This window comes from Benincasa hispida, chromosome 12, assembly GCF_027475165.1.
Source record: "Benincasa hispida cultivar pf3 chromosome 12, pf3_genome.v1.1, whole genome shotgun sequence".
Taxonomy (NCBI): domain Eukaryota; kingdom Viridiplantae; phylum Streptophyta; class Magnoliopsida; order Cucurbitales; family Cucurbitaceae; genus Benincasa; species Benincasa hispida.
The window spans coordinates 70,435,810-70,507,898 of NC_143489.1; the positions used below are offsets into that span (position 1 = coordinate 70,435,810).

The 72,089-nt window shown below is 36.1% G+C and overlaps 2 protein-coding genes across 2 annotated transcripts; one reads left to right on the forward strand and one right to left on the reverse strand.

Moving 5' to 3' along the window:
* Window positions 1–4,166: 4,166 nt before the first annotated feature.
* On the forward strand, window positions 4,167–7,615 carry LOC120092853 (reticulon-like protein B2). Its single transcript, XM_039051082.2, has 5 exons — window positions 4,167–4,588; window positions 5,566–5,746; window positions 6,344–6,485; window positions 6,983–7,052; window positions 7,131–7,615. The coding sequence occupies exons 1-5, from the start codon at window positions 4,387–4,389 to the stop codon at window positions 7,295–7,297; spliced, it is 762 nt and encodes a 253-aa protein (XP_038907010.1). The 5' UTR covers window positions 4,167–4,386; the 3' UTR covers window positions 7,298–7,615.
* Window positions 7,616–9,310: 1,695 nt separating this feature from the next.
* Window positions 9,311–50,134, reverse strand: GC4 (golgin Putative 4). The gene is made up of 15 exons (XM_039018486.2): window positions 49,536–50,134; window positions 36,153–36,251; window positions 34,588–34,716; window positions 31,787–31,936; window positions 29,499–29,631; window positions 29,306–29,370; window positions 24,062–24,229; window positions 23,842–23,955; window positions 23,421–23,567; window positions 22,959–23,255; window positions 22,781–22,846; window positions 12,506–12,708; window positions 11,538–11,592; window positions 10,274–10,459; window positions 9,311–9,876 (listed from the first exon to the last, which is right to left on the reverse strand). The coding sequence occupies exons 1-15, from the start codon at window positions 49,755–49,757 to the stop codon at window positions 9,535–9,537; spliced, it is 2,376 nt and encodes a 791-aa protein (XP_038874414.1). The 5' UTR covers window positions 49,758–50,134; the 3' UTR covers window positions 9,311–9,534.
* Between the last annotated feature and the right edge of the window lie 21,955 nt (window positions 50,135–72,089).

Below are 72,089 nucleotides of genomic sequence, written 5' to 3' on the forward strand. Positions count from 1 at the left end.
TGCTACATTCCCCTCAAGTGCTCTACTAACCTCTTAGAAGTATGGTTGTCGCACACTTCAACAACCTTCAACGCAAGGCTATTTTACATTCCACACTTAGCCAAAATTTTTCTTACAAAAATACCTCATTTGTCTTGCTACTCGAGGACCATTTTGTTCAACACTTAGAACACTTTTTCCTTCTTTTTTTCTTCAAGTTTTTCCCTACAAACATATGAATAACTTAGTGTTAATCTTGAATAACATGCTAATTATCTTATTCAAGTAGAGAAAATAGGGTTTGGGGTTTATAGGGGGCTAGACAGCGTTGCATGCGTGCAACATGGCATGCGGTTAGCCATGCAGCATGCGCTCTGCTAGGTGCCTGCCTCAACGAGAGTGTGCAGCTTGTGATGGAGCGCGCGCACGCTGCATCATTCGCCAGATGATGGCATATGCGATGGGCGCCTGCCCTATGCGACCAGTTGACCTTCCTTCTTTCCAACGTGAATTCCTTACTCCTCACATCTCCAAATAAAATGGCAGCTTAGGATCACCTCTCAACACTTCTACACTGGTTTTGCTTGATTTGCACGAGTGATTTGTGAGCGCTAAGGTCCCTCAGACGCCATATTTATAGAAGTCCTAAAACAATAAGTGCCTAACACCACTACAACCTTGCATGACCAGTTGCCTTTAGCATAAGAAATAAAATGGTAAATTTGCATAGGGTACTTTGTTTAGGGAAGGAAAATGAATAACATAAAAGAAGGGGGGTAGAGTGTTCAACACTTGGCCATTATTGGTCGAGTTTTGAACAATCGACAAAGGCAGGTCGAGTTTCCAACACTCGACATACATCAATTAAAATTTAAAAAAAAAATCGTAGAAGTCAAATATCCAAGACTACCATATTTCTCTAATTATTTTAAATTATAATATTTCACTAATTATTTCTAAAACTTATAATATTCCTCCAATTTTTCCATTTTGAGATATATGCATGTGCAAGGCACATTGCTCATATGGATCTAAGATGCATGTGTACGAGCAAATTTTGGATGCTCTTCCTAATTTGTTTTCATCATGTAATTTTACTTTTATTTTAATTAACTTTATGAACAGAAGTATGTTTATAGTCTTCTTTATGTCGGTTGTAGTTTGAAATCAATTATATTGGAACAAAATTAAATCTATTAGTTTTGCATTAAAATCTTAAGTATTTTTAATTAACTTTATGAACAGAAGTATATTTATAGTCTTCTTTTATGTTGGTTGTAGTTTGAAATCAATTATATTGGAACAAAATTAAATCTATTAGTTTTGCATTAAAATCTTAAGTATTTTTAATTAACTTTATGAACAGAAGTATATTTATAGTCTTCTTTTATGTTGGTTGTAGTTCGAAATCAATTATATTGGAACAAAATCAAATCTATTAGTTTTGCATTAAAATCTTAAGTATTAACAGGTTACAACGAGAAGGGAAAAAAAAAAGGAGTTCTACGATAAATTAGAAATAAATTGAATAAATTATTCTAAAAAACCATATCCCATGTTATATAGGGTATATTTGAATTAACATTTCAAGTATTTAATTTTGAAAATAAATCGTTTTGAAAACAATGAAAGTGTTTGATAGCCATTCAAAATAGATTTTGAAATATTTTAAAGTATATTTTAAACCGCTTTTATCAAAAGAATTTTAATAAAAATGATTTTCTTGAAAGATATTTTTTCTCTAATCAATTTAATCAAATCTATAGTCATCAATCGAATTTGAGAAGATAGGGATTTTTGGACCTTCGGAGTTGGCGTCAACAGAGGTGGCATCGGCCAATGCGAAATAACTATGGTTAGGCGTTGGTAGATCCTACCTCTCCGAATGCTAGCTTCTTGGCGCGTAAGTGGAGAAAGCTAGCTTTTCCAATGTTTCCACATTTTGGTATTGGGAGTGCTTCTCCATACACGATAGGAATGTTCATGGTTGGGTTGGGTTAAAGGATTTTTTAGACCCAATTCAATTATTTTGATTGTTAATTTCTTCGATCCAAATAATCCTTATTAAAAAATGAACCCAACCCAACCTAATCATGAAATATTCGGGTTGGGTTGGTTCGGATTAATTGGATTAATTTATTTAAATTTATGTTCTAAAAAGAAGTAAGAAGTTAATACAAAAAAATTTGATTTAATTATTTTCATATATTGAATTAAGATTAAAATATAATTTTAATTTATATAATGTTTTTTTTACCAACGTGCTAAAAAACTATTTTTAGGAGTTATTGGAGAATAAATTATCCAAAAAAATAAAATTTAAATAAATATATGTATGTATAATTGTATCATAAGTTATATATATTAAAGTTAACAATAAGTTCGGATTGATTTGAGCTGGTTTGAGTTATTTTAGGTGAACCTATGAACCAACCCAACCCATAAAATTTTTATTTATTTGAACCCAACTCAACCCAAACCACATGGGTTGGGTTGGATTGATTGGTTTTTTTCAAGTCATCAGGTTTTTTGAACACCCCTACTACACGGCTCTCTTGAGGCCTTTACTGACGACAAAAATGGTATTGAAAATAGCTCTTTTTTTATATTTTTTGTGCTTTTTCTGATGCTTTTTTCGTCAGAGTAGTCCAATTTTATTGTAGTTGCATTTTGAAATCTAAAGACGACTAAATTGAAATCAAATTCAAAATTTAAGATTCAACCGTGTAACATTTTGAAACTTGAAATAAAAGGGAAACTAAATGCAAAACCTAAAAAACCAAAAATGTATTGTTAGTGATATAATATTAAAGTTGTCTTCACCCATTAGCTTAGGGTAGGTTTAAGATTGATTTCAAGATGGTCAAAATCACTTTTTCTCCGGCCAAAATCACTTTTTCTCCGGCCAAAATCACTTTTTCTTAAAATGATGGTGTTTGGTAGGTGCTAAAATTGATTTTGGAGGAATTAGTTGATAAGCTGTGTTTGTGGGTTGGGTTGAGTTGAGTTGCATTGGAAGATTTTTTAGACCTGACTCAATTAATTAGATTGTAAATTTCTTTGACCTAAACAACCCTCATAAAAAAATAAACTCAACTCAACATAACCATGAAACATTTAGGTTGGGTTGGGTTGGTTCGAGTTACTCGGGTTATTTATTTTAATTCTTGTTCTAAAAGGAAGTAAAATGTTAATATGTAAAATTTGATTTATTGAATTAAGATTAATAACTCAATTTCAATTTATATAATGTAAAATCTCTTTCTAAAATGCTAAAAAAAATTATTTTTAGGAGTAGTTGGAGAATAAATTATCAAAAAACTAATCTATAAATAAAACAAAAATGAATATATGTATATCTAATTGTATCATAAGTAAAAAGATATAAATTTTAAAGTTCATAATAAGTTTAGATTGTTTGGATTACTTTAGGCGAATCCATGAATCAACCGTAAAATTTTCATTTATTTTGAACTCAACCCAACCCAATGGAGTTAATAACTCAACCCAACCCGCACGGGTTTGATTGGGTTGATCTATTTTTTTGAGGGGCTTTTTTAACACCCCTAGTTGATAGGTGCTTTTTATTAAGTGATTGACAAGGAATCCATCCCAAAAGAGTTATCTAATTCAGTTTTTGTTAAAATATTATTGGTTAGCTATTTGTGAAATCATTTTTTTAATTTTAAATATTGAAATAAAAAATGACATGCATTGTGAAATTATTAATAAAACAAATAATTATATATTTTTTGAATTTTATTTCAATATCTACTACAAACATTCATCTTATATCAACAATGCAAATACGAATTTAACAATAAAATAAGTAGAAATAGATATTTATCATAATTATTAAGTTAACTAATAATTTCTCAAATAGAAAATATAATTTTAAATAATTGTGTAATTCTAAATTCACTTTTAGAACCAAACACAATAATTTGGAATTAAATAATATGATTGTTTAAAAGAATTTTTACAAAATCAATTATACCTAAATTTATTTTTCTAAAATTATTGTTCAAGTTCTCACTTTTAAATGCAGAGTTGGGTCGATTGATAATTTAGGATAATATTAGAGATAATGATTCAAGAGATCATTAATATAATATTAAATTTATCTTCGCTGATTTTTGGATCCACTTCTTCAAATTAATAATAATAACAAAAATGAAACCAAAAGGTGATAATCCATTGAATTTGAGTTGGTAGGTGTCCTCGAAGCTTTATCCCCACGTGGATGGTCTCCGGCGAAAACAGCCGTCGTAATTCGACACTCTGCCGTTGCCACGTACTTTCAAAAATCCTTCCACCTCGTTCACGCATATAAAAAATTTCCTATTCTCTTCCAAATTTCTTCGATTATTTTTTTACTTTCCAAAGCACTACCGTTTGACATTGACGATGGCAGAACCTTCTGAAACCGCAGAACCGAAGACGGTGGAAATCGCGGATAAGATTACTGAACCCCTTCCTTCTCTCCCGTCCTCCAATTCCGACGAAGTGGACGCCTCTCCGCCGTTGCCGACTGAGGAGGCGGCGGCGGAGGGATCTGAAATGCTGGGGAAAAAGCAATCTGTTCATCGTGTTCTTGGCGCCGGAAAACGTATTCATCTCTCTCTATTTCTTTCTCCCTTCCAAAATTTTGGTTTTTTGGGAAAAGATATCTTTTTGTCCCATTTTTTCTGAAATATCCTTTTAATCCTAAACTTTTGAATTTTATTTTAGTTCAGTCTTTTTAAGTTTTTGAAAATTACAAATTTACCCTTCATATACGAGTTTTGTTTCAATTTCGTGTACACTAATTCCAAACTTATTTTTTTACCTAAAGTTTTTGATGAATTTAAAATTTATTTGATAGTGATAAAAAATAGTGAAACTTAATCCATAATAATTTTTTAAAATTTTTTATCTAATTAATAGGCATCATAAATTTTTAAAAGTAATTTTGATAGTGATTAAAAATAATGGAAATTAGTTATAGTTCTGTTGATAACCCTAGTTCTTTTGATTTTTTAGAATAAATTAATTAATAGTCAATAACCCTAGAGACAGAAAATGTGGACATTCGGTTAAAATTGAGGTTAAAATGGGCCTTCAGTGAAAATAAACTGACTGACGTTAAAATGGGCATTCATTAAAAATTGAGGTTAAATGGGCATTTTATTTCAATTTATCGAACAAACTTTTCCTCAAAAGTATTGTTTCATCGAGATAAAATTTAACCTGGATGTCGTTTTCTTGTTCTCAAATGGTCTTTCTTCATTTCTTTGAGGTTTATGCTCTACACCAAATGCCCGATTTGGATTTGCACATATAGCACAAATGTCTCGAAAGCATGTCTTTTTGTTACGACGTTCTTTTTCTCTCTTTAAATTCACAATATTTTTCAATCTTCCGTATGGTAACATTTGAATTCGTTGTCAAATTCAAAAGCTCATAAGCTTAAATTGAGCCTTGAAGTGAGATGGTCAAAAAAGCGCTGCTTAAGCTTTTTGAACCAACAAATATTTGAGGCGCCATTTGGTAATGATGAAGTCGTGCATATTAACATCGGCATTGTTATGATTTTGTCTTGGGCAGCTGCGGACGTGTTGTTATGGCGGGACAAGAAAGCCTCGGTTGCAGTTCTTGGCGGAGCAACGATAATTTGGGCGTTTTTCGAAGTGCTTGAATATCATTTGCTTCCTATTTTATGTTATGCCTTGATATTGGTTGTTGCTCTCTTGTTCCTTTGGTCCAATGCCCATTTTTTTATCTACAAGTAAGTTTCACTACCTCAAATCTCTCTACAAACCTCCCATTAATTAAAGTGTGGGATGGGGGAATCGAATCTCAAACCTCGAGGCTAAGCACTATGCCATTGAGCTACACTCTTGTTGGCCAAACCTCCAATTTTTATTCCCAAGTCCACTTACTATATTTATAGTTCTTTTTTGTAAAATTTTATTTTTAAAAGATATTAGAAGATGATCTATATTCAATTTTATATATTTTTATGAAGAGGGAAAGAAATAAAGAATTTACTCGATTAGACCTAAAAACTTCAAAATAACTCTACCTCAAAACTAGAATGAGTTTGGTCTAATAGGTTCTCCAAATTCTCAATATTAGACAAATGTTCCATAAGTTCTAGACTTATTGGACATTTCTTGAAATTTTATGAATGAACTAGTTGATCTTGTACATTGTAACTTGGTGGTGATTCAGTGAAAAAATTGGTGAAAATTGTATCTACCCGACTTCAGGTATAATTTTAGAAGCCTTATACAACATTAAATTCATGGCAGCTTAGTGATCTATTATCATGAGCTAAATTTTATGCTTGAACCTCTTATAAAAAACTTTGATGCATGAACAGGAGCCCACCTCATCTTCCTGAAGTTCGTATTAAGGAGGAGCCGTTGCTGCATGTAGTTTCTGCAGCAAGGATTGAGATCAATAGGGCCATTGCGATGTTGCGCGATATTGCATCCGGGAGAGATGTGAAGAAGTTTTTTGCTGTAAGTGCTGCTTAAAAAACTGCCCAATGCACCTGGCTTTCAATACTACAAACTTTTTGAGTTATGCCTACTTACGTTGATGTATGGTCTTGTTTTGTTATTTCTTGATCTAACAAATGAAGCATCATACTTCTAAATTTGTTTTAATATTCATTACAACTTCTGTTGGTACTAATAATAAAGTCACAGAAATCAAACATAATCTAACTCTTAAATTAACTATCTAGGGGATCATATTTATTTATAAGATTAAAAATGGCTGCAATATGCCAAACTTGTGATTTTTCTTTTATGGTTCTATGTTTGTGGGATTTGAATTTATTTGGCTTTTGGCTGCATCCTAGTCTGAATCTATCTTTGTGATTTGACAGGTAGTTCACTCTGTTGTCGAACTTGTCAAAGTCTTTCATTTCTTTTTTTTTTTTTAAAATATTTTTGAGGTTTTCTGCTTTAAAGTTCATTGGATTTTTAGCTGAATGACTTTTTTACAATGTCAGGTGGTAGTTGGCTTGTGGGTGTTATCAGTTGTGGGAAATTGGTGCAATTTTTTGACCTTGTTTTATATAGGTAATACTTTCACCACTCACCCTCCTCCAAAACTCCCTTACCATTTCAACATTCCTAAATAGTTTCTTCTTCTTTCAGTTGTCGTATTGCTGCACATGGTACCGGTCTTTTACGAGAAGTACAAGGGTAAAATAGACTCATTTGCTGAAAAGATCGTGGCCGAGAGTAAAAAGAAGTGTGCGATTTTTAACGAGAAAGTTGCAAGTAAATTTTCCAAAGGACAGTTAAGAGACAAGAAGGATTGAAAGAAAGGGAGGAAAAGGTAGATTCTCATATAATTCTGTCAAGTGAAAGAAAGTTGCCTCTTTTTGCTTGCTGATTTGTGTAAATGTTTTGATTTGAAGTTCAAACCAGCTTTATATGTGGTTGTACATAGCAAACTCTTAGTCGAAGGTTTTTTCTTTTCTTTTTTTTTTTTCTTTTTTTTTTTTTTTTTGGAAATTTCATTTGGTACATGGATTTTTACAGTGTTATGAATAATGTGGTTGTTTGTGTTGATCATTATGATGGATGATGAAGACTTGTATGTGACGAAAGGTACCATCCAATGATGTTTGTGTCTATTTGATTTGCGAAAGTTTTCAAAACTTACATATTTAGTTTAATTTGTCCAACAATGAGGGGTAGTTTTATTATTTGTTAGATTGTGTGCCCTTTAATTATTTTTTTAGTCTTTCGATTAGGGGTGTTCGAACAATATGAATTATCCAATTAACATTTATCCAATTGGATTAGTTTTGTTTTTATGATATTTGTTTTTATTTAAAGTTTCTAATAAATATCTTAGATATTTGATATTTAACATTTAAATTTTATAAGGGTTGGATATTTAGATTCTTTGGATTGACAATCCAATCAATTTGAATTTTTGTTAAAAAACACCCTTAATTTAATTCAATCAACTCATTTTTAATTAGTACTAGTCCCAATAATTTCTTTTTTCCTCCCCTAGTCCCAATAATTTCTTTTTGCCTCTCCTAGTTTCTTTTTTTTTCTTCTCTGTTTTCCTCTGTTCTTCTCTAGCAATACTTGCTGTTGTCATCACCACTCCAAAACTCACCCCTGTACACAGCCGCAAGGTAGCCGAAATCAAAACTCAAATATATATATATATATATATATAAATTAAGTATTTTCGGTTGAGGTAATCACCTGATGATATCTTAAACTCTTTAACCATTCAACGGACTAAACAACATAAAATGTATATAACAAAAGGATTATACCAATTCAAAACCTTATAAATTTTATCCGTTGATTAACCTTTGAAGTTCTGTAAGTTCCTTTGAAGTAAATAATATTTTTTTCATGAAAATGCTTACGTATTTTAGTGCCCACAAAGGTACCTAAGATGGCATTGAAAATTGAATGAAGCGCAAGTGATAAAGGTTACTTATAGATGGAAAAAACTCAGATGGGTTCACGAAATATAGCAAAATCAACTCAATTTGGGTAGGTGGGGTTTGAAGAAATGTCATTAATGGCAGTGAAAGTGGAGATTTGGGGGCGATTGGGGGATTTTGATTGGATAGTTGGGAAGAAACTTGGAATAAAAAAGAGAGAGAAATAAGAGAGGATGAAAAAGATGAGAAGAAAGAGGGTGGGAGTCGATGAAGAGAAAGGGAGGAGAAAGGAAAGAACAAAAAAACTAAAAAGCAATTTAAAAAGAGTATGTAATCTAAAAAATACTATAAAGTTCAGAATGTTCTCCACTTCATTTAGAATTTATCATCTCAACATGCTAACATCAAATTTTTGTTGAATTTGTCATCTCATGCTAACATCAAATTTTTGTTAGTCAATTAACGATTAAATTAATTTATAGATCATTTAGAACTATTTTCTAATCTAAGGATTTAAAATGTAGCTTCTGAAACTTTAGAGATCCCAATTTGATTTTATCTTCCAAAAAAAAGTGCACTTGAACTTCCAAGCATAGTCGACTAGAATTTCGTACGCAACTTTATTTTACCAAACTTGCCTTTCAGAAGATCAAGTTGGAAGTAACTAACTATACTTCATGAGTTTTGGACGTACATGTTTTTCTTGGCCCATTGACCCAAAAAAATGTGTCAATGTCGATCCAAAAATGGAACTCAGCATAGTCAACCAGAATTTCATATAAAATTTTCCAGGGAACTGCCAACTCCGAAAAATGGAACTCAGGATTTACGTCGAGGGATGCTTATGAAACTTGCAATTAGCATAAGAACTGTGCTCTAGAATCTTCTGATTTTGTAGATGATGCAGCAATAATATGAACCAAGACGTCCCATTTATTTGATTCTTTACACAACAAATCAAATTTTAAGATGTCAAAAACATGAAGCTGTGAAACTTATAGCTCGTCAAACAATTACACCAGGTTGACCGAACACTAACCACTCCAGTAAAAGAATTAATTGAACATTACAGGGCTTTATCGTCATTAACAAACAATAATCTGTAGTTTTCTATTAATTACAAAACGATGAAGAAAATCTCAGTATTTTGGAAGCGGTCTTGAACTATAAATGTTCTCAGATGATGATGATGTGAGAGGAACTGTTGAGAACTCAGAATCAGAGTGGTGTCTTGAAAGACGGAAATCACTACCAAAGGGAAGGTGAGTCGATTGAAGATGGGAAGGAAAACCTGTTCTTGAGGAATCAGATGGTGAATCAATTGTTTTCGTTCTGGGATCAAGTAACTGCGAACCAGGACTGGCAACATTTGAACTGCTAAGTTGCGATTCTTCCCGAAGCTTGAGGCTTTCCTCGGCTTCTCTCTTCTCTCTTTCTTCATTCTCCTTGAGAAGAAAGTCAACCCATAAATCTGCAAATGACTGAAAGGAAAATCGAAGCTTAGAACACAGACTTACTTTTTTAACAAAGATAAAATGGTACCACTTAGTAGAGATCCCATAACCATATAAATAAAAGGTTCAAATTCTAGTATGATAGGTTCATTCTGTTTCAAGATGATAATAGTCTTGAAAATACTCGAAAAATAATAATAATAATAATAAAATGGGATCAGGAATTGATGATAGAATGATAATATGAACCAAAATATGTTACGGTGACAAATATGTTTTTGAACTTCAAAACTACAATAAATTTGAAAACTCAGGGGCCAAAATAAGATTTCCCAAAAGTAATGAGGAAAGAAACAAACCCTACCCAAAATCCCAATTTTACCCAAAAGTTTCAAATATATTTGTCTTGTTAGGAGTGACACACCTGATTATCAGAGGCCATATTAGCTGGGCTCTCCGCTGTGCTTCCTCCCAAAATCCCACCCACCAGGCGTCCGGGAAAGCCCAGAACTCCACGTACAACACCCTTGCTTGGACCTTGTTTAGCAGCTCCTATCCTCAGCTTGTCATCTTCAGAAAATCCGAGCATACGAACCATAAGATCCAAAACCTGCATAAGCAATGCACAAGAACTAATTGGATGAAAATTTTAAGGGGGGGAAAAGATCAGGTATGCAAGTGCAAAGCTACATAGGGTACTTCCTAGTCTCAGTGTGCATTTTGTTATGGCGTTTGGAAGAATAAATACCCCAAAAAGGAAAAGTTCTTTTCATGGAAAACCTTTCCTAAGGCTGAAGATGATTATAAAGCTGCGTCTTCTACATAGTGCGTCTCTCAGAGCAACAGGGCTACTGAGGATGATTCACCACTTGATGTGGTGGAAGTTCTTAATAGCTTTAGTTAAATGGAGCTGTACCTAGATCCACTACGGAAGCAGCGGAAGCAGCCAACTTTTTCTGCTTCAATCCCCGTTAATGAAAAAAATGCTAGGACTGTACAACACTTTTTGGGCCACCGCCATAGTAACTACCAACGAAACCGTAAAACTATGCTCTTCCCTTAATTAATCAAACCTTTAAAAGGAAATTTTTAGCATTACTAATTAGAGGGTAAAAAAAGAAGGATGAGTAATTTTATAAGAATAAAAGGACAAAATAGTCTTCGATAACCATTTGGTTTTGGTTTTTAAAACTTAAACCTAATAACCACTACTTCCATGATTTCTTTGTTTTGTTATACACTCTTATCCAAGCCAAAGTTCTATAAAAACTAAAAATAAATAGTTTTCTTTTATATAAAAAAAATGACCGAATTCAAATCTTACCTTTAATAACTCGTTCATGTATTTGATTTGCCAAAAGTTTACAGTACTTAAAAGTTAAATTATTTCATAAAAAGGTATTAATACAAATTATTTGGAATGATGGTCCCGACCATTTAATTTACAAATCAAGGGAATTAATTACATTAAAAGCTCCATTCTTTGCAAAACTGTACCAAAACAATGATTTCAATTACGATTTTGATTTTAGTCAAACCATGATCCATTCAAATATCATCCCAACCAACGGAGTTGCCTACTCTAAAAGAACATACTGGTATAATGTTCGCATGTCTCCAGACATAGTCGATGCAGGGGACAACACAAAGCTTATATAATAAATATGTTGATCAAAAAAAAAAAATACCTCTTTGCTATGGTTTCTCTGGAAGTACGTCACCAGTAATTTGATCACAATACGCCTGCCAAAACCTCCCAACAATCATCAGTATTACAACTCCACATGGTCAAATTGCACAGAAACAACACAATTGAAGGTGTTGCTTCAATACCAGAATCAGATGTGGGGAAAAGGGGGTTCATTAAGTACGTAACTCTTCAAAAGAGTAGATACAATGGGATGGCCAGTTTCAATTTGAAGAGACAATAAAGGCTAGTCAACCTAACAATGGCCGGTAGCTTGTCTTTGTGGAACTTAACAACAGATCTCTCCTTCGCAATTTGAAAAGGCAAGTACCCTGTGGATACCTCGTCTTCATGGTCTTGATGCAGCTGATATATTAGTACCTATATGATATGCCTTAAAACCATCTTGGTGTTTTCTTTTCAAAGGATTGCATCATTAACTACTAGTGTTCCTTTAACAAGACCACTCTCTTTGATACAAATCTTCAGCGGCAAAGTTTCAGCTGTGATTGGACACCTCCTAATTGCTCCACAGATGGTAATTTGCAAAAATTGTTGTGTACTTCATTTTGAGTAAAAAGCAAAATTTTTGTGGACTATAGCTCTCTTTTCTTTTCTTGAAAAGGAAACACGACTTTTCATTGAATTAATGAAAAGAAACTAATTCTCAAATCACAAAGGACCAGAGCTATCATTTCAACTCTTTGGAGCATTTAGTTAAAAAGATGCAACAAATTTTTCAACAAGGCTAACATTTGAAACAGGGATGCAAAGGTATATTGGAACAATGGTTAAGGCTAGAGTAACTTTACACAGATCACATATCAATGAAAAATTGTCTTTTTAAAAAAATAAAATAAAACAAAAACAAAAGGTATCCAAAAGTAGACTATTCGAGTGCAATGTCATTGGCTGAGAGAGATGAGTAGGGGTGTAAATTCCCAATAACAAATATATATGAAGATTTACCTGTCAACTAGGAAATCTGAATCCACCGACATCCTATTCAGCCTTGTCATACTCTGATCAAGAGCACGGCGCAGCTTTGAATTATCTTCTTCAAGTTTATTGACTCTGCTTTTCCATTCTCCCAATGCTCTTTCAGAAATTGAAAGCTTTGAAAAAAATTCTTCCTTCTCCTTCTTTAACGCATCTTCTCTTTTGTTAGCATCCTGAGTAATGAAACAGAGTATCAAGTAAAAATGAGAAAAATGAAGGAGAAAAGTGACAAACATTGGACAATTAGTGGTCAAATATCATCAAATTTCATTGGACCTACGGAAACAATGTGAATCCTTAATTCAAAAAAGTAAGCTTCTAAAAATCAGATGTGAGATGATCACTCTGAAAGTCTAGACACTCAAAAGAGTACGAAAATGATAGGTCTGACAAGTGAGAACTGACCAAATCTGTAAAGTTATCTATTATACACTTTCTGTATATTAACATTTTATTAGTTTATATTAGGATTAAAAATTCAGATTAAAAAGATAAAAATAAAAAATAAAAATTCTGGCGAGGAATCTGCAAGGCCACAAATAATATACACTTATAAAAGAAGGGGTAAAAAGGGAAATGTCACAACAACCAATGAGGACCAAGGAAAGAATGTGGGAGAAAAGATGGAGGGGACCACGAGTTTGTTACAAAAAGGCAGGGGGTCGTACTTAAGGAGGCAGGAAAAGGAATTTGCTAAAAGTGAGGAGGCTTTTAGGTAGGAGAGAAGTGTTCAACTCTCTCTAAGGTGCTGGGGTAATTTCCTTGTTTGTATTTTCTTCTTTCGGGGAAGCAGGGGAGGTCCTTTTGGGGGAGAGATTTGCTCTATTTTGGGGAAGGGTTTGAGAGGCTGTCGAATGCTTGTAAGGAAGGGTTATCGTAGAAGAAATCATGCATAAATAAAAACAAGGAATAGCAGTGCCTTATCGATCCACCTTCTTGTCTCTGTTTTTCTTTTGCTTTGTTCTGTTTGTTTGTTCTGTTATTCAACTTGCAGGAAGGAAGACCTTACAAGTGGTATCAGAGCCTGCTTCATCCTGGGGCGTACACGAGCGATGGTTCAGAAACAAGTAGAAGAAAGGCTTGAAAAAAATGAGAAGGAAGTATCGGAGATGAAAGAGATGCTGCTGAGTTTATGCAAGAACATCGAGAAGTTGACAGAGGAGATGAGAGAAAGCAATGCGGCTCGAAAAGCTGAGGAATCGAGCGCTTCTGATGGGAGGAGGATGAAAATGAAAGGGAAAGCTAACGAATCAGAGTCGACCCCCAGCAATGGAGGAGGGGGATCCGATAAAAGCAAGTACAAGAGGCTGGAAATACCCGTGAAGAAATTTGTCACATATTCAGCACCCCTACCCGACCTGTCCGAAGAAGTTCTCAGAGATGCATTTGTAAATGGGCTGGAACCAACCTTGAGGGCAGAAGTGATCAACAGAAAACCAACCACTCTGGAGGAATGTATGTATGAAGCCCAACTAGTGAGTGACCGCAATGTAGCCCTGAAGATAACATTAGCAGACCTGGGAGTTGTTGGGCCTTGCAAGAAGGAAGCCCAAGGCAAAGAAAATTTGACTCTGAAGAGCGGGAAGAGCGTGGAGACACAAGGGACTAAAAGGATTACCCTACCAGTTAAGAGCAACTTTGTGAAGAAGGAGCCATCCATGAAAAGGCTGTCGGACAGTGAGTTTCGCGAACGGCTGGACAAGGGACTGTGTTTTCGTTGTAATGAGAAATACAGCCCAGGCCATCGGTGCAAGCTGAAAGAGAACTGGGAACTGATGTTATTCATCACCAATGATAACGAAGAACTCAATCTGGAACAGGAGGAAAAAGGGGAGCCGCCGAAAGAAGAAGAAACAGAGGAAACGGCCGAAATTGCTTTGAGATCGATATATGGCCTATCAGCCAGGGGGACGATGAAGCTGAGAGGGAAAATGAAGGGGGAGGAGGTAGTAGTGCTGATCGACTGCGGAGCCACACACAACTTTGTGCATAAAAGGTTAGTAAACGAACTGAAAATACCAATGAATAAGAACTTTTCTGTAGTCATTGGAAATGGGGATGCTATAAGAGGAGGAGGGATCTGCAAGGCGATTGACCTTAAACTACCCAACCTCAGTGTGAAGGCCGATTTTCTTACGATTGATTTAGGACAGATAGACGTGGTTCTAGGGATGCCTTGGTTATGTACAACGGGATTCATGGGAGTACATTGGTCATCCTTAACTATGTCATTTATGGCAGGGAATTCTCAAGTCATTTTGAAGGGTGATCCTTCCCTAACCAAGGCAAAGGTTTCCCTCAAGACTCTCACAACGTCATGGGAAGAGGATGACCAGGGCTTCTTGGTAGAGTTTCAAAATTATGAGTATGACAGTGAAGAAAAGAATGAAGGGAAAGAGGAACTCGAAGAGGCAGAAGAACTTCCACTAATGATCAGAGCTCTAATTGAAGAAAATAAGGACATATTTGAGGAGATAAGGGCTTTACCACCTAAAAGGGTTGTAGACCATCGCATTTTGACGAGCACGGATAAAAAATCAATCAATGTAAGACCATATAAGTACGGCCACTGGCAGAAGGAAGAAATTGAGAAGTTGGTGGAGGAAATGCTGAAAGCAGGGATCATTCGGCCAAGTCACAGCCCATATTCCAGCCCGGTCCTACTAGTGAAGAAAAAAGATGGAGGATGGAGGTTTTGTGTGGATTATAGGAAATTAAATCAAGCAACAGTGGCTGACAAGTTCCCTATACCGGTCATTGAAGAGCTGTTGGATGAATTACATGGGTCAGCAGTCTACTCTAAGTTAGATTTGAGGTCAGGGTACCACCAAATCAGGATGAATGAGAAGGATATTGAGAATACAGCTTTCAGAACGCATGAAGGCCACTATGAATTTCTTGTCATGCCGTTTGGACTCACAAATGCACCAGCCACCTTTCAATCATTGATGAACCAAGTTTTTCGTCATTTCCTACGTAAATTTGTACTTGTTTTCTTTGATGACATATTGGTGTACAGCCCTGACTTATCAACACATGAAACACACTTGGGAGTGGTTTTCAATGTGCTTCGTGATCACAAGTTGTATGCAAATAAAAAAAAATGCACCTTTTGTCAGGCGCGAATACAATATTTGGGCGATTGGATATCAGCTAATGGAGTAGAAGTTGATGATGGGAAGGTTAGAGTTATGAAGGAGTGGCCACAACCTCAGAATGTGTCTGAGTTAAGAGGATTTTTGAGACTCACGGGTTACTATCGACGCTTTGTGCAAGGGTATGGGAATATAGCAGCCCCTCTTACCCAACTTCTCCAGAAAAATGCATTTAAATGGAGTGAAGAAGCCAATCAGGCCTTCATGAATCTGAAGCAAGCCATGGTCACAGCCCCCGTCCTAGCTCTCCCAGACTTCTCAAAAGGATTTGTGATTGAAACAGATGCATCAGGAACCGGCTTAAGGGTTGTTCTTTCCCAAGACTCGAAACCTATAGCTTACTTCAGTCATAAATTATCAGCAAGGGCCCAAGGGAAGTCGATTTATGAAAAAGAACTAATGGCAGTAGTGCTAGCAGTAGAAAAATGGAGACACTATCTCTTGGGAAGCAAGTTCACAGTGATTTCAGACCAGAAAGCTTTGAAATTCTTGATAGAACAGCGAGAAGTACAACCCCAGTTTCAACGGTGGTTAACCAAACTGCTTGGTTATGATTTTGAGATCCTATACCAACCGGGGTTACAAAACAAAGTTGCAGATGCCTTGTCAAAAGTGAGAGAACAAGGGGAATTGAGTACACTATCAGCACCTACTATTATAGATATGGAAGTTGTTTTGAAAGAAGTAGAGGAAGATGAGGATTTACAGAAAATCATCACCATTTTGAAGGAAGATCCAGAAGGAATGCCAAGATATAAATGGCAACATGACCGCTTAACTTACAAAGACAGGTTAGTATTATCAAAAACATCTAATTTAATCCCTTCACTGCTGCATACATTCCATGATTCGGTGTTAGGGGGACACTCGGGGTTCTTGAGAACGTACAAAAGAATGAGTGAAGAGCTATACTAGCAGGGAATGAAGACTGATGTAAAGAAATATGTGGAGGGATGCGAAATATGCCAAAGGAACAAGTTTGAGACCCTCACACCAGCAGGCTTACTTCAACCCCTCCCGATTCCATACATGATTTTGGAAGATTGGAGCATGGACTTTGTGGAAGGGTTACCAAAAGCTGAAGGATATGATGCTATAATGGTGGTGGTAGACCGATTGAGTAAGTATGCTCACTTCACCCCTCTCAAACACCCTTTTTCAGCAAAGCAAGTAGCAGAGATATTCATTCAGGAAGTAGTAAGACACTATGGAGTGCCCGTGTCCATTTTGACCGATCAAGATAAAATCTTCGTGAGCAATTTTTGGAAGAAGATGTTCCCAACGATGGGAACAAAACTTAAAAGAAGTACATCATTCCATCCACAAACTGACGGACAAACGGAGAGGGTGAATCGATATTTGGAGACTTACTTGCATTGTTTTTGTAATGAACAACCGAAGAAATGGAACAAATGGATAGCTTGAGCCGAATTATGGTACAACACAACCTTTCATATCTCCATCAAAACCACCCCCTTCCAGGCCGTTGATGGGAGACCACCACCACCCCTAATCAGTTATGGGGACAGGAAGACATTCAATAACACCATGGAACAACAGTTACAAGAGAGGGACTTAGCAATCAATGCCTTGAAAGAAAATTTGGCCATAGCCCAGAATAGAATGTAAAAGCAAGCCGACAAACATAGGAGAGAATTGAAATTCGAGGTGGGAGAAAAAGTATACTTGAAGCTGAGACCTTACCGACAGAAGACATTGGCTAAAAGAAGAAGTAAAAAGCTAGCACCGAGGTTCTATGGCCCTTATAAAATAATTGATCGAGTGGGAGAGGTAGCCTACGGGTTAAGCTTGCCACCAGAAGCTGAAATACATAATGTATTCCATATTTCTCAACTCAAGAAGAAGCTCGGACAAGGCCAACAGATCCAACAACACCCTCCTATGTTGACTGGAGAGTTTGAGCTGCAAACTGCACCTGAGACTGTTCTGTGGATACGATGGAATGGAGACATGGCAACACACGAGTGGCTGGTCAAATGGAAGGGGATGTCCGAGAATGAAGCGACCTGGGAAGATGTGCGTGTATTGAATCAGCAATTCCCTCATTTCAACCTTGAGGACAAGGTTCATTTTGAGAAGGGGGGTATTGTAAGGTCACAAATAATATACACTTATAAAAGAAGGGGTAAAAAGGGAAATGTCACAACCACCAATGAGGACCAAGGAAAGAATGTGGGAGAAAAGATGGAGGGGACCATGAGTTTGTTACAAAAAGGCAGAGGTCGTACTAAAGGAGGCAGGAAAAGGAATTTGCTAAAAGTGAGGAGCCTTTTAGGTAGGAGAGAAGTGCCCAGCTCTTTCTAAGGTGCTGGGGTAATTTCCTTGTTTGTATTTTCTTCTTTCGGGGAAGTAGGGGAGGTCCTTTTGGAGGAGATATTTGCTCTATTTTGGGGAAGGGATTGAGAGGCTGTCGAATGCTTGTAAGGAAGGGTTATCGTAGAAGAAATCGTGCATAAATAAAAGCAAGGAATAGCAGTGCCTTGTCGATCCACCTTCTTCTTGTCTCTATTTTTCTTTTGCTTTGTTCTGTTTGTTTGTTCTGTTATTCAACTTGCAGGAAAGACCTTACAGAATCTGTTAGGTACTTGAGCACCTTAGAGAACCACATCCCAAAAGGAGGTGAGAGAGTCAAGCCACTTAAGTACCACAATGGTCATCCCATTCTAACTAATGTGGGACAAACATAGCCGATACTACCTTGGTTCCTAACAATGCCTCATCTCCAGAAAACCAACGTCCCTGCCGCTACTCCAACGGTACTTCACTCGGCCACACCGGTCAGAAGCTTCCACCGGTTCCACTCTAGAACATCAACAACTGGCTTTGATACCATTGTTAGGTACTTAAGCACCTTGAAGAACTACATCCCAAAAGCTAGATATTGAGGTGGGAGAGCCAAGCCACTTAAGTACCAAATTGGTCATCCTATTCTAACTAATGTGGAGCAATATCTAGCTTTTGGGATGTGGTTCTCCAAGGTGCTTAAGTACCTAACAATGGTATCAAAGCCACTTAAGTACCAAATTGGTCATCCCATTCCAACTAATGTGGGACAAAGTGATGTAAGAAGAATATGGGCTAATTGGATAATTAGGTAATATTCTAGGTTAATTCCCTTTTTACCCCCATTTGTAGTAAAACTCTATAAATAGGAACTTTCCCCTCTTGTATGACACATTATTTATTCTAATAAAAGATTTACAATCTTGATTCTTGGAGAGAATTCTCCTTGTATCTCCTTTAGGCTACATCAATTTGGTACCACAATGACCATCTGGGCCAAGATTGATTGTCGCTGGTGGAAGAAAACTCTTAGTAACGTTGATCACAAGAGGGAGCTTCGTGAGTTGTGCTCATTGCCAAACAACACACATCTAGCTAGGGGGAGCCCTTGATATTCCAAGAAAGAAAGAAGAAACCAAAGATTTTTCAAGATTTTGCAAGAATGGACTATTACCGACCAAAAAGGCGTCCCAAAAAATATAACAATTGGTATGAGCAAGAAAATCAAATTTATTTCAAAAAAGAGTGCTAGAATTCTGACTCAAGTGATTCCAAAGAAGAATTTCAACATACTAATTTGGGCCATGCTCGATTTTCTCAAAGAACCCATCATTATTCACATTGGAAATTTGATTCTAGTGATTCTGGTGATTCCGATGATGTATCAAGGGCAGTTTGGGACAGAATAAGAAGGCGACAATATCGGAAAACGGCCCAAAGGTCCAATCAAACCCATTTTTCAAGATATCAACGTAAAGATTGGGAGTTAGATGAATTAAAGAATCATCCATAATGGATTTTTATAGCCCAAGAAAAACGTTCAAGACTCAAAATTACTCTTTTGGTTATGAAACACTATCAAGAAAGGTTGATTCAAGAGAATCAAAGGATGGGTCCTATACCCATCATGAGATTAAAACATATTCAAGAATCCAACATATTGATTATTGGCAATAAAAAATCCAACATATGCTACTTAGATCCTGTAGCATCGAAGGAATAAAGAAAACAACAAAAGAAATCCAATGTTCATTGGAGAAAATGACTCAACATATTGATCAACTATCAATTCATTTTCAAGAGTTCAAGAACGGATTGATTTCATATACCGACGAAGAAACAAAAGAATCACGGTTGGAAAATTTTCAACTAGAAAATCTTGAAGATAAAATTGAAGAAAAACAAGAACGTGAAGATGTTGATTTGGAAATAGTTTCAAATGAAGAAGAAAAATCCAACGAAGAAGATGAAAAAGAAGTATCAAACACCGAGCAAAAATCAAACAAGAACAACGATACGCTGATTGCGATGGAAATGGATCACAAAACTGCCAAAGAACTTGAAACGAATGATAAAGAAGACATGATTCTTGAACGATTTTTCCTGGAAGGTGGTATTTTAGTGATTGGTCCTTTGAATACGGTTTTGAATGAGCTCGAAAGAAACATCTTTTTTGGGTTTATGACCGATGGAGAAGTTCATCTTTTGGTAGCAATATTAGATTTTTTGTCTCAAATTTATACCTTTGATCATAATATTTTTGTTCAAAATGTAAAAGGTTGGTTTGGCCATACTTCGTTGAGCAAGTTTATTTCATTCCTTGTCTGCTTAACTCGAGGGCGAGTTTGCTTTTTGGAGGGGTAGAATGATGTAAGAAGAATAGGGGTTAATTGGATAATTAGGTAATATTCTAGGTCAATTCCCTTTTTACCCCCATTTGTAGTAGAACTTTATCAATAGGAACTTTCCCCTCTTGTATGGCACACATTATTCATTCTAATAAAAGATTTACAATCTTGATTCTTGGAGAGAATTCTCCTTATATCTCCTTTAGGCTACATAATGATGTAAGAAAAATAGGGGTTAATTGGATAATTAAGTAATATTCTAGGTTAATACCCTTTTTACTCCCATTTGCAGTAAAACTCTATAAATAGGAACTTTCCCCTCTTGCATGACACACACTATTCATTCTAATAAAATATTTACAATCTTGATTCTTGGAGAGAATTCTCCTTGTATCTCCTTTAGGCTACATCAATTTGGTACCACAATGACCATCTGGGCCAAGATTGATTGTCGCTGGTGGAAGAAAACTCTTAGTAACGTTGATCACAAGAGGGAGCTTCGTGAGTTGTGCTCATTGCCAAACAACACACATCTAGCTAGGGGGAGCCCTTGATATTCCAAGAAAGAAAGAAGAAACCAAAGATTTTTCAAGATTTTGCAAGAATGGACTATTACCGACCAAAAAGGCGTCCCAAAAAATATAACAATTGGTATGAGCAAGAAAATCAAATTTATTTCAAAAAAGAGTGCTAGAATTCTGACTCAAGTGATTCCAAAGAAGAATTTCAACATACTAATTTGGGCCATGCTCGATTTTCTCAAAGAACCCATCATTATTCACATTGGAAATTTGATTCTAGTGATTCTGGTGATTCCGATGATGTATCAAGGGCAGTTTGGGACAGAATAAGAAGGCGACAATATCGGAAAACGGCCCAAAGGTCCAATCAAACCCATTTTTCAAGATATCAACGTAAAGATTGGGAGTTAGATGAATTAAAGAATCATCCATAATGGATTTTTATAGCCCAAGAAAAACGTTCAAGACTCAAAATTACTCTTTTGGTTATGAAACACTATCAAGAAAGGTTGATTCAAGAGAATCAAAGGATGGGTCCTATACCCATCATGAGATTAAAACATATTCAAGAATCCAACATATTGATTATTGGCAATAAAAAATCCAACATATGCTACTTAGATCCTGTAGCATCGAAGGAATAAAGAAAACAACAAAAGAAATCCAATGTTCATTGGAGAAAATGACTCAACATATTGATCAACTATCAATTCATTTTCAAGAGTTCAAGAACGGATTGATTTCATATACCGACGAAGAAACAAAAGAATCACGGTTGGAAAATTTTCAACTAGAAAATCTTGAAGATAAAATTGAAGAAAAACAAGAACGTGAAGATGTTGATTTGGAAATAGTTTCAAATGAAGAAGAAAAATCCAACGAAGAAGATGAAAAAGAAGTATCAAACACCGAGCAAAAATCAAACAAGAACAACGATACGCTGATTGCGATGGAAATGGATCACAAAACTGCCAAAGAACTTGAAACGAATGATAAAGAAGACATGATTCTTGAACGATTTTTCCTGGAAGGTGGTATTTTAGTGATTGGTCCTTTGAATACGGTTTTGAATGAGCTCGAAAGAAACATCTTTTTTGGGTTTATGACCGATGGAGAAGTTCATCTTTTGGTAGCAATATTAGATTTTTTGTCTCAAATTTATACCTTTGATCATAATATTTTTGTTCAAAATGTAAAAGGTTGGTTTGGCCATACTTCGTTGAGCAAGTTTATTTCATTCCTTGTCTGCTTAACTCGAGGGCGAGTTTGCTTTTTGGAGGGGTAGAATGATGTAAGAAGAATAGGGGTTAATTGGATAATTAGGTAATATTCTAGGTCAATTCCCTTTTTACCCCCATTTGTAGTAGAACTTTATCAATAGGAACTTTCCCCTCTTGTATGGCACACATTATTCATTCTAATAAAAGATTTACAATCTTGATTCTTGGAGAGAATTCTCCTTATATCTCCTTTAGGCTACATAATGATGTAAGAAAAATAGGGGTTAATTGGATAATTAAGTAATATTCTAGGTTAATACCCTTTTTACTCCCATTTGCAGTAAAACTCTATAAATAGGAACTTTCCCCTCTTGCATGACACACACTATTCATTCTAATAAAATATTTACAATCTTGATTCTTGGAGAGAATTCTCCTTTTATCTCCTTTGGGCTACATCACAAAGGTAGCCCATACTACCTTGGTTCTAACAGAATCCAATCCCTTATTCGGCAATGTTCTCTAAAACAGGACATGGGACTAGGATAGAGTTCTATTCTACAGAGAACAAGATTTTGTTTGATCCTTATAATGTTCACATAAACAGAAATAGAAAGACACGCCTCACTTGGAAAACTATGAGCTAAGGCATGTTATTGATAGAAGTATGTACAGTTGACAGTCAGGAACAGCATACTTTTAGCATTCGAGACAATTTAGCTTCTTCTTCTCTTTCCCGAGCCAAGTCACTCTCCAAGTGTTCCTAAAGTTCAAAGTAAGAATAAGATTGTAACACAATCAAACAATGGCACGCTTGGATACTCATTGCATATTACTGTAAATTATTACAAAATTTAAATTTCATTTTTCTTTACCTTGGCTTCAATTTCTGCATAGTACTGGCCAAGCGCAGTTTGAAGATTCAATAGTTCAATGTTCTTGGAATCTATAATACTCATATAGTTGGCAAGTTTTCTGTTAAGATCTTCAATAATTTCCTTAGATTTCTGGAGCTCATTGTTACCATACATCTCAGCCTCCTTCTGTGTTGCAATTGCCTGATTCAGTGCTTTCTCTAACTGCAATATCTGAACCCTTTGATATTCATTATTATGGCGAAGTTCTTCAATTATTCTGCTATCTTCATCCATCTTTTCTGATTCCTCAGATTCCTTGACAGAATTCCATAAATAAAAGACCACTCAGCTACAGCAGGTTCTAAAGAAAAACACTAGCTCACAGAAGATCCAAAAGTTTGCAAGAACACTTGCAACAAAAAGAATACAAGCAGAAACATTGCAGCGTCAATAATGATAATTAATCTGCAAACAGGAAACCTTTTCCAATAAATGCTGCTTGAGACGTGATAGTTCATGCACAGCTTTGTCTTTCTCTTGCTGCATTTCCTTCAAATCTTTCTTCAATTTTTGCAATGATAGGTCCATATCTTCTTTTCCGGGGGAAATTCCAGATGGACCTAATTTCTACTTTAAAAAAAAAAAAAATTAAAAAAAAAAAAAAGAAGTAAAAGAACATAATAAGAAGCCACCCTGAAAATTCTGACCAAAGAAAAAAGGAAATCAACCTGCAATACATTAACGCCATTATCAATGTATTTAACTAGTATATGCAAGCAATTTTAACACATTTAGTGCATCCAAGTAGACCATATCTGCAGCGACTTCATGAGAAATCAAACAATCTGAACAGCTGGTAAACAGAACAAACACCCTTCGAGATTGTATGTATCAGAATTACCTCACTAGAAGCACTTAGGTGCCTATTCCCCATTTCCAATGATTTTGATGGGGTTCCGACACTTGGTGACTCTTGGCTCTTTTCCAATGTATCTTCAAGTTCCTTTTTTTCCATCTGTACATGAGAAGCAGCCGATATTAGAGTATGAGAAGAAATTTTTATAAATAAAAAAACATCTCTCTCACTTATTCCAACCAAAAACTATAAATGATTTAGTGACCTCCAGAGTACTTTTTTCTTTCTCCAATTTTGTTATTAATCTCTTCAATCCCTCAACATCATCATCAGACTTCATGTTCTCTCTCCTATTCAACTCAACTTGCAATTGCTTCATTTCTAGTTTCTTCTCATTCAGTTCTCTTAGAATATTGCTCATCTCCAACGATGCCTGCTTAAGAAAAGGTATAATGTTAACATGCATAAAAAAGACAAGGGATACGGGATACAATGACAAACAAACATCCATATATAGACATATTCTTAAAAATGAATTGACCTCCAGTAAGGAGTTACCAGAAAGTAATATAACCAGTTCCGCAATAATCACACAGCCTTCTCCAATTCATCCTCTTAACCCTAGAATAGCCAGCAAGACACATCCTAGTTTGAATGGTGATAGGCCCTACGATAGGCCCTTGATTGCAAAAGTTATACATGACCATCAGCAAGACCATATCAATTCTGACAATGGCACCATGATTGGCATCAAGTTGAAACATTAATCTCCGTACGTCTGAAATTTTGGACATCAATGTTGATCTTTCTCTTATTGAGGCTATTGCTTGTCAGTTTGAATGTAAAGTTTGGGAATTGGCCAAGTTTGAAGTTGGGGCTTCCCCTCAACGGCTCCCCCAAATTTTTGGCTTTTTGGGCCTCAATGATTGAAAACATTGAGAGAAGATTTTCTTCTTGGAAATTTTTGGGATATTGTTCTGCCTCCTTTTATATGGTCTTTTACTTGTCCTAATTCCCTATCTGATGTTTTGGCTTCACTACTGATGGGTCATCCTTTTGGTGGTACTAAGAAGACAGTTTGGCTGGCTCTCGTGCGTGCTTTTTTCTGGAAACTATGGTGTGAAAGGAACAATAGTCTTTAACGACTCTTCTTCCCCTTTTAACCGTTTTATGGAATAGATCTTATCTACTACTTTTTCTTGGTGTAAAACAAAGCATCTTTTCAATCATGTCAGCTTATCTTTTTCAGTCAGTAATTGGCACTCTTGTAATCACCTTTTGGTGCTTGGGGTTTTTCCCTTTTTTTCATTTATCAATGAAGTATTACTTTTACCAAAAAAAAAAAAAGATTTTCTTCTTGGAGTTCCTCATTTATATCCAAAGGAGGGAGGCTCATGTTCCTTCGAGCCACCCTCTCCAATCATCCAATCAGTGTTTTAAAAGGCATCGTCAGGTGCGCGCTAGCACAAGGCGCATACCGAGGCGAGGCGCAATTCATAAGTCGTGCACTTTCCATGAAGCACACAAGCGCATGCCTAGGCACGAAGCATGGGCTTCTCATAACATTTTAAAAAAATGTGTACCCCCAAGACGCACTGCATTTTATAGTTTTTATTTTTTAAATAAAATAATAATAAACCTAGATGCTTCAATGTAAAGTAAAAGAAGTTGAATCGTTCTATATTCTCTTCACGTTGCATGACGGCATGGCATTAAAGCTCTGCCATCTTCAGTTTCACGTTCACTTCATTAAACCACCATCTCTGTTTTTTTTTCAAAGAGAAGATCAAAAGCCACCAGCAGCCAGCCACCCTTCTTCTCCTTCAGTCACGAATCTCACGATCACGACAGCCACCCTTCTTCTCCTTCAGTCACGAATCTCACGATCATGACAGCCACCCTTCTTCAATTCTTCTTCAGTCAGTCGAAGTCCTGTTTTTTGATCAGTAAACCTCTGTTTTTTGGAGAAAAAACAGAGAAGAAGACAGCAGAGCAGAAGCATTTGAAATCTCTGTTTTCCAACCTTCAATTTATAAACCATGACTTGCACGGTTTGTCATCTCAATCGGCCTTCTTAACTGTTTTTTTTAATCCAAAAACATGTTCTATAAAGTTTGTTCTTCATTTTGTTCTAGCCTCACTTCTTCCGAGAGTACCGCTTCAGTCATCAGACTCATCACAGAAAAACGACGGCCACCCTTCTTCAGCCACGAAAGTGACATTCAGATTCCAGTCCAATTCAGCCACCATTCTTCTTCAACTCTTCTTCAGTTCAAGTCTTATTTTTTGAAGATTAAACTTTTTGGTAAAAAAACAGAGAAGAAGACAGCACCTCAATAATCTCAGTAATCTCAATAATCCTCAACTTGAACGTTAGCCAAGCCAAGCTTCAATAATCCTCGACTTGAACGTTTTTTCATCTCATTTATTCTTCAAGAGATGAGAATTAACTGTTTTGTGCCTGAATATTTTGTGGTAGCAAATAGCAATATAGTATAAAACAGGACATTTTTGAGAGGAGAAGTTTCACTTGTGGCCTATTTAAATAGCTTGGTTTACCCATTTTGGATCTTTTGGTGCATAAATATTATTATTGGTGATAGATGGTAAGTTGTGGAATTCGTGACTGTCCTATGAGTTTCTTGTTGTGTGAAATTGGTCATCGGTGATAGAATGTTTGCCTTAATGTTATCTGAATTAATGCTTTTGAGAGCACAACTGTGTGATATGTCCATTCTCTTTTTTTCTAATAATTATTTCATTACTTGCATTGGGATTTTCATAACGGAGATGACTGAGGATAAGATCCGACATGGAAATATGCTCGATTGCAGAATGAAAAGATATAAATACATTCGTGTGTGGGTGTTGTTCAAAAATAACCAGAGGGGTCTATAGGATGAAACAACACCTTGTTGGTGGTTACAAAAATGCCACGATTTGTAGAAAATGTCCAGATCACGTGAAGGAGGAAATGAAAGAGTGTATGTTCAAGAAAAAGGACATTAAAAAACAAAGAAATTTGATTGTTGACATTGATATAGAAAAATTACGGTATCGAGGAGGAGGATGAAGATGAAGTGATGGTAAGCAATGTGAATAAAAGAGTGGCAGCAAGTGGTCCAAGTTCAAAGAAGCCAAGACAAAAGGGCCCAATGGATGCATATTTTACACCGAACCCGGAAACTGTGGTTTTCTATTTTGTACACACACATATTTATGTTTTTTTATACATAGTGCACCTTTAAAAAAAGAAAAAAAATAAGAAAAAGAAAAGGCCTTTTTGTGCGCCTTGCACCTAGGCTCCGGGCCATTGTGCCATAGTGAGCCTCGGGCTTTATAAAACACTGCATCCAATATACCTCTCTTTTCAATTCGCCTAGCAAGGTGGCTTAAGAGGTGGAAAGGCTTTACCTGAATTTGATTTGGGAAGGAGGGTCAAATGGATCGGGCATCCACCTAAAAATTCTTTTGAATGGGCCAAGTTGATTTATTTGCTTTAGCCGATTTCCCCATCTGAAGAGGTTGACCGATGGATATGGTCTTCAACCACTAACGGGCTTTTCACTATAAAATCTTTTTTGCAGGATATGATCTGTTCATTGACCTTATACGCTTCTCTTTTGGCTAAGGCTATTCAGAAAAACGCTACCGAAAGAAGATAAAATTCCTTTTGTGGGAAATCCCTTATTGGGTGCTAGGAAGCACGGACACGAGACACGTGACACGACACAATACGACATGTCAACACGCCAATTTCTAAAAATGTAGGACATATTGGGGACACGTTATGTTTTTAATTATTTTTAATAATTATATATATATAATTATTAAAAATAATATTTTTTATTAAGTATTCAAATACTATTTTTTATTAAGTACTATAAATAATTAATACTAGTTTTTTTTATCAGTTATTAAAAATAACATTTTTTTAAAAAATTAATAAAGGAAAGGAAAGGTTTTTAAAAAGAGAAAATAATCAAGAGCCCATTTAAGGGAAAAAAGAACCTATGGCCACATCACATGAAAGGGGTGTAATAAGGCCCATAGCCCAAAGCAAAAACCTTAAACCTAAATAATATTTCTTTTTTCCTTCTTGCATTATTCTTTCTTCCCATGCCCAGCCGCCCTCCTCCTTCACCCACCTCCTCGATTCTGCTCTCCCTTCCCCAATGTAGAAGTTGCATGCCAACCACCTCTCTGTACCACCGTCAAGTTGTTCAACCTTCCTCCACTAACTATCGCTCTCCAACGCCACCGGTTGTTTTGAAAGGTCTTTTTCCTTCTTTTTCTATTCATGTCCGATGGCGTGTCCTCGCATGTCCAAAATTAAAAAAATAATAATAAATAAAAGGGGACACGAATTTTTGCATGTCTAACATGTGTCAAGAGCGTGTCCAGACGTATTCGTGTCCAACACGTGTCCAACACTGATACTTTGCCCAAAGTGACATGTCAGTGCTTCCTTGATTGGGTGCTTAATACTTCAAACCTCTTACAGAAACGCATACATGGCCATCTGCCCAATAGGTGCTCCTCGTGTAAAGTTGGGCTGCAAATGAATCTCAAAGTCACATGTTTCTTCAAAGTCGAGAAGTTGGTAAATTTTGGCTGGTCAGCAATTTTTCCTTTCCAGGTCAAAGTTTTCAATCATCTCCTTGTGGGGCTCACTTTCAAAAACAAACAAAAGTTTTGCTTTGGATGAGTTATTTGTCAAAGTTTTCAATTATCTCTAGGGCCTTTCTTTGGGTACTTGGGAAAGAAGGGTTTTTCAACGACAAAGAATAATCTTTTGATAAGTTATTGGTCTTGTTATTTACCATGTTGTATCTTGGTGTAAATTGTCTAATCTATTCCCTTCTTCCCTTTAAACGAATCAGGATAGCATTTTGTAATCATCAAGGATTTTCCATTCATTAGTAAGCTTCGTTCTTACTAACAAAAAATAAATAAATAAATTATTATTATTTATTTATTTTAAAAAAAAAAAATTTAAAAAGTATCATGGTTAATAATTCTCTTTGATATGTGGATGCATGGGACTTTTGGATCCTTACAAAACAGGAAATAACAATTTATACAGGAAAGACTGTAAATTGTCTAGTCTATTCTCTTGGTGTAAATTGTCTAATCTATTCTGTTCTTGTAGCTCTGCTTCCCTTTAAACAAATCAGGATAGCATTTTGTAATCATCAAGGATTTTCCATTCATTAGTAAATTAACAAAATATAAATAAATAAATAATTATTATTTAAAAAGAAAAAAGAAAAAAAAGAGTATCATGGTTAATAATTCTCTTTGATATGTGGATGAATGGGATTTTTGGATCCTTACAAGTTACAAAAGAGCAAATAACAATTTACACAGGAAAGATTGAGTAAATAAACTTCAAAACAATTCACAGAAAACGTGAAACTAAGAGAACAACTTGTGCATAAGGTAGAATTCAGTTTGAAACTTCAACTCCAAGTAATAACACATACTAATATTTAGATTTTAAACTTACTTTGTCCTTGTGCGTCTGTAGGGAGTTCAACTCCTCCTGGAACTTTTTGTTCAATTTTTGCTCCTCTAGAGAGATAAAATTCGATCAATATCATCAGTAGCGAGTCAATAAAGGTAGAAGAAATTCCAATAAACAGGACCATATCAAAAATAGTAATGATAAATCTTTCAATCTTTAAGGAGAAAAATGTAACCTCGTAATCTTAATTGCAAATCTGCCAACTGTTCCCGTTCTTGTTGAAGTTCCTTCCTTAATTGTTTCAACTCAAGAGTAGCTTCCACATCTGGTAGTGATCCCATATTCCCTTCTTGCAAATCTGCAAGCTCCTAGAAGGCATTCATAGATCTGTTTGTCAAGTTCATTCATCATTAACAAATAAAACTAAGTACTCAATTCAAACAAGTGATTGCTTTTTTTCATAGAAGAACATTAGGAATATACTATTGTGATAATAAACAGACATTAGCAAAAAAAAAAAAAAAAAAAAAAAAAAAAAAAAAGAAAAGAAAAGAAAAGAAAAAAGGAGAGAAATAATAATAACTATGAAACCAGAAATTGAATGAGGTATCAATAGAAATATGCTACTGATATTACCAGAAGAGAAAAATTACACAGGTGCTCAAGGTTCAAGAAGATTAATTTTCTTCCCATACTAATCCGAAACTAACGGTTAGTACGCTCCTAAAATCCTAATGATATTCTGATTGAACAATCAGGAGCAAGTCTTTTGAGGTTATACTGTGAGATAAGAGAGGAAGGCACGGAAACACAGACATCTGATATTCTGATTGAACAATCAGGAGCAAGTCTTTTGAGGGTATACTGCGAGATAAGAGAGGAAGGCACGGAAACACAGACATCTGAGAGGTCTATACTCTCCCAAAATACATAAGACCTGAGATAATTAGCACACTCCTTACATATACCATGCATAACTGAATGGAGCCCGCTGATCCCCCATACAGTAACAAAATATTCCTTTGCTTCGTGATCCTAACTAACTCGCTCTCCATCACATATCCTTCCGCTTTCCCTCATACACCTCTCCCAGCATAGTTATTATTATTTATTTTGTATATTACTTTCACTTGGTGTAAACTCACCCCATCTTTTTGGGATTAGTCTCAAATCTCTTATTTCACAGTGGAATACTATTATGTAATTTCACATGGCATCTTGCCATTTTGTAGTTTCATTCCATAAATGAAATTATTTCTGACTGCTTCTCATTTTTTTTAAAAAAAAGAAAGAAAAGAAAAGAAAAGAAAAGAAAGAAAGAAAGAAAGAAAAAAGAAGAAGAAGAAGATGCCAAGTGTTTGAATGGAAGAATCCACAGAAAATCATAGTCCCCCCCCACCCCCACCCACTTGGATGTCAGCCATTCTCCTCGTTATTGGTTGAGGTGTTCCCAGAAAGTATCCAGAAAATCCCACGACATCAGATTAGATTGGATATTTCAGCTAGCTAGATCGTACCCATCAAGCCCATAAAACATTGGCAAGTGTTTGATTCTCTTGATTTTTTTCCCAGAACAAAAGGTTCGACCAGAACTTATCGTGTCTAGTGTCACAGGTGTACTTCTTTCAACCATGTGGCACCATGATTTAGACTCGAGCATTTGAAATCCTCGACTTTCTTCTTCTTAGTTAAAGTAGTACAAGCCTAACAAAGATCCTTGCACGATGTAATAGACTCATAGATTAAAAAGGACGAGAGAAACAAAGACAAACCGAGACAGCCAATGATCCTTTCTCAAACCACAAATACTGAAGTCTAGCACCTAAGCTTATATTTAGAGCAAAAAGCCTTGTATATAAAACTGTAATAGCAAAATGATTTTTTTACTAAGAAACAGAGCCATATCACTTCGTTAGATGAGAAAAATGTACAACAAAAGGATGATAAAAATAACTCAAAGCCAAGGCATCACGAAAAGCTTCTCTAATTACCTTAAATTAGGAAAAAAAATATTATAATTACAAAATAATTTAAATCATAATTCAAATTCTAATCAATTTCCGAGCTTTTTCTTATAAGATTATCTTCAAAGCAAATAGAATCAGGGCCTACTTGCGATAATATGCATATTCAAGTACTTGCGGAGTCTACTCTATTTCTACCTCGGGTAACTTGACTATATTTGGAAGATTACTACTTTACCTAACAACATTAGGCTTGTGAAAATTTATTGATATCATATGACCGCTAAATTTAATTATATGACATTGAAACCAAATAGCCTGCCCCCTTTCTTCACCAAAGCCCAGCCACCGCTTTTTTTTTTTTTTTTTTTTTTTGGGGGGGGGGGGGGGTGGTGTGAAGAACCAGCCACCACTAATTTAAGATTGTTATATAAGGATAAAAAATCCATAAATTACTTAAGAATCTAAAATGGTTAATTTTTTAATTTTTGCCAGCATAAATTGGTAAAAATGTTTCTCCATTACAGGGAGTAAAGAGTTCAATTACAGCATCCTTTACCTGTGAAGTTGAATGTTCTGGTACCATCTTACTCTGGTAATCAAGTTTTCCAGAGTGTGAAGCTCCATTAGTAATTCCATCCTGCTTAGACACCATGCCATTACGCCGGTTCTTCCCCCTAAGTAGTCGGCTAGGTGATTGATCGCTTCCCTGCAAAATATTAAAATACAGATAAAATAAAATGGCAAAGATAAATCCAGAAAATTACAATAACATGATACGTGGCCATGACATCATGATAATCTTTTTAAAAATTAAAATTAAAAAATAAGAAGAAGATATATATATAGTAGCCAAAAATAACACCTCCAGAACCCAAAATCCGGTCTTCTCTCTCTTAATTTAGGGCATTCATTCTGGTGGACAATGTTGAGGATCAAAGAACTAATGGTGAAAACACCATACCCTTTCAAGGGACCAAGCTCTTGAGTCTTCTCTATTGTGCGGTAAAAAGGTTGCTATGAAAGAAGATGACAACTCCCACTCCTCCACTTCTGCAGCAAAGAGGTTTCTTCCAAATTTTAGGCCTCAATCCCTTTAAGCACGAGACTACCATTAGATATAACTCTAGACATAACTAAAATCCTGGAATTAGCCACTTTGTATATTCTAGGAAAGACCAGCCAAAGAGGTGCACTCATGAGCCAAGGATATTTCTAGAAGAGAATTTCTCCCTTCCCAGCCACTGTGGTGTAGGCTAAGAGGATAAAAGGAGATAATTCTCCAAGAATCAAACTTCAAAATTTTTATTATGAATCAATTGTCAAATACATGGGAGAGCCCTCTATTTATAGGAAAATATTACAAAGGATAGTAAAAATGGATTTAGCGTAGATTAACCATTATTTCTCCCTACATCTGGTTTATACCACTTGTCCACCTTGGAGCAACACTTAGACCTTAGCACTATTCACCATGGCCTATCCAATTTAAAGGACCTTTTCTGGGTGGGGACCCCTTCTTCCTTGGCTGGTTCGTATTTACTAGCTATTATCCTACTCCAATCAACATTCTTCTCAGTCATAAAATGCCCCACTTGGCTAAGAGGGATGAATGTTTGCAGAGAGGCCCCCGTTCCAACTCCACCCTTTGAAAGAGCAAAAAGGTGGTATTTCATTTGATGAGGTTAGTGGCTCCCTCGCTACCTCCCAAAATAAAGTCTCTGCATTTTCTCCAGCTTCTTGATAGTGTCTCTCGAACATTTGAAGATGAATGTACAGTGAATGGGGATTTTGGAAAGAACTCAATTTGCTAGAATCAACCTTCCACCTCTTGAGAAGCATAAGCTCTTCCAATTTGCTTATTTTCTAGTGACTATCTTTGATGGGATCCTAAAACTCTAGATCATTTACTCTCCCCGCCCAACAGCATTCCCAGGTAAGACTTAAGAGAGAGGCAAAGATCTAAACTCACAACCCCACATTGCAGCAAGGACTTTCACCTCCCCACCATTCGCATGAAGACAAAACAAGTTAGGTAGATTGATCTCGAGAGTAACCAGGGGCAGGGCTTCAAACAGCTTGACCATCTCCTTTAAGTTGCTTAGTTGTCTTGTCATAATCATTATCGAAGAAAAGGAGGGTGTCAAATGAAAATTGGAGGTGGTTTAGGTGTGTATCAGTTCCAGCCTTTGTAAGCAATCCTCTCTCATACCTTTTTCCAACAAGCTACTGAATACATCAACAACTAACACAAATAAAAATAATTAAAATAAAATAAGTGAGAATAAAAATAATTCTCAACCCGCCTATGGGGGAGAAGGGCTGTTTTTTTTGGCTTGCTGAGTCTGTGCTATATTGTGGGTGGTGTAGAGTGAGCGGAACAATAGGGTTTTTCGGGGTGTAGAGAGGGACACTTGTGAAATTTGGGCCCATTGTGCGTTATCATGTTTCTTTGTGGACTTTGATTTCAAAGGCTTTTAATTCTTTAGGTGTAATTTTGCATAGTTGAAGCCCATTTTTATAGAGGGTTCTCCCTTTCGTGGGCTGATTTCTTCGTTGCCCTTGTTTTCTTTCATTCTTTCTCAATGAACATGGCTTTTTCATCCAAAAAAATAATAAATAAATAAAAATAAAATAAAATAAGTGACAATAAGTCTCCCGTATAAGACTCTAGAGCCCATGTTTGTTCCCGGGCTTGTTATGCCACAAGTTTGTTGGACATACCCATAGGTTTCAACACTACCCAAAACTTCTTTTCAAAGAGAAACAAATTTCATTGCAGTAATGAAGTAAATAAAATGCTAATGGAGACTAAGAAAACCCTTCCAATCAGTACAAATCTTACTAATGATGTAATTACAAAAAGATTTGTCAAGCTTTCACCGAGTGGGTGTTTTATACAAAATAATATAAAAAAAAGATAAGGGTAGTTTCTCTCCCTTCCATTGAAAATTTATCATTTCTCTCGAGGCCATCCCGAGAAAATACTACCTAAACTTACCACCACCCCAAATCCACTCTTTTCCCACAGATTTCCCAAACCAAAACTTCAGAAGCCTGCACTTCAAGCTATAACTCCGCATAACAACTACAGAAACATAAGCCTATGACAAAACTATGTACAAGACGCATCCTCAAGTATCATTTAAAATTTTAACATCATTCCATGCAGCATGAGGTACTTGAGCAAAATCAGGGACTGGAATAACATTGTATTGTAGTTGACAAAAATGTGAAAATTCTGACACACACGAGACAACAAAATCAAACACCATCCCCATATGTAATAATCTATAAAGCACATAATTTTCTTTTACAAGAACCAAGCTCAACATATTTCATCCGCATTCCAATAATTACCTTCACTTCATTAGTTCCATTTGCTGGTGATTTGGACCTTTCAGCTTTAGGTGAATTTGTTGATGTATTTGTAGCATCCAAACTTTGTTTTAGTGAGCCATTTTCCTTGTTCAATCGTAAGATTAGCTCCTGCCAAATGGATGAAACAGGAGATAACAATAAGCGCCTGTTTAGCAACTAATTTGATTTCTGTTTTATGTTTTTAGACTCAAATAGATACAATAAATATCCCATTTGCAGATTTGTTTTCTAAAACTATTTCTTGAAATTGTGATCCGAATAGTAGAAATCTTGGAAACAACATTTTTAAGTTTTCAGTGTATCAAGATTTTGAATTTGAAATTTTAAAATACAAAATTACATTAAAAAAAGGACATATCAATTTAAGCCCTGAACTTTGGGGTTGTATTAATTTAAACTAATAGTTGTATCAATTTAAACCCTAAACTTTGAGAGCAATATCAATTTACTTTCATAAGTGTATCCAAATAAAACATAATGGAGGATTAAATTGATACACTTATGAAACTTCAAGGTTTAAATTGATACACTTTCTCAGAGTTTAAATTGATACAATTATTAGTTTGAGGTTTAAATTGATACACCAAAGAAAGTTTAAGGTCTCAATTGACACAATTATTAGTTTGGGGTTTAAATTGATACAACCTTCAAAGTTCAAGGGTATAAATTGATATTTACCCTAAAAAAATTAAACTTTGATAAGTATAATATTTCATGTTATAAAATTCATTTATTTTTTGTTAAACTAAAATGTGTACAATATAATATAGGTTAAAATATCATTTTGGTTCTTGTACTTAGTGTTCTATTCTATTTAATCTACATACTTTCAATTGTTCAAATCTAGACCATGTACTTTTGATAAATTTTCAAGTCTTTATAATTTCAAATCTTAAATTTAGACCATTACTTTCAATAAATCTTAAATTTAGTCCTTCAAAATTAATTTTTTTTGTTGAAATTGGTTAAATAATAATAATAATACACATGCAAGAAAAAACAAGATGTGAATATATTTTTAAAATTAGGGAATATTAAGAGAAACTAATTTTTTTTAAATAATAAATATATATGTGAAAGAACTTGATTCAATGAAGAAAAAAATGAAAGAATACATGAGCATACAAAAAGAAAAGCCCCCCGAAAGGGAGCCAAACTACAAGAACGGGCACTAATTAAGAGAAATAAGACCTAGCAATTAATCATTTATACAAAATTTTTAACATAAATCGTGTTCATAAATTAATTTTTTAGAACTCAAGGACAAAGATGTCCAACCTATAGAAAACCTGTTCAAGTAAGGTGTTTATAAATTAATAATAATTACTAATAGTAGAGATTCAACCTATTATTTAGTTGAAAACTACAATTATTTTTATGATTTACAAATATGTTATCAAACACATTTAACCAAGAAAACCATCGACAGCATCTAATGGTTGTCACTACTTACAAATTACTCAGAAATCATTGGATATGGCTCTAAAAACAAGGAAATAGAATTATGAGTGCAAAGGCAAAACTCTAAGGAGCAACTAGGATACCTCTTTTTCCTTTAGCAAAGCTGCATAATTCATTGATAATGATTTAATATCCCTCTCAGATTCCTGAAGCCTCTTAATTTCTGCTTTGTATTGTTCAATCTACAAGAAGCACATAAATTAAAAATGCCATACATAATTTAAAGTTAACCAATTCAAAGGAAACTGTAAAACATCCCATTATATTCACATACAAGAGGAGGGACAAAAAGGGAAAATCACCACAAGAGTTAGTTAGAAAGATAGTGGAGTATGAAGATATGGTGGAAAAGGGTAAATCTGTTGAGGAAACCGTTGGGGGTGGGACCACAGGGAGCTAAACAAATAGGAGGAGAAAGGGAGGAAAAGGCAGAGAAGAATTTTGGTGGAAGACGTTTCGTCCTTCAGGAGAGGATCCAGCACCTCTCGAATTCCCGGCTGGTGGCTATCGGTACATTTCTGGTTTTTTTATACTGAGTTTTGTTAATTACTCTCTTGTCTGGGTTCACTTCTTATTCCTCTGTATTTCTGGGCTGAGACTATTGCTGTCAAGTGTATAAATAAAGGCTGGAAGAGTTTTGTTGATTGCCATTGTTCCTGTTCATTTCTTAATTATCTTGTTAATCGGTTGGAAGAAAGAATATGGTAGAACCAGTGGCTTAACAGAAACTTGAAGAAAACAAAACATAAAGATATAGGTCATTCAAATAATGACCTGCAGAAGCACAATATATGAACCTGGATATATGCTATAAGTTTCAAACCAACAAAAATGGCTAATTAGAGGGAGCATGACCAGCTAGGGGAAGACAAATCACCGTCCCCAACCTCTAAAAAAATAAAAAACAAAATTTCTGGCCTTAGACACAAAGGAACAGTGAAGAAACAAATGATTGATATCTTCGACCTCTCTCAAACAGAGTTTATAGCCAAATGGAGACATGGTACAAGATCTAAACTTTATTTGGAGCATTTCATCAGTGTTAAGGCTTCCAAGACTCATTCAACTTCAACCTTTTTGAGCATATGCACCTCCAGACTAACCAATCTGGGGGATAGCCTTTGAGGGCGAGATAGAAAGAGTTGAGAAGGCTGACCTAGTTGAACAGATTCCCGAACCTTCATGGGGCAAAGTAACCAGTCTGACACTTCACTGAGGTAAACCAAACTCAACTTTTCAATGATTGCCACTTTAATTCCTTCTTCTCGGATGTTCCACATGAACTTGCCCCTAATCAGGACATCTTGAAGAAATTATACTCAATTTTTGGCTCCTTCGTTTAAGGATCCCTCTAATTTAATTCTTTATCTGAGGTGTCTGTTGAGCCCAACTCTCTCCCTTTGGCCACCATTTCTACTCCCCCTTTTGATGACTCTCATCTTTCTAGTGGAGTTTCTTATTCCACCAATAGGACTTTTAACAAGGCAGATTATTAGCAGAACGAAGTGGAGACAAACATAGGTATTAGTATTGTTGACATGAAGTTCAACTTTCAAGTTGTCTAGGAGCAAGATAAGATCATGCCTGAAGAGACTACCGAATGGATCCATAACAACCTTTTCAAGAAGAATCTAACTCTCTTTCAACGACTTTGCTTAAAAGACAAATCTATTTTTCTTCCTTCGTAAAGGATTGTGGCCTTAAAGTCTACAAGATGAAGGCCTAGGATTCCATGGCTGGAGGCTTGTTGAGTTATGCAGATTCTTTTGTGGTTAAAGTCTTTTTGTGGAATTTTCCTGCTTGGCATTTTCTGGTTTAAAGCATTTTTTTTAGCTGTGGGGTTGCTCCCTTCTTTTTGGCCAGCTGAAAGCTTTTGGAGTGGCTAGATTGTTGTTTTTGTTTGATTGGCTTCGGCTGCTTGGGAGTGGTTCTTTGATGATTCTTTTGTTTTAGTTTCATTATTTTGTTAATTCTCTTTGGCTTTTGTTTTATGGTCGTGGTTTTAGTTCCTTTTCTTACTCTTTTTTTCTTTTTTAGAAGAAAAAAATCAAACTTTCATTGGGAAAAAATAAAGGAATATATTGGCACACGAAAAGGGAGTCAAACTACAAAAAGGGGCTCCAGTAAAGTAAAATAAGACATTTTTTTCTCTAAAAAGTAAAATAAGACCTAGCAATTAAATTACAAAAAAAAAAATCCAATGAGATGCAAAGAATCTAACAAGGAACCAAACATTGCTAAGAGAATTTCTCCCGTCTCCTGAAGATTTTATTATTTTTCTCACCCTAAAACCCCACAAAATAGTACACACCCAGCTTGCTACAAAAAGTCCTTTTCTCACAGACAGACAAATGGAGAAGTGCTTCAGTCATCTCCCTACAACCTTGAGAGCTGGTGAAATTGAAGTCAGACACCTTGAAGAAACAACCCCAAACAACACGAGCAAAATTACAACTCTAGAGGATATGATTAAGGTCCTCAACGGCCCTCCTGCAAAGAATACAACAAAGCACTTGACCAAAAATGACCCTTTGGTCAAGATCAAATCCAAGGTGTTAACTCTTCCATCCAAAACCTGGCACACAAAAAACATAACCTTCTTGGAATTTTCAACTTCCACACAGAGGAGAAAATAGAATCACTAGCCAGAGAGGGATTGGTCAAACATTGAAAAAAGAGACAAGAAAAGCTTTAGGACGGAGAAGGACTACAAAGGCGGACATCCCTCCTATAGGGTGTAAAGCAAAAATACCAAGCAAAGTGAAGAGAACAATAACATTTGTCATTTTCTATTGGTCAATGATGGAAACTCAAGGAAGAAGGAGACGGAGTCTTTGCCTAAGAAAGGATCGAAGTCGGCAAGTGATTCCCTGGAAGAGACTAAAACTGGTATAAATGAGGAAACAAAGAGTAGAGAGTCTATCCTGGGATGAAAGTAACAACAGAATGTTTAAAGGTTTGAAAAGGGATCCAATTAATGTTTGGTCCCTTATTAGAGTACATGCTTCTCTTTTGGCCTTGGTTACAAACATTTTTTATAATCATCTTACAAAAACGAAGGCTTGTACTTTAGTGGCCTCCCCTTTTGAGGACTTGTTTTCTTGAATCTCAAAGGACGTGTATTCTTTCTTTTTTCCCCTCAAATCTCAAAGAAAGGTTGTTTTCTAAAAAAAATAATAAAAAAATAAAATAAAGGGTCTTATCGTTCCAGAAATAAGTATCTCTCCCGCCTCCCACCACATTATGAATAAACTAGGAAAGAAACTAAAATTCGGTTTGAGTTAGATTTTTTCTCTAAGGCTGGAAGATTAACTCTAATATGATTTGTGCTTATTGGTATTCTCGTTTACCACTTCTCCTTTTTCTCCCATCTCTGTTTGTAAAAGCCATGGGAAGCTGATGATAGACTTTCTTTGGGAAGGGATGAATGAAGGTAAGGGTTCTCATCCGGTCAGCTGGGAGGTTGCTGGGTGTCACGGTCATGCTTGTCCAGGGCCTGTTGCCCATGGCCGCATGCCCGATCCAACCCCCTTCTAGCATACTTTCATATCATGTATTGTATTAGCTTAGTTAGCTTGCTTTCTTTACATTTTCATTGTAAGTGACCACTCGCCCTTTTGCATATGCAAGGGTGTCAGTTGGCTTTTTGTTCAGAATGCACTATATGGGGATAAGACTAATCATCACTTCCCCATACCCGGAGTAGTACTCTATAAAGCTGTTGTTGTTGCTTATTGCTTTCTAGCCTACTACAATCTTTCTTTCTTTATTCGCACTCACAAAAACTGCTTACGAAAACCTTTTTTCCAAACCCGTTTTCTAAAACCGTTTTCCCTAAAACAGGGGTGGAGGTTGCGAGAGGCACTCGGTGTGCCACCGGCAGTCCGTATTCGAGTTGGCTGACTTGTTCGTGAGCGGGAACAAGTGCCGCACAATCGCTAAGAGAAGCTCCCGAAAGAGCGATTGTGATAGTAGGTATCAGAGCCAAATCGGCTCATAGAGGGAAAGATCAGTGATCATGTCGGCGACGAAGAACCTGAACAAGTTCCATGTGGATAGGCTGGTAAAGATTAATGAGCAAATGCTCTACCTGAGAGAGGTCCCGGATAGTATCCGTTTCCTAGAGACTCGACTACAAGAAGTTGCTGAGAAAGCCGATGGAATTGATGCAGTAGTGGGCCGCCTAGACGGATTACCCGTCAGAGAACTGATGATGAGGGTAGAGACCCTTGAGACCAAAACAGCACGGTCCGGCAGCTTTGAACGTGGCGATAGCTCATCAGGCTCTGTTGCCCACATAGAGGAGCGCGTCGAAGAGTTGGACGGCTCCCAAAAAGCAATAATTCAGATGGTAACCGATTTGTCTGAAGACTTTCGGTCGGCCCTTGACGTCGTCAAAGCGGAGATAGCGGATGTGAGCGCAAGGGTGAATCTCACCATCCGAGCGGTAGGGAACCAAGCCCCATCTGAGGGAGCAATGGCAGTAAGCTGAATAAAAATCCCAGAACCGAAACCCTTCTGTGGGGTGCGGGAAGCAAAAGCCCTGGAAAACTTTATCTTCGACCTTGAGCAATACTTCAAGGCGACGAACACGGAGACTGAAGAGTCGAAAGTCACACTAGCAACGATGCATCTGGCTGAAGATACAAAACTGTGGTGGAGATCGCGATTTACAGACATATAGGAAGGACGATGCACAATTGATACTTGGGATAGATTGAAACAAGAACTACGATCGCAGTTCTTCCCTGAAAATGTCGAGATGGCTTGGATAACTTGAAGCACGATAACTCCGAGAGCTGAAGCAAACAGGTAACATCAGGGACTATGTAAAACAGTTTGCAGGACTTATGTTGGACATACGCGATATGTTCGAGAAAGACAGAGTCTTTTGCTTTGTCGAAGGGCTGAAACCATGAGCGAAATCAAAATTATATGAACAGAGAGTACAGGATCTCCCCTCTGCCCATGCGACAGCTGAACGGCTATACGACCTTAGCACTGACTCGCAAGATGTGAGGAAACAATCAACTTCCTCAAATGGGGGAAACAAAAACAGTCGTTCCAGTCCTCCCAAACCTTGAGCCCCAGTACTGTTTCAAAAAAAGAAGGATAGGAGCCTCCGGTTATGCATCGACTATCGGGCCTTTGTCGTAAACCATCCCAACCGAGATCAGGAAACAACTGGCGGGGGCCGCCGCAACAGCATAACAATTACAATCACCCCCTATCTTGTTTCATATGTAGAGGGCCACACAGGGCAGGCGAATGTCCGAATCGGACCGCGTTCAATGCTTTTCAAGCCACATTAGCCTCTAGCTCAGAAGACAAGGCTAAACTGGGGGAGACAGTAATCGAGCCAGCTGCAGAGAGTGAGAATCCTAGGATGGGGGCATTGAAATTCTTATCTGCGCTCCAAAAGAAAATGGGAAAGGCGACGGAGCCACTAGAGAGGGGACTTATGTATGTGGACGCTTGGGTCAACCAAAGATCGGCCAAGAGCACTATGGTCGACTCTGGGGCCACCCATAACTTCATGACTGAAACGGAAGCCCGCTTCCTGAACTTAACCTGGGAAAGAGATGCAGGGAAGATGAAAGCTGTGAATTTTGCAGCCCTACCGATTACGGGGATAGCGAAGAGAACTCCGGTCAAATTAGGAGACTGGAAGGGCCTCGTTGACTTCGTGATTATCAAGATGGAAGATTTCGACGTGGTATTGGAGATGGAATTCCTACTTGAACATAAAGTTATGCCCCTCGCCAAATGTCTATTCATTACCGGATCTACACCCACCGTAGTTCAAGCCAGTATCAAGCAGCCAAATGGGGTGAGAATGATCTTAGCCCTCCAATTGAAAAGAGGCCTGGCCCACGACGAACCCACGTTAATGGCCATCCCGATAGAGTCAGTTGAAACCACAGAAGAGGAGATCCCCCGAGACGTTCTATTTGTCTTGGAAGAGTATCGAGATGTCATGCCTAAAAGCTTGCCCAAGTCTTTACCTCCACGAAGGGGGATTGACCATGAGATCGAGTTGTTACCAGGGGCAAAGTCGCCCGTCAAGAATGCATATCGTATGGCCCCGCTAGAATTGGCCGAACTCCGAAAACAGTTAGACGAATTGTTAGATGCGGGATTTATCAGACCGGCAAAGGCCCCTTACGGAGCCCCAGTACTGTTTCAAAAAAAGAAGGATAGGAGCCTCCGGTTATGCAGCCATCGACTATCAGGGCCTTTTGTCGTACAACCATCCAACCGAGATCAGGAAACAACTGGCGGGGGCCGGCCGCAACAGCATACACAATTACAATCGCCCCCCTGTCTTGTTTCATTGTAGAAGGGCCACACAGGGCAGGCGATATGTCCGAATCGACCGCGTTCAATGCTTTTCCAACCACATTAGCCTCTAGCTCAGAAGACAGGGCTGAAAAGGGTGAGAAAAAAAGACCAGCTGCAGAGAGTGAGAAATCCCAGGATGGGGGCATTGAAATTGCTTATCTGGCGCCTCCAAAAAGAAAAAGGGAAATGGCGACGGAGCACTAGAGAGGGTACTTATGTATGTGGACCTTGGGTCCCACCAAAGATCGACCAAGAGCACAATGGTCGACTCTGGGGCCACCATAACTTCATGACTGAAACGAATCCCGCTTCTGAACTTAACCTGGGAAAGAGATGCAGGGAAGATGAAAGCTGTGAATTCCGCAGCCCTACCGATTACGGGGATAGCGAAGAGAACTCCGGTGAAGTTAGGAGACTGGAAGGGCTTCGTTGACTTCGTGATTGTCAAGATGGATGATTTCGACGTGGTACTGGGGATGGAATTCCTACTTGAACATAAAGTCATACCAATGCCCCTCGCCAAATGCTTAGTCATTACCGGATCTACACCGACCGTAGTCCCAACCAGTATCAAGCAGCCAAATGGGGTGAGAATGATCTCAGTCCTCCAATTGAAGAGAGGCCTGGCCCACGACGAACCCACGTTCATGGCCATCCCGATAGAATCAGTTGAGTCCACTGAAGAGAAGATCCCTCAAGACGTTCTATTTGTCTTGGAAGAGTATCGGGATGTCATGCCGAAAAGCTTGCCCAAGTCCTTACCTCCACGAAGGGGGATCGACCATGAGATTAAGTTGTTACCAGGGGCAAAGCCGCCTGCCAAGAATGCATATCGGATGGCCCCGCTAGAATTGGCTGAGCTTCGAAAACAGTTAGACGAGTTGTTAGATGCAGGATTTATCAGACACCGGCCCAAAGGCCCCTTACGGAGCCCCAGTACTGTTTCAAAAAAAGAAGGATAGTAGCCTCCGTATTGCTTCGACTATCGGGCCTTTGGTCCGTAAACCATCCCAACCGCGATCAGAACAACTGGCGGGGGCCGCCGCCACCCATAACAATTACAATTCGCCCCCTATCTTGTTCATATGTAGAGGGCACATACAGGGCAGGCGAATGTCCGAATCGACCGCGTTCACTGCTTTTCAAGCCACATTTAGCCTCTAGCTCAGGAAGACAAGGCTGAACCTGGGGAGACAGTAATCGAGCCAGTTGCAGAGAGTGAGAATCCCAGGATGGGGGCATTGTAATTCCTATCTGCACTCCAAAAGAAAATGGGAAAGGCGACGGAGCCACTAGAGAGGGGACTTATGTATGTGGACGCTTGGGTCAACCAAAGATCGGCCAAGAGCACTATGGTCGACTCTGGGGCCACCCATAACTTCATGACTGAAACGGAAGCCCGCTTCCTGAACTTAACCTGGGAAAGAGATGCAGGGAAGATGAAAGCTGTGAATTTTGCAGCCCTACCGATTACGGGGATAGCGAAGAGAACTCCGGTCAAATTAGGAGACTGGAAGGGCCTCGTTGACTTCGTGATTATCAAGATGGAAGATTTCGACGTGGTATTGGAGATGGAATTCCTACTTGAACATAAAGTTATACCAATGCCCCTCGCCAAATGTCTATTCATTACCGGATCTACACCCACCGTAGTTCAAGCCAGTATCAAGCAGCCAAATGGGGTGAGAATGATCTTAGCCCTCCAATTGAAAAGAGGCCTGGCCCACGACGAACCCACGTTAATGGCCATCCCGATAGAGTCAGTTGAAACCACAGAAGAGGAGATCCCCCGAGACGTTCTATTTGTCTTGGAAGAGTATCGAGATGTCATGCCTAAAAGCTTGCCCAAGTCTTTACCTCCACGAAGGGGGATTGACCATGAGATCGAGTTGTTACCAGGGGCAAAGTCACCCGTCAAGAATGCATATCGTATGGCCCCGCTAGAATTGGCCGAACTCCGAAAACAGTTAGACGAATTGTTAGATGCGGGATTTATCAGACCGGCAAAGGCCCCTTACGGAGCCCCAGTACTGTTTCAAAAAAAGAAGGATATGGAGTCCACCGGTTATGCATCGACCTATCGGCCTTTGTCGTAAACCATCCCAACCGATATGATGAAATGGACATAAAAGGTCCTAACAGCATAACAATTTACAAAAAGCACCTCCATTGATTAGTGAGGGCAGTAAGGCTATGATTACAAAACACCAGGGCGGGCGAATGTCCGAATCGAACCGCGTTCAATGCTTTTCAAGCCACATTAGCCTCTAGCTCAGAAGACAAGGCTGAACTGGAGGAGACAGTAATCGAGCCAGCACAGAGAATTGAGAATCCCAGGATGGGGGCATTGAAATTCTTATCTGCGCTCCAAAAGAAAATGGGAAAGGCGACGGAGCCACTAGAGAGGGGACTCATGTATGTGGACGCTTGGGTCAACCAAAGATCGGCCAAGAGCACTATGGTCGACTCTAAGGCCACCCATAACTTCATGACTGAAACGGAAGCCCGCCGCCTGAACTTAACCTGGGAAAGAGATGCAGGGAAGATGAAAGCTGTGAATTCTGCAGCCCTACCGATTACGGGGATAGCGAAGAGAACTCAAATTAGGAGACTGGAAGGGCCTCATTGACTTCGTGATTGTCAAGATGGATGATTTCGACGTGGTATTGGGGATGGAATTCCTACTTGAACATAAAGTTATACCAATGCCCCTCGCCAAATGTCTAGTCATTACCGGATCTACACCCACCGTAGTTCAAGCCAGTATCAAGCAGCCAAATGGGGTGAGAATGATCTCAGCCCTCCAATTGAGAAGAGGCCTGGCCCACGACGAACCCACGTTCATGGCCATCCCGATAGAGTCAGTTGAAACCACAGAAGAGGAGATCCCCCGAGACGTTCTATTTGTCTTGGAAGAGTATCGAGATGTCATGCCTAAAAGCTTGCCCAAGTCCTTACCCCCACGAAGGGGGATTGACCATGAGATCGAGTTGTTACAGGGGCAAAGCCGCCCGCCAAGAATGCATATCGGATGCCCCCTAGAATTGGCCGAACTCCGAAAACAGTTAGACGAATTGTTAGATGCGGGATTTATCAGACCGGCAAAGGCCCCTTACGGAGCCCCAGTACTGTTTCAAAAGAAGAAGGATGGGAGCCTCCGGTTATGCATCGACTATCGGGCCTTGAACAAGCTCACAGTCCGCAACAAATATCCCCTTCCTATCATTACCGACTTATTTGATCGGCTTCACGGCGCTAAGTATTTCTCGAAGCTGGACCTGCGGTCGGGATATTATCAGGTTCGAATTGCTGAAGGAGACGAACCTAAGACGACCTGTGTCACGAGATATGGAGCCTTCGAATTCCTCGTGATGCCCTTTGGCCTCACCAATGCTCCAGCAACTTTTCTGTACCTTAATGAACCAAGTGTTTCACGAATACCTCGACAAATTCGTCGTAGTGTATCTCGATGACATTGTGGTCTATAGTGCCTCGCTGGAGGACCATCGACATCACTTCCAACTAGTCTTCGAAAAACTGAGGAAAAATCAGTTGTATGTAAAAAGAGAGAAGTGCTCCTTTGCCCAAAAGCGCATAAATTTCCTCGGCCACGTGATTGAGTGTGGTCGGATTGGTATGAAAGAGGGCAAGGTGGCCGTGATCAGAGACTGGAGGGTACCATCATCCGTGACCGAACTACGATCCTTCCTCGGACTAGCCAACTACTATAGGCGGTTCGTAGAAGGATTCTCAAGAAGAGCAGGGCCATTAACCGAACTGCTGAAGAAAGATAACCAATGGAGCTGGACTCCTAAATGTCAAGCCGCCTTTGAGGGCTGGAAGAAAGTGATGATTGAGGGGCCGGTCCTCGGAATTGCCGACGTAACCAAGCCATTTGAAGTCGAGACTGATGCTTCTGACTTCGCGTTGGGCGGTGTTCTGACAAACACCCAACGCGTATGAGAGTAGGAAACTAAATGATGTCGAACGGAAGTATGCCGCCTCCGAGAAAGAGATGTTAGCAGTAGTTCACTGCTTGAGGGCCTGGAGTCAGTATCTCTTAGGGGCCAAATTCGTGGTCAAGACCGACAACAACTCCATTTGCCACTTCTTCAACCAACCGAAGTTGTCGTCAAAACAGGCACGATGGCAGGAGTGTCTAGCGGAGTTTGACTTCCAATTCGAACATAGACCGGGGAAAAGTAATCAAGCGGCCGATGCTCTTAGCCAAAAAAGCGAACATGCGGCCCTGTGCATGTTCGCCCACCTACAAGCAAGTACGTTGAGTGCAACAGTACGAGAAACTGTCAAAACTCACTTGACAAACGACACAGCGGCACAGGCCATCATACAGTTGACCAAAGAGGGGAAGATACGCCAGTTTTGGGTGGAAGACGATCTACTATACACCAAAGGATATTCGTTCGACGATCGGGGAGTTCCTCCTCCATCCGCCCTTTAGAGAGAAAGGGTAGTTTTTGTGGTTTGCTGGGGTGTGTGGTGTGTTGCGGGATATTTGAGGTGAAAGAAACAAGATAGTGTTTAGAGGTTTGGAGAAGGACCCTAGTGAAGTTTGGTCCTTAACGAGGCTTCATGTTTCATTTTGAGCTTCGGTTTCAAAGTTTTTCTGTAATTATTCCCTAGAGAACATATTACTTAGTTGGAATCCCTTTCTGTAGCAGGTTTGTTTTTTGTGGGCTTGTTTTTTTGTATACTCTTCTATTATTTCATTCTTTCTTAATGAATGATTGTTGTTTCTACACCCACCCCCCACCAAAAGGAAAAAAAAAAAAAACTCACTGAATGTCCATTCCAAGGGGTGAGAGCCATACTTGTTAACAATAACCTTAAGTTACAACGTGCCCGCTTCATAATAGAATCACCAAAGTCATTTAGTCAACAAGGTCGCGTTTCTCGCCCTTACATTACCAATGCCTAACCCCTCTCCAAGTCCAATGGCCTAGAAACCACCTCTCATCTCACAAGATGGGAGCCATTCCTCCCATCAACTCCCTCCCATAAGAAATCTCTTATCAACTTTTCAAGAAGCTTACTAACCGAGGTAGGGACTCTAAATAGGGACATTAAACAGGTTGGAATGCCATTCAGAAGAGATTGAATATGAGTAAAATAACGTGCTAATCTTATTGATTGGCTTCCGTTTTGGTCTTTTTCTTACATTTTTTAAGGTGTTAGTCTCACCAGTTGGCTTTTGTTTTGGTCTTTTTGGTTGGGTTCTTCATCTGTTGGTTTGTTTTTTACTCTCCCATGAAGGGGTTGTATCCTTCAACATTCAGTATCCTTTCATCAATAAATGGAAAGTTGTTTCTTGTTCAAAAAGTTAATCATAAGGTAAGGTAAATACAACGTGCTTGACACAATATGAAAGCTCAGGTGAACGAATTGGCTTAGTGTTGTTTGTGAATTGTTATTTTTTAGAACAATATTTTAAAAGGATGTTGGTATGAGTATTTAAAAGTTGTTTCTATTTTTAATACAAACAGCTATATAGATATATATATATATTGATTTCAGGATTGCTTGTTCAAAACAATTGAAGTTGTTTTCTTTCCAAAATTTATAATTCCAAGCAAAAAGTTGTTTTTTAGAATTAGCTCGCAGGTAGCCCCTAGACTTATGTTTGATAAGAAGAATTACCCAAAAAAAAAAAAAAAAAAAAAATCTTATTTCTGGGAAGATCATTGGGTGGGGGAGAGACCTCTTTGTGTTTTATTTTCGAGACTATTTCACTTAACTTCCAAAAAAATCACTTTGTGGTTGGCTTTCTTGTTTGGTCTGGGAGCTTGTGTTACTTATCTTTCGGTTTCCGTTGTCCTCTTTCCAATAGGGAAACGATAGATGTGGCATCTCTTCTTGTCTTACTCGAAGGCCACTCATTTAGGTTTGGGAGAAGGGATGTGGGAGTTTGGAATCCTAGTCCTTTGGAGGGATTCTCGTGTAAATCCTTTTTTCAAGTATGGTTGATCATTCTTCCATAGCTGTCTCGGTCTTCTCGGTTCTTTAGAGGATTAAGATTACTAGGAAAGTGAGGTTCTTTACCTGGCAAGTTCTTCATGGTCGTGCTAATACGATGGATTGGCTAGTGAGGAAATTACCTTCGCTTGTGAGTATGCTAGTTCTGTTTGAGAGTTGTTCTTCCAGACGTTTGGTGTCTCTATGGCTCATCAGAGAGGTACTCAAAGTATGCTCGAGGAGTTCCTCCTTAATTCGCCGCATGGGGAGAAGGGTCATTTTCTATGGCTTGCGCGGGTGTGCTATTTTATGGACTCTGTGGGGTGAGCGGAATGACAGGACTTTTAGAGGGAGGGATCAAGACCCTATTGAGATTTGGTTCCTTGTTTGCTATCATGTCTCTTTGTGGGCTTCAATTTCGAAGACCTTTTATAACTATTCCATAGACATTCTCTTGCATAGTTGGAGTCCCTTTTTTGTAGGAGGGCTTCTTTCTTATGTGGGCTTAGTTTTTTATATGTTCATGCTTATATTCCTTCATTTTTTTCCAATGAAAATGGTTGTTTATATATTTTTAAAAAAATTGCCAATTTGATGGAACATTTAATCACTAATTATCCTTGGGAAGAAAAATTAATGAAGTAACAAACATATATATATATATATATATATATTATAGAGAGAGCACCCATGACTAGCCAAGAAAGCAACAGTGGCATGAAGCACTAGATTATCCGAACCCTGTAGCTATTCCTAAACCAACCTATTACTCTTTTCATTATTTGAAACTAGAACCAGACTATATGTTCATTACATCATAATGCCTAGCACCACTCTTAGTCTTTCAAACCTTAGACCTTAAATAAATGAATGTTCAAACGCAATTAATACATCAGTGGATACCAATTAGCTAAATATGGTGTTCTCGGTTTGTAACCAAATACTCCCTGAAACCAAACCTCTATTTTGCCCTCTCATAGCCCAGAAACTGAAACTGAAACTTAATTGACTTATAATCCAATTGAAATTCCAAAATAAACTGAACCGAACCAATTCACAATAACGCGCTCATAAACCCCTAAAAATCAAAATGCATCACATCCCCATAATTCAGCTATAAGAAGAAAACAAGTCCATAAACAAACATGCACCTCAGAGTGATGGGCATCCTCAATCCCATTGGCAACTGGAGACCGTGTCACAGGATTCGAATGAGCAAAGCTATGCGAGTTCCTCCGATCAGACACCGAAACGTCAGCATCCCCTCCATTGGAGCCGTAGATCGCAAATTCCTCTTCGTCATCGTCGTAGTGCACATCGAGAGCTATCTTATTAAGATTCTCTTTCAAATTAGCTATCGAGCTCCACATCATTCAGACACCAGAACCCCAAAGACCCGAAATGGCTTCTAAAACTCTGGTATAGTGCCAAGAACAATGGAAATAGAAGGATTTTGCACCAAATTTTTCCAAAAACTGGAGAAGTAATCAGATGGAGAAACGGAATGAAGTGAATCTTGCAGATCTGAGTCTGTAAGTTGATGAGACGAAGACGAAATGTAATTTTTGGTACAAGAAATGGAGAAAATTAATTTGAGAGAGAATGGAGAGACGATTTTGGTTTGTTCTGTGCGTTCTGAAATGTTTAGTTAGACTTTATGAACTGCGCGTCGTCAAGCGCGGTATTCTGTCGGTTTAGATCAGTCGACATGTCGATATTTGCATAATAAAGGATAGAAGTAAAGAATATAGATCCTAAGAGTTGTAGGATTTGTGTTTATTACAATGGAAAGGTTGAAATTTTGCACTTCTTACCTAAAACAATGATGACAATTAACAAATAATAATAACTGATTCTTGAATCATAACTGAGTGAATAAGGTATTAAATTTCGTTTTAAAGTCAAAGTATGTTTAATTTAAGAATAACTAGCCCGACTTTCCTCTTTAGAGATCATAGGTTCATTTTCCACCCCTGCAATTGTACTAAAAAAATTGTAACATCCTAAAAATTGATTATTAGTTGTTAGGTCAATAATAATACTTATTGGCTAGTAGTTCATAAGTTAAAAATTACAAAATTAGTCGTAACGGTTTTACGCTTTTGTTATCCGTTCCATAGTTTAGGTTTAGTTTTCAATTTAGTCTCTACCAATTCTCATAGTTTAAGTTTAAAAGCTCTAATAATTTAGATTGTATGTTTAGTTAAACCTCGTGAAGTATCTCTAAATATTTCTTGCACACATACAAAACCACATTTTTTTTTTCCAAACACAACAATTGTTAAGAATCAAAACACTAAATCATTAATATATATATATATATATATATACACACCAACATACATATATATTTAGGGGCTGTTTGGAGTGCTGAGATGATATAGGATGTGGGGAGTTTTGATGTCTGGAGAGTTCTGATGTCTGTGTTTAGGTGTGCATAGTTGTTACGTCTGAGTTGATATGTCTGTGTTTGAGTGTGCAGAGTTTTTATGTCTGAGCTCATATGTCTGTATTTGGGTGTGTAGAGTTGTTATGTCAATGCTATCTGGTTCAGTTTTTGTACTCTATAATACTTTGCCTGTATGAACACTATTTTTTTAATCTTATAATCCAATTACTATATCCATCTTATTTGGAATAAGATATTGATTGTATTTTTTTTTTATTCTTTCCAATCTCAAGATATGGTATACAGTTCAATTATATATTATTTATTCCAAACTTCTCATCAAAGAAAGGCAAATGGTTTTACAAAATAGTGTTAATTTAGATCGGATGTGAAATTCATTAAATTCATTCCACTGATAAAAAAAACAGACCGGATATGAAATTCATTCCCCTCAAAAGATTTTATATAATTTGATGGCCTTATACATGACTATTTTACAACTTGGTTAGAAATATTTTCATCCATATCTAAGGGCCACATACCATGGGTCATTTGTACATGTCATAAAAAATCAACAAATATTAAAAACCTATGGGATAAGAGACTAGGAAAAGTTACAAAAAATAATAACAAACCAACTTGCAAACATCAACAAAAAAAAATTGGTTAGTCTTGCCCAACAAATGCATGCAATACCTTTTCCTTAATGATGGTGGAATGGCTAGAAAAACGTCTGTTCACTAAATGTCATTCACCAACAGATCTGTGAGGATCAACTGATCGTCGTCCTCTAAACCCTCAACTTGGTAGATTTGTTCGATGATCTCCTGACGCCTTTTGAGCTCCAATTCATATTTCTCTTTCCGCCATTATACAAGTTTCTCCATTTTACTTTCCTGCACGTCCATTATTGTGCGTACAATGTCAAGCATTTCAGATTAGAAGGCCTTTTGCGTTTCGTTCCTCTCATATCGTTACTTGATCCAGTACGCTTACCGATGGGTGTATCTGGGAAAACCTCATCCATCCGATCAACGATCGGTATGTTCATGTTAGGTATATTTTCTTGTTGCTCATTCACCTGTGATCCCAACCGAATATCCTCCAAATGTTCATCTGTTGCAGATGCTTGATCGTACAGGGTGTCACTGCCTTCACTAGTGGCCCTATCTTTCTTAAATACAATTGAAACCTCATTATAGTGAGGGAATGGTTTGTGTCTCAAACTCTTCGCGTTAGGATGGGACTACAAACAGGAACGTATATTATGTTATAACAACATATTATATTAGAAAAAGTTCACCATTGTAAGATAATAATAATATAATGTGTTCTCTTACATAAACCCATACATTGAAGACCTATCTTACATAAACCCATACATTGAAGTCCTCTTTCTCAACTTCTATTCATTTGAACTCGTCATTCCAACCAAATCCACTGCATGCATTACTTAGCATCTCAGCGATTGCACACTATTGTCGCTTTAAAAATCTAACCTTGCACTCTATTATCGACGGCCCAATGGAAAAGCTAGGAATTTTTTTCGTAAGTAGACGTTGTAGATTTTGTAGATAGTCAGGCTTGAATTTCCATTATCAGCTTGCCAACCTGTTTCTACCAAGTGCAATAGTGACTCCACTAATCGTGTATCTTCAACCTTTTGTCCAAATGTGTTTTGTCATTTTCTCACTGTTAGGATACTGATTCTTGAAAGACTTTATTAACGTAACGAGTTGGTACAATCTCCCGGAATAGCAACTAAACGATGAACAAATTATTTATTAAACGCTATGAGTCAAATAGAGACTAGATGATCACTTATCAAACTCCAAACGATCGTTTACAAAACTCTATACGATCGTTTACTGTCTCAAAACAATCGCTGAGTAATACTAGACGATCGCTCACAAAACACTCCGCGATTGCTTACAAGATACTACACGATCGCTTATAAAATATTACACAATCGCTTACCAAATTCTATACGATCGCCTACCAAATACTATACAACCACCTACCAAATGCTACACGATCGCTTAGTAGAATAAGTAGACGACGAGACACACATTACGACAAATTCTACACGATAGAGACTTTCGAACTACCACCCTCGAGAGCTCTCCTTCCTCACTCCTGATATTCAGACTTCATTGCTCTCTCTTTCGGTTCCTTATTCTTTTTAAACCTCAATTTCTCCTAACAGAATTGAAAATAGTCCTTAACCGATTCAACCGCGACTTCCCTTTATCTCCTTTATTCTTTCTATTTTGATATTGCAACATAATTGGAGGCCTATCATTACCTCTCCCCTCCATCTTTACCTTGTCCTCAAGGTAAAGTTCTGGCTGTCCAACCACTTTTTTTATAGTCTTCTTCATTTTCTCTTGAGCCACCCTCACATGTTCGTTAAGTACTCGTAGGGCAACATCCCGTGTTCTCATCGTAGACTTCAGACTAACCCCTGCATTTGTCAGACTTGGATTTCCTTGCAGGGTAATCTTCCGACCCTCATGAATAAATGTCATTGTTAGGTTTTGCTAATCTACCTCTGTTTTCCCTAAATAGTGTAGCCATTGCATCCCCAAATCATGTCAACACTTCCCAACTCCAATGGTAGGAAACTATCACACACTTTCCAACCTCCCAGCCTCATTTCCACATTTTTGCATACTCCCTTTCCTCGCATAGCAATTCCTGATCCCAAAACTACTCCGTAATTGGTCGTGTCTGTGATGTTCAACTGCAGACGATTCGCTAGACCCTCTAATATGAAGTTATATGTAGCTCCACAGTCTATCAGCACCACCATCAGTTCTCCTTTGATGTCCCCTTTAATCTTCATTGTTTGTGGGTTCGTCAATCCCACAATTGAGTTCACAGACAGTTCATCAATAGGTGAAATTTCCCCATTCAGCGTCAACATATTCAATTCTAACTTCTCCCCTTGCTTCATTGTCTTCATACAACTCTCATTCCTCACCAGACGCCTACACTACAAGCAATCTCAGTTCTCTCAACTCTCGCCCTTTGCACTGATGCCTAATAGTATACTTTTCGTCGCACCGAAAACAGAGCTCTTTTACTCTATTCAATTGGAATTTAGCATCTGTTAATCTTCTTGCCAGAATTTCTCTCTGGTTATCATTATCTGACGTTTCTCACAACTTGACTGTCCTCATCGAAAATGTCTCTCCGGTTTTCCCTCATTCTTTTGGTTCACTTCCACCGATTGTCTTACTCATATTTTCTATATTAAATTTCAAAGAGTTTGAATTTTGGATCTTACCTCAGCACGTTCGCGTTTGTCCCCCTTCGACCCGTGCATTATCTCTATCTTCTACACGTTATGCCAACAACATCATTTGAGCTAACCTGGTGGGATCCCAACACTTAACTTCAGCCTTTATCCACGGCGCCAGATCGTTCATGAATGTCTCCTCAAGAACTTCATTCGGCAAATGAGGCAACGACGCTACTAACTTATCGAACAGATTTCAATATGCCTCCACAGTCGTTTCTTGTTTAATAGCCAAGAATCTTCCACAGATCAATCCCTCTCTTAAAGATCAAAATCACACTAACATCCTTTTTCTTCAAGTCTTCCCAATCTTTGAACGATTCTCTGCCTTCCTTAACCGGTACCAGTCTAATGCGGCACCGTCGAAACTCACAACTGCCACCGTCATCTTCTCAGATTCAGTCCACTTATGAATTTGAAAATAACGGTCTGCTCTGAATAACCACGCGTCTGGATCACTTCCGCTAAACACTGACATTTATACTTTCTTGAATTTGCTTTGGTCGCAATTCACATCTTCTCCGGCGGCTTTCACTGAACTATTTGCTTCGCACACAATATGGGTATTCGATCTTTCTGCCTCTTCCGTCACCTTTTCTTTTCCCTTGGCCATTTTCGTAACATAAGAAATAAGCATATGTTGATGTTTTTCTGCCTGCAATCCTAATCTCTCAATGCTCTTTGCTAACGACGCCAAATTATCCTCTATGGTTGGCAATTTTTGTATTTCGACTCTGAATCCAAAGATCTCTTATTCTAGTAATTCCAGTTTCTCTTCAAAACGTTTCTGAACCATGCTTGCCTAGGTGGTTGCTCTGATACCAATTTGTTAGGATACTGATTCTTGAAAGAATTTATTAACGTAAAAAGTTGGTATAATCTCCCAGAATAGCAACTAAACGATGAACGAATTCTTTATTAAACGATATGAGTCAAACAGAGACTAGACGATCGCTTATCAAACTCCAAACAATCGTTTACAAAACTCTAAACGATCGCTTACAGTCTCTACACGATCGATGAATAATACTAGACGATCGCTCACAAAACACCCCGCGATCGATTACAATATACTACACGATCACTTACAAAATATTACATGATTGCTTACCAAATTCTATATGATCGCCTACCAAATGTTATGCGATCGCCTACCAAATGCTACATAATCGCTAAGCGCTACTACACGATCGGTTAGTAGAAGAGGTAAACAACAAGCAGCACACTACGACGAATTCTATACGATAGAGACTTCCGAACTCCCACCCTCGAGAGCTCTCCTTCCTCACTCTTAATATTCAGACTTCACTGCTCTCTCTTTCTGTTCTTTCTTCTTTTTAAACCTCAACTTCTCCCAATAGAATTGAAAATAGTCCTTAACCAATTCAACCGCCGACTTCCCTTTATCTCCTCTATTCTTTCTATTTTGATATTGCAACATAATCGGAGCCGTATCACTCACGTCTTACCATTTAGCTACATACATATGTATAACTTAATAAAATAAATTGGGCACAGTTAGATAAACAAATTTTGAGTATGAATAACGTAGAACATGTTCATCATTCACATGAACCAATTAACAGATAATTAAATATAGTAGATTGTTTAAACTGAAAGATAACATAGTCTAAAAGTATGAGGAAGTTATTCATAGTAAAGCTAATTGAACAAGAAACTTTGTGCTCATGATGCTTGTTCCTATTCATCGAACATTCTCGTCGCTAACTCATTCCTGAAACTAGTCCATTTGTCGGATGTTTCAATAAATTGTATATTTTCATTGTCGAGCTCCTTAGATGTAGAATCTTCATCATCTGTTGTTTTGGACATTGTAGTCTGGCCCATCTCCCTCATTATCAAGTTGTGTAGCAGGAAACATGCCGTTATTGTTCTACATTGGATCTTAAATGGGGTAGTAGGACTTCCCATGTAGTATCGCCTAACGACCTTTGAGTACGCCAAATGCTCTTTCTATGCAATTTCTAGCGGATGAATGTTTCATGTTGAAAAATTCCCGTGGATTAGTCGGTGCATTTTCAGCACCACGTCATTCTAAAAGGTGGTACCGCTCTCCCCTATATGGTGCCAAAAATCCCTCAGCATTGGAAAATCTAGCGTTACATAGGTAATAATAACTTAGGCATGGTATACAGAAAATTAGTTGGCAAACTATTTGCTCTTGAATCCAAATAATGGAATCACAAAAGTCTATACCCTTAGGAACCTTCAACCCGTGTGGTCGAGAAATTGCATCCCTAAGCACTCTAGAATTGGCTGCAGACCCTTCCCACCCTGGTAGCATAAATATGAACTCACCAATTGGTGAACAGACAACAAGCAAATTCGTGCTTATCTCACCTTTCTGAGTACAGTAGCGAGGACGATCAAATGCACTTACATTGACCTTTATGTATGGGTCATCCAATGCACCCAGATAGTTCTGTATAGGATAATACATTGATAAAGGGACAAAACATTTCCTAGTTTCCTAAAAACCTAATATTTAACTGGGAGTGGAATTAAAATTGTTGTAATACCTCAAACCATTTATACCTACTGTCAGTGCAATCGCTCGTGATAGACTCCGGTTTTTTAGCAATAACTCATGAAGTTGTAGTACTGCGGTCAGAATGGACCTAAAATGCCTCAAAACAGTTTCACCAGATCGTGCGAACTGTCGTCCAACTACTCGGTCCTTATTGTCGTGCACCAAAATGTGGAGAAAAATTACCACCATCTCTTGGACGTCAACGCATTGAGTAGGTGCCAGACAACCGGTCGTCCTAAGCATGTTACAAAGGATGATGAAAGTCTGTCTATCCATTTGCATGCTCTCGTGGCAGCAGACGTCATTCTCATAAATAAGCTGAAAGAAATTTAGCTGTCTAATTCAATGTCTAACGTAGGAGAGTTGGTTCTCTATTCTACGATGGTCATTTAGTAATAGGGCTAACGTTAGGAATAATTGTCGTTGGGACGTGGTGATGATTGAAAGGAGAGTAAAGACTTCTTCATTTTCCATATTTTCGGATAGAAACCTAAATCCCTAAGATACAAAAGAAAAAATAGTTTTATCAAGGATGGATCTGAATTGAAATACATTACTACAACTTCATGAGTTATTTGATAGTTTAACTAGTAGATTGGTAAATTAATCATCTCATCCATAAATCCATATAAAAAAAGGTTAGAATTTACATTTGAATTATAATAAAAATCTAGAATTTACATTTTTATTAATTTTTTTCATAAGTTGGTCAAAAGTAAGTGAAAGTTGTTGTATTAGCCATAGTTGGTCAAAAGTCCATATTAGTTTCAAATCTTTACTGGGAAGAAAACGTTACAAAGACTGTTTTTAATTCAATAATTTACATGGTGCAACTAAAATGTATAGTTACTTAATTAAAGAATGATTATATTAATTAAACATTTCAATGTTATATTGATTACTACAAATGAATAAATTAATTAAAGACATCATTATATGAATAGTTAATTAATTGAAGACATTATTATATTGCAACAAATACTTTAAAAATTGTTTCAATTTTTTTGTAATTAAACACGATTATATTAATTACTAAAATTGAATAAATTGATTAGAATAGTGGTAATTGACCATAGTTTGTATATTGATAATTTATACTAAAATAATAAAAAATGATTAGTTAATTTGTGTATTGATAATTTATACTAAAATAATTAAAAATGATCAGTTAATTTGTATATTGATAATTTATACTAAAATAATGAAAAATGATTAAATAATATAAAAATCATATTGAAGAGTATAAACAATTACTATGTCAAAGATATGATTCAATTTAGATTATTAATTATAATAATTAATGTAATTTTAGTGATTGGATAACTTCCATTAAAAAAAAAAAAAACTATATCGTTAATTGAATTTACAAAGTCAAATTATCGAAGGTTAATTTGAGTATTACAATTACGAGCATAATCGAAAACATCTAAAATTTATAAATTAATAAACAGTGTATTACACCAAAATTAACAACATAAAAAAATGTCAAACAGTGAAAAATTAATAAACAGTCAATAACACCAAAAAATGTCAAATAGTGGCTCATAAAAAAAAATACAATTATAATCTCAATGAGGCACACCAAAAAAAATACAACTAAAATGGAATATAGGGAAATACAAAAAAAAAAAAAAAAAAAAGTAACACACTAACCGCAAATTAATTGAGTGTTCCCTATTAGTTGGGGTTGCATAACAAAACAAAAAACAGAAGTTAGAAAAAATCTACAAATACTTAAAATGTAGGAAGAGAACTAGTTGGAATGGAAAAGTACCTCTGTAACTTTTATGAAGTAGTATTTGGATGGAGAGTCCACCAGTTGTCGGATCAAAACACAATGAGTCATCCTACCACCCACCAAAGAACCAAAAGTTAGGAAGTTGATAATATGAAAATAACATAACCAAAGCATAGAAAGTAGAGAAGGAGAAACCAAATTAAACAACTCACCAAATTGACAAACTAAATCTCGAACAATGGAGGCTCTCAGCAAATAAAGAAAGACCAATGTTGTTATATAGGAAGAGGGGTGGTTGTTGAACATTAATAACAACCCCAACAAATATTAAAAAAAATAGTGTGGCCAGCCTCAGAATTAAATTCACATTATGTAAATGAACTCAAATCCAATTAATAAGTTGGTTGAGTCACTAATGAAGTATGGGTAGTGGAAATATGCAAAAAAAGAAAAATTAATAAATTATTGTGTGCAGTTTAATAAATGAAGTAATTAATAATGCATAATATTGAAAACGTGCAAAAAAAATAATAACTAGGACTAATACAATTCAGGGCATTAGGATTAAAACAACAAAATACAGAACAATTAGTAGGTAAATTAAACATGGCTGGAAAATCAAATACACAGAACAATAGAGAATGAAGGCATGAAAATGAAAATTTGAAGGGAAAGACAGATAAGAAGACACAATAAGGGCATTTAGGATTATAACAACAAGATACAGAACAAAGAATTAGTAGACAAATTAAACATGGCTGGAAAATCAAATACACAGAAATATAGAGAATGAAGGCATGAAAATGAAAATTTGAAGGGAAAGACAGAGAAGAAGACACAATAAGGATATTAGGATTAAAACAACAAGATACATAATAGAGAATTAGTAGGTAAAGTAAACATGGCTAGAAAATCAGATACATAGAACAATAGAGAATGAAGGCATGAAAATTTAAATTTGAAAGGAAAGACAAAGAAGAAGACATAATAAGGGCATTAGGATTAGAACAACAAGATACAAAACAGAGAATTGGTAGATAAATTAAACATGACTAAAAGATCAAATACACAGAACAATAGAGAATGAATGCATGAAAATGAAAATTTGAAGGGAAAATGAAATACACAAAACATGACATGAAAAATGGAATACACGGAACATGAAATACACAGAACATGTTTAGAGAAATTAATCATGGCATGAAAATCAAATACACAAAACAGAGGATTGAGGCATGAAATTGATAATTTCAAGAGAAACAAAACAGAGACTCGTCATTGGCCGATTTAGGGTTTAGAAAATGAACCTGAAGTGGACAATATTCTCCCCCACCAAGTTGCAATTCCTTCAACCAGTCCCTGCCATGCATTCAACGATCGATCGAAGCAACACCGAAGACCAAAAACAGTCGTACAACGGGTTATGAGTGAATTGATGACCGTCAAAGTGGCAAGGACATGGTTAAGGCCGAGATTGTGTTGGGTTTTATGTCCTAAAACTCACAGTTTGTAAAATGATAAACATTTTCTATAATCAATAAACTTATTATTGATTTCATAAATTGTATACAAGTCTAAATCCAATAAACCAAGATCCATGACTATTTCATGAGTACTTGAACTTTATGTGGAGACATAAGAGTGGATCAGGTTCGAGTAAATAGCCAAAATGATCTATAGTACATGAATAAGGTTGGGTACCTTATTCTGGTAACACTATTAGATGCGACCTACTCTGTAGCTGTTATAAAGAGTTGTAAAGTGATACATACGAAGTGGTCCTAATTCGTACACGTTATGACATGAGGAGTGGGGGCGTCTTATGCAATGAGTTTGCATAAGATCGGACCAAGAAATAAGTCACTCTTAATTTATAACGTTGTTTACTATATAAGACCGACTATTTCGCCTAGATGACCTAGGTAACTCGATCTTAATCCTGAGCTAACTATGAATTCCTGTCTATTCAGGATTATCCTTAGATTTTCATAGGTGAGGGTTGGCTCAATAGCGCCGACTTAATAAGACTCTCATTCAGGAAAAAGACCTAATAGATAGCTGGGGACATAGGGTGCAAGACGGAGTTCACACCTACCCGATTTAGGGATAGGAAAAAGGTTGTTCTCTCAAATACTGAATCCAGGTCTTGAACAAGAGGTCTCACTCTCTCACTGGGCTGAGAGAGTTTGGTTTAGTGATTGGATCACAAACCAGTTATTCATTAGAGGATCAGTAGAAACTTGAGGAATAAGACGTAATCTCAGGGATAAAACAGATATTTGACCGAGCCGTTATTACGAACAACCTGTGAAGGGTCGACTTGCTGATTATGGTTAAATCATGTGGACATAATATATCTACAGTGCGGGGAGTGCAGCTATGGGCTTTAGTGGAATGACCCAATAGTTAACGAATGGGGATTAATTTGGTCCAATGAGTTTAGCCAATTAATCTCGGATCGTTAGAGTAGGTCCGTGAGGTCCCCCTACTAGCTCGTAATGGACTAGCTCTAGAATAGCGTGATAAGTTAATTTGAAACGTTCAAATAAGAATTAGTAATTATATGAGATATAATTATGTGTTTAATTTGAAAATTAAATGGAATAGGAGAACTTATATTTAAATATGCTTTAAATATAAATATGGATGTGTGTAAAAATTAATTTAATATTTGATATTAAATTAATTAAGTTTTATTTAAAAATTAATTTTATAAAATTAAAATTTTCAGTTTTAAAAATCAAAATGAATTTTGGAAAAATCAAGTTTTGATTTTGAGATAAAATTGGATAATTAGAAAAACAATACACAAAATGGAAAAACATGTTTTTCCATTATCCATCTTTTTCATGCTCACACACTTCCCATTTGCTCTTCTTCATTTACTCCAAGCATGAGCTACAACTCATGCAACTCTCTTTCTTGTATGATGGTCTGCAATATATTGAAGAGTTTGGAGTGAATTTCGGGCATGCAATCAAGAGAGAGTTTTAGAGAAAATTCGTGCTGAAGAAAGTGTTTTTCAACAAGATTGCTGCTGTGAGCAATTCTCCTTCATCCCTTGATTCAAGCTTGTTTTGAGTCCCACAACTCAATCTAGAGCACCAAGAGAATAGTGGGAAAGATCTTGATGTAGTCTGCAATAAGATTCAGAGAAGATTGCAACTGGAGATCGAGCTTTAAAGAGGTTCTACAAAGGTATGTCATGAAACTCACTTGTTTGTGCAAGAGCATGCTTTATATTTTGCCAAAATTAATGAATTAGAGTGCTTAAATGATCCTTGTTGCTTCCGTTGTTGCTGATACATTCCTACAAATTAAAGCGGCAAGGGAAAAAGAGAAAACACTAGATCTGTGAGAAAGCAACAGATCTATGAAGAAAACAAAGAAAGCGGGTTGAGGACAAGATTGAGAAGAAGATTGAAGTGGCTAGGGTTTTAGATGATGGTTAAGAAAGAGTAAGATGGAAAGGGGAAAAGAAGATATGAGGGGAACGAAGGAGGGAAAAGGCAGATTCAAGATCAGAAGGATGATTTCTTAAAGGGATTCGCATGCACAAAAAGGGAGACGAACAGATCTGTGACATACGAAAACAGGAAGACAAAATGGTGACATACGAAAGCGGGTTGAGGACAAGATTGAAGCCTCTAGGGTTTCAGACGATGGTCGAAAGAGACGTGAGAGGGAAAGGGGAGAAGGTGATCTGAGGGAAACAGAGGAGAGGTTCATCTGAGGAGGGAAAAGGGAGACGAGCAAGAGAGAGGGAAACATCTGAGAAAGGGATTCATTCGTCAGACGTATGGGTGAGGAAAGGGGAGAGGGAGAGGCAGACATCTGAGAAAGGGGTGAGGGAGAGAGACGTTGAGAGAAAGGGGAGAGGGAGAGGCATCTGAGAAAGAGGAGAGGGGACATATGAATACCCCTCCAAATTCCCATTGTTGTTTGCAAACCAATTGGGCTAGATTTTTAAATTTGGTTATATACAAAAACGGGCCCCCAAACATGGAAATGATATAGGATCTCTCTAAGTTTAAAACTCATATTGGGCTCCCAGACACACCCTTATGTGTGTGTAATATCAATAAAATGTGTTAAGGATAACTTGTGAAGTTGACTAGACAATAATAGAGAAAAATTTTGAATTATACCGAAACTAAAAAGAATAAATTGAAATTTTTAAAATCATCGAAGCAAACTTTCTATGTTATAATTGTTTGTGTAAAAGTTTTCACGTTAATTTTGGTATATTATGGGGGATTTTTTTTTCACATTGAAGATGAAAAATGGAGAGTTGAAAAATAATAGAAATATTTAGAGACGAGGTGAGAATACTCAATTTTAAAAGAAGAAAATGAGATACAAAATAATATTGCTAAAATCGTGGATTGAAAATTAATATTTGGAAGTGGGGTTTTGACAATGAGATACTAAAATCGTGGAGGGAATCAGAAATAGAAATAAAATTTAAAATAATTTGTTTAGATAATAAATATTGATATTAGTTGTCATACAAGAATTCATATAATTTGGAAAAAAGAAATAAAATAGATCAATTCATTAAATGTTGAGATATAACCGTCAATAGGGACTTAATGGTGAGAAAAAATTATAAAAAATCTAATATCCTGAATTTTCAAATATATGTATACAATCCTAAACTAGGATTGTATAATATACTGTTTTGCTTATTATTCTTTAAACAAATTACACATAGGATACAAAAGAAGTCTTATCTAAGTTTCTTATCAAGAATAATAGTAGAATACTATCGGGATGTACATTTTCAAATCAAAAAATGACCCCAAGAGGATGCCAAAGTTACAAAGCCATGAGTAGCTTTGTTCTCTTGACGAGAAACATGACAAAAACACAAGGCATCAACAAACTTGCCAACAAAAATAATGTCCTAAATTAAGATCTAAATATTAAATAAGAGGAATCCACCCCATTTAACCTCCAGTGAATCAGAATCAACCTCTAAAGGTGGAGGATTGGACCGTCAAACCTTGATCGCTTTCACATCCTCCAAAATGGCCTCATCTTCTAGCAGATTAGTTTTCCCCTTCCTTTGGGTAAATTTATAACCACTCGTCAAACTTTCATGATCACAAACAATCCGACTGAGCCCTCCTTATATGACCACACCACATCAACATTGAGTTTCCAATAACCGACTTTTGGGAGATACTAACGATGATGAGAAGGACTAGAGAGGGAAAGGAGAGACGGGGCAACCTAAAAAGGGAGTCAACCAAGCACACCAATACCATTTGACCCACCCAACACTGCTAAATGTTGTACATTTGAGATTATGAGGAGTTCTCCACAGGACTCAGTAATCAAACGAAGAATACAAAAGAAGGTTGCATAAAAAAAATGGAAAACATTACTTTAGGGTTTTAAACGTTTTGTTTGATAACCATTTAATTTTTTATCTTTTATTTTTTAGAATTAAGCTAATAAACAATACTTCCACCCATAAATTTTTATTTTGTTATCTATTTTCAACTAATAATTAAAAAAAAAAAGTCAAAATTAAGCTTATAAATATTATTTTATTTTATTTTGGTTTTTTCGTTTTATGTTTTCTAAAATTTAGCCTATAAACATTATTTACATCTATTGATTATTTTGTTTTTGTTATCTACTTTTTATGAATATTTTAAAAAAAAAACTAAGTCAAATTTTCAAAACTAAAAGAAAAATATATTTGAAAAACTTGTTTATGTTTTTTTAAGTTTTGTTAATAATTCAAGAAATATGAAAACCATATTATAAAAGTTGTAAGAAAATAAGCATTATTTTAAAAATCTGAATGGTTACCAAACGAAACTGTTGTTACATTTTTAATATTTAATAGCATTTTAAATTTTAAATTTTGAGTTAAAAGGTTTGATTTTTTCTTCATTAAAAGATGAAAACGTAATTTCAAGATATGTTAAAACAATATATATTTATTACTAAGCTTTTGAATTAAATATTCAAAATCCAAGGTTGACTATAAATAGGTGTCTCATATTGCTTTCAAAACATACCAACAATACTCAACATATCTTTCTCTCATACTTTTTCTTATTAACTCTTTTAAGAACAATTGGCCAAAAGAATGGTGTTTTAGTTGTGGAGCTTTGAGCTCAACCTTTTCAGTGAATAGTGGTTTGAGCTACATAATATTTCGGTTAGGTTGTTATATTCTAAAGGGGACAGGCCAGAGAATATTTGTTGTACCAGTGGTTGATATAAAGAAATTCAATACACACCGTAGAGGTCTTGAATCTCCTTAAAAAGAGCAAAATATCGGTGTCTTAACATAATTGTTTGTCTCTGTTTCTTAATATCCACTCCATTTTCCTCTGTTATTTGTAATTCCCTCATCAATTTTAACGAGAGTCAGAGATGGAATCTACCATTGAGAAACCAAATAAGAATGATTTAAGAGAGCACACTTTAAGAGATGGAAAGGAAAAGTGTTGTTCTACCTTAATCTTCTCAAAGTGGCCTACGTCCTTATAGGAAAAAAAAATCGAAAGAAGACTAGTACTGAAAGCATGGACCTTAAAGAGTTCGTGGGACACTAAGAGAAAATTGATAAGTATGAGAAAGATAAGTACAAATGTCGGTATTATCTTTTAAATTATCTTGCTGATCATTTTTATGATTATTATGATACTACATTCACATCTGCCAAAAAAATATGGAAAGATTTGTTATATTGAAGAAGCAGACACGATAAAATATGTTGCAAGTCACTTTCTTGCTTTCATATGGTGGATGGAAAGTCGTAGAGCAAGCACAAGACTTTTAGATGATAGTGGTTGAAGTAGCATTTGAATGGATTAAGATTGGTTGTTGGCATAATTGATAAGCTTCCACCATTGTGGAGAGAATTTCAAAACATATGCGTCATAAGCAAAAGGAAATCTTTCTGGAAGTATTAATTAGTCGCATTTGGTGAAGGAAGAGGCAAAAAGCGCAAAATGCTTTGTTTCAACGAGACAATGAAAATCTCACAAAGGTAAACCTAATCTCTTCTAATGATAATTTATCTAATGGTCATAGTCATTTAAAACCAAAGAAGAATCATATGAAAAAGAATAATAAATCTCACATTTCTAATAAGATAAATCCAAGCCAATTGAATAAGAACCAAGCGCTACAATAAATATCACATACGATATCATTAAAAAAAAGTGTTATCGTAGATTTTACATAGCGTTTTTAAAATGTTGTCGTAGCCCATGTTATTGAAAGTCCCCAAATTTCTATAGCGTTTTTTTAACGCTATTAAAAATGCTATAAAAAATCAATTTTTGATAGCACGTATATAATGCTCTGAAAAAGTTTCAGTGTTAGTAAAAAAACGCTATAGATGATCTTTTATGGAGTTTTAGTAGTGTTAGAAAAATGTTATAAAAGGTTTTCTATAGCATTTTAAGCATGTTGTCGTAGTCGTTGTTATTGAAACTCTTTAGCTTTCCATAACATTTTTCATTGCTATAAAAAAGCAATAAAAGTCTATTTTTTATTGCATAGTTTTAATGTTACAAATACATTTTATAGCATTACAAAAATACGATGATTTACATTTAGTAGCATTTAGTTTCTAATAGTGAAAATGTTATAGTTGACTTTTAATATCATTTTTTATAATTATAATAAAAAATGCTATAAAACAGACATAGTGCTTTTAACCTCGTCTTGATAACAAATTATAATCAAGTCGTATATTTACAATATAACATTTTATGTGAGTAATAAATTGTTACAAATATAATCGTAAAATTAACTTCAATTTACATCAAAATATACTTTCAAGCATCTAAACGTAGATATTATTGGGATTGGTGTTTTAAATCTTTTTTGTATTCTCGTAGTTTGTAAACAAAGATTCTAGGTTATTTTATGTAGTTTAAACATATATGTAGAGACATACAGGTGACTTATGTTTAAATGATAACCTAAATGGTCTGTAGTAGATAGATAAGGTTGGGTAACTTATCTTGATGACACTACGGATACGGCTCGCATTGTAGATTTTACAAGTATTGTAAAGGGCTTGAATAATGTGGCCACATCTTCTCTTGGCCCGAGAGGGATTTGATCATAGTTGGACTACGACTTATTATTCATTAGATGGATCAGTGATACTTAAGGAGTTAAATGTAACTATAGGGGGAAATAGTAATTTTGGTCCAACTGTACTTACGAGCAATTTGTGAAATGTCATCGCACTGTTGACTGGTTATATCTAATGGATACAGAAATATATCTGTAGTGCAAAGAGTGCAGCTGTCGATCTTTAGTGGAGTGACTGACAATTAATGGATATTGGGTAATTTAATTAAAGAGTTTAATTAATTATCCAAGTACCATTGAAGCTTCAATCTACATGTCCATAAGGTCCCCTTTGTAGAGAGGTAATTGAGAATTAATTTTGGATTATTTTGAATTGTTCAAATTAATCGAGGGAATTAATTATACTTGATATAATTAATTAAATTAATGATATGAGATATAATGTATTCGGTACATTATAACATAAAGTTTATTTTGAGGGGAATTAAATATTTGAATGTGATCCAAATATTAATTGTATGGATGAGATTCATATAATTAAATTTAGTATAAATGTGATTTATACTAAATACCATGTATTATTGAGAAAAATAATATTATAGGTTATGTTGTATTTGATACAATATAATAACTATAAATTATGTGTTATATTGATATAATATATAGTATAATATATATTATATAATAAAGTAGTTATTATATAACTATATAACTATTTATATATATATATATATATATATATATATCTAAATTAATTAAATTATTTTTTTAATTTAATAAAATAGGAAGTTATAACTCCTTCCTCTAGTTTTTCTCTTGATAGAACGTGTAGGTGTAAGTGGGGAGTTCATTTTTTTTTTTTTTATTGTGTGTGTATAGTGATTCTTCTTCATCTTCTTCATAGTAGAGAAATTCTCTCTGTGATTCTCTCTAAGAAAAAAATCTCCCAAGAACAAAGAGAAGAAAATTAACTTGTCTTCCCTTGATAGAACGTGTAGGTGTAAGTGGGGAGTTCATTTTTTTTTTTATTGTGTGTGTATAGTGATTCTTCTTCATCTTCTTCATAGTAGAGAAATTCTCTCTGTGATTCTCTCTAAGAAAAAAAAACTCCCAAGAACAAAGAGAAGAAAATTAACTTGTCTTCCCTTGATAGAACGTGTAGGTGTAAGTGGGGAGTTCATTTTTTTTTTTTATTGTGTGTGTATAGTGATTCTTCTTCATCTTCTTCATAGTAGAGAAATTCTCTCTGTGATTCTCTCTAAGAAAAAAAAACTCCCAAGAACAAAGAGAAGAAAATTAACTTGTCTTCTTCCTCTCAAATTCTCCCCTCTCTTCCCAAAATTTAGAGCTCATAACTCCTGAATTCTTAATCCCTAAGAAGAATATAGGAGGTTCATTTGTGGTGGTGGCCATTTAGGATTTCATTTTTGGAGATCGATTTCCAAACGGAGAGTTCGTGATTGGAGAAGGAATTACATGAAGATCTTTTAGCTTAAAAAAAAAGTAATTTTCTTTTCTCTAATTCATTCCTTTAAAGCATGTTGTAAAATTATATAATGCATAAATGTTTTTTGTTTTGTAAATTTCGATTTTGTGTAAAATTGTAAAATTGTGGCGATCCCCTTCTGCTGCAGGACTTCACAATTCCTTTAAATATCACTTGGTGATATTTTAATCATTACAAAATTCCAAAGACTTAAAGAACCATATTTTTTTGGGTGGGTCACCATACAAATAAGTAACCTGGATTTCTATTTTCTAAAGGCACATACGTATCCTTCAATCTTCTTTTTTTTTTAATGCGATATGGCATTTAATGTTCACATCCTAACTATTTGATCAATCTCTTATCCTCGAGTGCTGCAAAATGAATATATATTTACCATCAAATTCTTTCACCAAATAAAGGAAACCAAGTGAAAAAGATTTCATCCGTTACTCAAATAAATAAAACCACATAGAAGATATCTTGAGGCATTTGTTGGAACCACAAGTTAGAGACTACTAATTTTTTCAAATGACCATTAAGACAACAAGAAACAAAGAATAATTTCAAATGACCAAAATATATAATTAGGGATACGCCTTCAACATATGAAAAATTGTAAATATGGCAAAACTCTCAAATTTAAATTTTTGCATATTCCGTTTTCCAATTGTGCCCTTTTAGCAAACCTAAGTTTTTTTGGTATATCAATCAACTAATATACCATATTTAAAGTATATTTAGCTGCATATTTTTCTCATTGATTTGTATACTTTTTGTAATTTTTGTTTGCAACAATATGAGTTGTTATCCAATTTATTTTTTGTATTTGTTACATTTTTTCATTCCTCTTGTAGTTTTTTCTCCTTTTTAAATGATGTTGTTTCTTTCATTTTTAAGTAGATGTATAATAGGTGGGGGAGATTTATCCTAAAGCTCACTAGCACTTAGTTTGTTGTACTCATTTTGACAATTTGGACGTGTATACCAAAGAAAAAAGTGTTTTTTTTCAAAAAAATTCATTTTTATGAATTTTTTACAATAGTTAAATAACTAGTCATTTTCGACTGTGTATCAATAGTATATCAAGTGTATCAAGTATTTATCAATAGTGTATCAAATGTGTATCAGCAATGTATCAAATGTATCAGGCGTATTTAGTAGTGTATCAAGTATATCAAGAGTATCAAATATATCAAGTGTACCAAATGTACATCAGTAATGTATCAAGTGTATATTAATAGTGTATCAAATGTATCAAGGGTATCAAGTATATCTGGTGTATCAAATGTATCACGTGGGTTGAGCTTGTTTTTTGCTATTTTTGCAAAAGTAATAACTCCGAGTTATGGGCCTAATTTTTAAACTTATTTTTCCAAATCTGCAAGAAGTCCTGATTTATATATATATATGTATGTATGTATGTATGTAAAAATCTTCTTTGAATTTATTTGGTTCTAACATTGCATTATGGGAAGATCAAACTTTGCACTTAGCCTAAAGCTATTAGATTATACTCCCACTCCCCAACAAAAGCAATACAAAGACAAATATAACTACTTCATGCCTATTTTGAATGGAACAAGAGCATGCTATTTGTATAAAAACGACATATTATTCACATTTCCCATAAAGCAAAAGTAACTACTAACTAGAGTCAATAATACTATAGAAAGAAACACCAAATAATTTTCAATTGTGAAAACACAAACAAAATTTTAGTTGAACAATTTAAATGCAGTTAGTAATATAACTAAACATGACATGATATTTTGTTCACTTTGAACATAAGCTTTCACACAAATTTATTTCTCTGTCATTCAGATCTAGAACAAACAAAGATTAGTTCCAAATTTTCAAGTGGGATATTGATGGGGACAATAAAACACCCACTTACCCACTTAACTTTTTTTCTAAAGCTTAATTGATTTTTCGTCAAAATATAAAAGTATCTACTTGTGCACTTGATTATTCTCCAATTTCGTATTGGGGTTTGCATTGGATCAAAATAATAGAAATTAATCCCACCCATCCACTTGAACTTTCTTCAAATCTACAGTTAGTTTTGATTCAAATAAGAAAAAAGTGAAAATACCACTCCCCCTTGCATATGTTGGAATGTATGCCCTAAAGCCTCGTAGTTATATGTTAATTGAATTAGTGGTTAATTAGTTTTTATGTAACTTGTACAATAATCCTTTAAACTAAGATCCAAGGGTATCTAATGTAACTTAAACATGTATATGGAGACATACAGGTGGATCATATTTAAGTGATAACTGAAATGATCTGTAGTATATGGATAAGGGGGTGTCTTATCCTAGTAACAAGACTGATGTGACCCACTTTGTAAATGTTATAATTGTTGTAAAGTGTTACAAATGATTTGATCCTGATCATTCATGTGGAGACATGTGAGTGAAGGTATCCTATACAAAAAGTTTGTATAGGACCGGACTATGAAATGGTGAGTCTCTCTTTATAACGTCGTTGCTAAAAGAGACTTACATTTCACCAAGATGACCATAGGTGACTTAATTTTAATCCTGTGGAGTTGTGAACTCCTACCTGTGAGGGTGATCCTTTGATCTACATGGGTGAGAGAAGTCATATTCACCGACTCAATATGCCTACAATTTTGGGGATTCGTCTGATTATGGAGTTGGGAACACAACTACACAAGAAGGAATTCACTCCTTCCTGATTGTTAAGGTAAGTAGATAAATTGTTCTTTTAAGGGTTGATTCGGGGGATTGAACAATGAGACACCTCACCCTCTCCTAGCTCAATAGGAGTTTAATCATAGTTAGACTATAACTAATTATTCATTAGAGGGATCACTGGTACTTAAGAAATTAAATATAACTACAGAGGTAAAATGGTAATTTGATCTAGTTGTAATTACGAGCAATTTGTGAAGGGTCAATGGATTGTTGATTGGTTATATCCGATGGACACAAAAATATATCTATAGTGCGAATAGTGCAACTATCAGTCTTTTGTGGAGTGACCGACTGTTAATGAAGGTTGATTAAGTTAATTAAAGAGTTTAATTAATTAATCAAGTATTATTGGAGCTTCAATCTATAGGTTCATAAAATCCCCTCGTTGACTTAAAAATTAATTTTGGTTTAATTTGAATTGTTCAAATTAATTAAAGGAAATTAATTGTATAAGATATAATTAAATAATGTATATTGATACATTATAAAGTATAATGTATGTTGATACACCATACTAAATTTATGAGAGAAATAAATATTTGAATATGGTTCAAATATTAATTATATAAAAATGATTCATATAGAAACTATATGTTAAAATTAATGTGAATATGATTCATATTAAATTTATATAGTTTTATGAGGGAAATGAATATTTGAATATGATTCAAATATAAATTATATGAATATGATTCATATAAACTATATGTTAGAATTAATGTGAATATGATTCATATTAAATCTATATAGTTTGATGAGAGAGGTTGTTATTTGAATATAATTCAAATATTAAATTACATGAATGTGATTTATATAAAAATTATAGGTTATATTATATGTGATATAATATAAATTATAGGTTATATGTTATATATGATATAACATATAGTTTGATATTTATATATATTAAGTTAGTTAATATATTATTATTATTATTATGATGATGATGATGATGATGATGATGATGATGATGATGATGATGATGATTCAAATTCAAATTCAAATTATTTGAATTTGAATTTAGAAATTAAAAGCGGAGGGAGTGATAACTCCCTCAACCCTCTCAACCTCTCAATACATGTGAAACAGATGAGCGAGAAAGTGATTCTCAACTTTTTATTCTTCCTTTGGTCTTTCAATGTTCTCTCGAGTTCTTCTCCTTTCCTTACCAAGATTAAGTGCAAGCCCACAAACTCTGCACGGTTCTTGTCCTTGAGAATAACAAGGAAGACTACATGGTGGTATCTCTTTTTTCCTTGTTGCTATGTTCATGGTGTTGGGTTTGGGAGATCAAGAAGAGATTGGGCAAGTTCATGTTGTGGAGAGGAAACGAAAAGATATAGATCTTCAAGGGTATGTGTTGATTTATCCCTTCCTCTCCAATTGGATAATAGTAGCATGTTTAAGTTTTATTTATCCTACATTTCCATCGCTTCTGAAT

Bases quoted from the DNA above. Each gene is read 5' to 3' on its own strand.
- LOC120092853 (XM_039051082.2), top strand. From the start codon at position 4,387: ATGGCAGAACCTTCTGAAACCGCAGAACCGAAGACGGTGGAAATCGCG. The intron at 5,747-6,343 runs GTAAGTTTCACT...ATGCATGAACAG, and splicing joins GCCCATTTTTTTATCTACAA to GAGCCCACCTCATCTTCCTG. The intron at 6,486-6,982 runs GTAAGTGCTGCT...TTACAATGTCAG, and splicing joins ATGTGAAGAAGTTTTTTGCT to GTGGTAGTTGGCTTGTGGGT.
- GC4 (XM_039018486.2), bottom strand. From the start codon at position 49,757: ATGATGTGGAGCTCGATAGCTAATTTGAAAGAGAATCTTAATAAGATA. The intron at 23,568-23,841 runs GTAATTCTGATA...TTTTTAAAGTAG, and splicing joins ACCTAAGTGCTTCTAGTGAG to AAATTAGGTCCATCTGGAAT. The intron at 11,593-12,505 runs GTAAATCTTCAT...AGGTTTTGGCAG, and splicing joins TCAGATTTCCTAGTTGACAG to GCGTATTGTGATCAAATTAC.